The sequence below is a fragment of the Rhinolophus sinicus genome, linkage group LG03 (assembly GCF_036562045.2).
Source record: "Rhinolophus sinicus isolate RSC01 linkage group LG03, ASM3656204v1, whole genome shotgun sequence".
In the NCBI taxonomy this organism is placed as follows: domain Eukaryota; kingdom Metazoa; phylum Chordata; class Mammalia; order Chiroptera; family Rhinolophidae; genus Rhinolophus; species Rhinolophus sinicus.
The window spans coordinates 102510842-102570021 of record NC_133753.1 but is presented as its reverse complement, the minus strand read 5'-3'; the positions used below and the strand labels follow the sequence as shown (position 1 = coordinate 102570021).

Below are 59180 nucleotides of genomic sequence, written 5' to 3'. Positions count from 1 at the left end.
AAAAGGTTGAAAAAATTCAGTAGGGACATGGAGTTACAATTCAATCCAAATTTCTCTGTCTGGCATTCCAAGCCCTTCACTGCCTCCTCCTTTCCAGACCCAACAATAGAGCTGGAGCTGTTCCCCTAAGCATATTCTGCTGTTCCAGTCTCTGCACCTTTTACTGTCCCTGTCCTTCTGCCTTCCCTTTTATCCAAGTCCTAATCATCACTAGGGAATTGGCAGTTCATTGGGAATGCAGGGCCTCTTAAGGCATGCCATGGAGTCTGGGTGGGCTTCTAAGAACCATTTGGGACTAAGGGACTGGAAAGATTTTAAATAGGATTAAAGGTCTCACAAAACAAAACTATGAAAGAACTAGAAGACAATATAGAAAAATACTTTCATAAGACTGAAACAAGACAAAAAACCCAGAAAGAGTCAAAGAAAAGATGATCAGATTTGATTGCATAAAAAATATAAATTAAATGAACAAACTGAAAAAGAACTTAAGAAAACAATTCTATTTACAATAGCATCAAAATGAATAAAATACTTGGGAATAACCCTAACCAAGGAGGTAAAAGATTTGTACGCTAAAAACTACAAAACATTACCAAAAGAAATTAAAGAAAACACAAATAAATGGAAAGTCATCCCATGTTCATGGATTGGAAGACCTAAAATTGCTATGATGTTCATACTACACAAGTAATCTACAGATTCAAGGAAATCCCTATCAAAACCCAATGTCATTTTTTGTAGAAATAGAAAAATTCATTCTGAAATTCATATTCAGGACTCTCAAGAGACCTGAATAATCAAAAACAACAACAGGTTAGGGGACCCACACTTCTGGGTCTCAAAACATATTACAAAGCTACAGTAATAAAAACAGTGTGGTACTAGCATAAAGACAGACAAATAGACCAAACGAACAGAATAGAGAAGCCAGAAATCAATTATTACATGTTTGGTCAAATGATTTTCAGGCAGGATGCCAAGAACACTCAATGAGGAAAAGACAGTCTTTTCAACAAACAGTGTTGAGGAAACTGGATATCCACATGCAAAACAATGAAGTTGGATCCTTGCCTAACACTATATACAAAAACTGACTCAAAACTAATTAAAGACCTAAACATAAGAACTAAAACTATAAAACTCTTAGAATAAAATAAGGCAAAATCTTCATGATATTGGATTTGGCAACAACTGTTTTTTCCCCAAACATAAGACCTAGCTGGACCATCAGCTCTAATGCATCTTTTGGAGCAAAAATAAATATAAGACCTGGTATTATTATATATATTATATTATATTATATTATATTATATTATATTATATTATATTATATTATACTATACTATACTATACTATACTATACTATATCATATTATACTATATTATATTATATTATATCATATAAGACCCAGTCTTATATTATATTAATTATGTTATATAAGAACCTGGTCTTATTTTATAGTAAATTTTTGCTCTAAAAAATGCATTAGAGCTGATGGTCCGGCTAGGTCTTATTTTGGGGAAACATGGAATTTCTTGGATATGATACTAAAAGCACAGAGAAAAAAAGAAAACAACAGACAAATTGGACTTCACGAAAATTTAAAATTTTGTGCATCAAAGGACAGTATGAAGAATGAAAAGGCAACCCACAGAATGGTGTTTGAATATATTTGCCAATCATATAGCTGATAAAGGATTAATATCCAGAATATATGGAGAATTCCTAAAACTCAACAACAAAAAGCAAACAACTGATTCAAAAATGGGCAAAGGACTTAAACAGATGTTTCTGTAAAGAAGATATACAAATGGCCTGAAAAGATGCTCAACATCACTAATCATTAGGGAAATGTAAATCAAAAGCACAATGAAATACCACTTCATATCCATTAGGATGGCTATTATCAAAACAACAGAAAATAACTGTTGGCAAGGACGTGAAGAATTTGGAGCCCTTGTGGACTGTTGGTGGCAATGTAAAATGTTACAGCCACTGTGGAAAACAGTATGGAGTAAAAAATTTAAAGTAAAGCCTTCCATATGATCCAATATACCCAAAAGAATTGAAATCAGGGTCTCAAAGAGATATTTTGCATACCTGTGTTCAAAACAGTATTCACAATTGCCAAAAGGTAGAAAGCAATGCAAATGTTTATGGATGAATGGATAAGCAAAATATGATATATATATATAAAAAGTTGCTTATATAATATAAAAAGTAAGCAAATTCTGACATACAAGCTCAGACAATTAAGTTCGCAAACTCATCCTAGAAAAAGTGCTGCATACCTCATTGCTGAATACCACTACAGTCACCTTTGAAGTACTCCCCTTGGGAAGCTATGCACCGATGCCAGCACCTAGTCCACCCTTCAAAGCAATTTTGGAACTCTTTTTCTGGAATGGCCACCAGAGCTGTTGTCGTATTACCCTTGATGTCCTGAATGTCATCCAAATGTTTTCCTTTCAATATTTCCTTTATCTTCAGGTAAAGAAAGAAGTCACTGGGGGCCAGATCAGGTGAGTAGGGAGGGTGTTGCAATACAGCTATTTGTTTACTGGCTAAGAACTCCCTCACAGACAGTGCCGTGTGAGCTGGTGCATTGTTGTGATGTAAGAGCCATGATTTGTTGGTGAAAAGTTCAGGTTGTTTTTGTCTGTTTAACACAGCCTTCTCAGCACTTCCAAATAGTAAACTTGGTTAACTGTTTGTTCAGTTGGTACAAATTCATAATGAATAACCCCTATGATATCAAAATAAGGATAGCAACATTGTTGCAACAAGTTCGTGAACTTAATTGTCAGACCTCATACGGTACAATTTGGATGAGCCTGGAGGATGTTAGGATAATTGAAATAATCCAGTAACAAAAAGAGAAATATTGTATGATTCCACTTGTACAAGGTACATAGAGTAGTCAAAGCCATAGAGACAGAAAGTAGAATGATGGTTACCAGGGACTGGGGGAAGGAGGGAAATGGGAGTTGTTATTATGGTTTTTTTAAATTAAAGTTTATTGGGGCAACAATTGTTAGTAAAGTTACATAGATTTCAGGTGTACAATTCTGTTAACACATCATCTATATATCACATTGTGTGTTGACCACCCAGAGTCAGTTCTCTTTCCAGTTCTACATAAATTTGGGAAGTTGTTATTTAATCGGTATAGTTTCAGATTTGCCAGATGAGAAAGTTCTGGATATGTGTTTCACAACAGTGTGAATGTACTTCATGGTTCAGATGATAAATTTTATGTTACTTTTTTTAATCACAGTGAAAAAATGTATATAGAGGAAAAGAAATAAACAGATTTCAAAGATAAGCAAGAAACTGGGAGAAAATATTTGTATCATATGTAACAGAGGTCAATATAGCTAATATAAAAAGAGTTCCTGCAAATCAACAACAGAAAGTATAACAATAAATAGAATAATTGGCAAATGAGAAGAAGCAATTATAAAAATAATTATTTATACTAATAAACATATGAAAAGATGCATAACTTCCCCATTAAATAATATTTCTCTAAATTTTTTTTTAAATATTTTATTGGGGAAGGGGAACAGGACTTTATTGGGGAACAGTGTGTACTTCCAGGACTTTTTTCCAAGTCAAGTTGTTGTCCTTTCAGTCTTAGTTGTGGAGGGTGCAGCTCAGCTCCAGGTCCAGTTGCTGTTGTTAGTTGCAGGGGGCGCAGCCCACCATCCCTTGCTGGACTCGAGGAATTGAACTGGCAACCTTGTGGTTGAGAACCCACTGGCTCATGTGGGAATCGAACTGGCAGCCTTCAGAGTTAGGAGCATGGAGATCCAACCGCCTGAGCCACCGGGCCAGCCCAATATTTCTCTAAATTAAACAAGATTTCCTCTCTTTCAGATTGGCAGACTTAAAAGAGCCATTACCACCTCCAAGCCTAAAGGAGCAAATGGGGGAAACTGAGTACGGGAGCCAAGTTGAAAGATGGAACCGTGGAAAAAAGGTTATTGGACTGTAAGCTGTAGAAGGACACAGCCTCTGTTGGAACCAGAGCAAACCAGGGAGCAATGGGGAGACAAAAAGCTCAGCATCTCTCTCTTTCACCCTCAGAAGCCAGGAGGCAAGGATGATACAGTCTATAAAGGTCAGCCTCCCAGAGGCGCAGAGAAGGCAGAGAATGGATTTGGGCACAATAACCAGCACTATTATGATATCCCATATGACAGAGAATAGTAATAGCTAACAATGTTTAAGTGCAAGTATTGAGGGAATAGTGGTATTATTATTATCATCATCATTTTATAGATAGGAAAATTGAGACGCAAGGTTGTTACACTATTTGCCCAAAGTTCACACAGATATTACACACAGGAGCTGGGCTTTGAACCCAAGCAGCCTGGCCTGATAGAGCCCAGGTTGTTAACCACTGCACTCCCCTACCTCTTTTGTTTTCTTCTTTCTCTGTTGGTAAAGTATATATTGATACAATAACCGATTTTTGGAGGGCAATGTGACCACTTCTATAAAATATGAAGTCCCTTATAAATATAAAAAAATACTCTGAGACCCAGCAATTCCAACTCTAGGAAACTGTTCAGAAATACTCACATGGTGTGCAAGAATATAACATCTTTGTTTTATGCAGCTATAGCTAACTGGAACAGATTCCACCAGCATTACCTCCTGATTAGACTAAGCCAATCATAGTTGTTGTTCTCTCTCCCTCCATGGTGATTGGTTTAGAGTGGGCATGTGACAGCTCCAGGCAATGAGACAGCAGGGAAGGTCTGGAAGGGAGAAACCTAGAATCCTGGAAACATTTTGTGCCTAGTAACTGTCTCCTTCCTGGGGCCCTTGGGCATTTCCCTATATCTCTGACTGTGGGAGATGCAGCTTTTCTTGTTGCTTAAGCCTGTTTGACTTGGGGTTTCTAGCCAAAGGCACCTAACCAGTACAACTTGGCTGCCATAAAAAGAGGAATCAAGTACAACACCTCTTGCTAACTAGTCTTGCAGAAAAATAGAAATAATAAACCAAATATTAATCTGATCAATTTTCTAGACCCAATATTAATTACAGGACACACAAAGGAGAGAGGAACACATTTACACAGAACACAATCAACAAAATCCAGATGTAGATGCCTATGTAGGAGAAATAAATGGGTTCTTCCAAAAAACATTTTCAAGGAAAAAAAAATGAGATGTAGGGAAATCTATAGATCAAAAGAGACTTAAAAGATATATCAACCAATTATAATTGTTTACCTTAATTGATTTCTGATTCAATCTGTTAAAAAGTTTATGAAATTTATGAAACAGTTAGAAATTCTTTAGTGCATGTGGAACATTCTCAAGGATAGACCATATCTTGGGGCACAAAACTAGTATTTCAACAAATTTAAAAAAATTGAAATTATAACAAGCATATTCTCTGACCACAGTGGTTTGAAACTGTAAATCAACTGCAAAAATAAAGCTGGAGAAAAAACCCCACAAATATGTGGAGATCAAATAACATGCTACTGAACAACTACTTGGTCAAAGAAGAAATAAGAGATCAAAAGATATGAGGTCTGATTTGAAAAATACAATGAATGTTTGGGACGGCTAGATGGCTCTGTTGGTTAGAGCACAAGCTCTTAACAACAGGGTTGCTGGTTCAATTCCCACATTGGGCCAGTGAGCCGTGCCCTCCACAACCAGATTGAAGACAACGAGCTACCACTGAGCTGCTGGTGGGGTGGCTGGATGGCTCAGTTGGTTAGAGCGCAAGCTCTTAACAACAAGGTTGCCGGTTCAATTCCTACATGGGATGGTAGGCTTTGCCCCCCCCCCCCAACTAGATTGAAAATGGCAACTGGACTTGGAGCTGAGCTGCGCCCACCACAACTAGACTGAAGGACAACGACTTGACTTGGAGCTGATGGGTCCTGGAAAAATGCACTGTTCCCCAATATTCCCCAATTTAACAAAAAAATATGATGAATTTAAATTCATCATATAAGTATAATGAATTTAAATTCATTTAAATTTTAAAAAATCACTACAGTAAAAGACATATTGCCATTAACACCCCTCAAAATACTCCCCCTTGCTTCCAACACATTTATCCCATTGTTCCTGCAACTTTCTGAAGCAGTTCTGGAAGTCCTCTTTCATGCTGTCATGGCTGCCTTGATGTTCTGAATTGATTCAAAATGTTTATCTTTCACGGTCATTTTGACTTTGGAAAAGAGCAGAAGTCACATGGTGCCAGATGCGGTGAATAATGTGGATGAGGACACACCGTAATGTCATTATTTGGCAGAAATATTTTGAAGGGAATTAATGGCAATGTGTCTTTTACTGTAATAATTTTTTTTCATTTAAACATTCACCATATTGTTTGATCATACCTCATACATAGAGATAAATGAGAATGACAATATGACATATCAAAATTTGAGGGATGCAGCAAAAGCAGTACTAAGAGGACTACCTCAAGAAACAAGAAAAGTCTCAAATGAACAATCTAACATTTCACCTTAAAGAACTAGGGAAAGAAGAACAAATGAAGCCCAAAGTCAGCAGAAAGAAGGAAATAATAAAAATTAGAATTAAACAAAATAGAGAACAAAAAGACAATAGAAAAAATTACTGCAACAAAGAGCTGGCTCTTTGAGAAGATAAATAAAATTGACAAACCTCTGGCTAGACTCACTAAGGAAAAAAACAGAAAAGACTCAAACGAAATCAGAAATGAAAGAAGAGAATTTATAATGGACACCACAGAAACACAAAGGATTATACAAGAATACTATGCAAGTTTATATGCCACCAAATTAGATAACCTAAATGAAATGGACGACTTCTTAGAACTGTGTAACCTTCAATATATAACCTTCCTAGACTGAATTATGAAGAATTGGAAAACCTAAGTAGACTGATCAACAGTAAGAAAATCAAAACAGCCATTGAAAACCTTCCCAAAAAAACAAAAGTCCAGGACCAGACAGCTTCACTAGTGAATTCTACCAAACATTCAAAGAAGACTTAATACCTATCCTTCTCAAACTCTTCCCAAAAAATTGAAGAAGAGGCAATACTTCCTAACACATTTTATGAGGCCAACATTACCCTGATACCAAAACCTGGTAAGGACAGCACAAAAAAAGAAAATTACAGGACAATATCTCTGATGAATATCAATGCAAAAATTCTAAACAAAATACTAGAAAATTGAACACAATGATACATTAAAAAGATAATACATCACGATCAAGTGGGGTTCAATCCAGAGAAGCAAGGATAGTTCAACACATGCAAATCAACCAACGTGTTATACCACATAAACAAAATAAAGGATAAAAATTATATGATCATATCAATAGATGCAGAAAAAGCACTTGACAAGATACAATGTGCATTTATGATGAAAGTCCTCGATAACATGGGTATAGAAGGGAAGTACCTTAATATAACAAAGGCCATATACGACAAACCCTCAGCTAACATCATACTCAATGGTAAAAACCTGAAAGTGTTCCTCTAAGATCAAGAACAAAACAAGGATGCCCATTCTCACCACTGTTATTCAATATAGTACTGGAGTCTGAGCCAGAGCAATCAGGCAAGAGAAAGAAATAAAAGGCACTCAAACTGGGAATGAAGAAGCAAAATGATCACTTTTTGCAGATGACATGATTCTATTTATACAAAACTCTAAAGACTCCCCCAAAGACTATTAGAAACAAATAAATTCAATAAAGTTGCAGGATATGAAATCAATGTACAAAGATCCATTGTGTTCCTATATACTAACAATAAAATATCAGAAAAAGAAAGAAAAAAAAATTCCATTTGCAATTGCAACAAAAAAGATAAAATATCTAGGAATAAACTTAACAAAGGAAGTGAAGGACCTACACATTGAAAACTATAAGACATTGTTGAAAGAAATTGAAGAAAACACAAAGAAATGGAAAGATATTCCATGCTCATGCATTGGAAGAATCAGCATGGTTAAAATGGCCATGTTACCTAAAGCAATATAAAGATTTAATGCAATTTCCATCAAAATCTCAATGGCATTTTTCAAAGAAATAGAGCAAAATTCATCAAATTTTTATGAAGCCACAAAAGACCTTGAATAGCCAACGCAATCCTGAGAAAAACGAACAAAGCCAAAGGTATCACACTCCCTAACATCAAATTATAGTCAAAGCTACAATAATTAAAACGGTATGATATTGGCAGAAAAGTAAGACACACAGATCAATGGAGCAGAATTGAAAGCCCAGAAACAAACCCACATGTATATGGGTGAATAATTTTCAACAAAGGAGCCAAAAACACACAATAGAGAAAGGAAAACCTGTCTGATAAATGGTGTTGGGAAAATTGCAAAACAATGAAACTAGACTTCTATTTGACACCATATATCAAAAATTAACTCAAAATAGGTTAAAGGTTTAAATATAAGTTCTGAAACAATAAAACACATAGAAGAAAACATAGGTACTAAACTTATAGACCTTGGTCTCAGAGAGGCTTTTATGAACTTGACCCCAAAGGCAAGGGAAGTAAAAGCAAAAATAAATGAATGGGACTACATACTAAATAAAACACATCAAACCAAAAAGTGTCTGTAAAGTAAAAGACACCATCAACAAAATGAAAAGGCAACCAACTGAATGGGAGAATATATTTGCAAACAATATATATATGGTCAAAGGACCTGAACACTTTTTCCAAGAAGACATACAGATGGCCCACAGATATATGAAAAAATACTCAATTTCACTAGCTATGAGGGAAATGCAAATGAAAACCACAAAACTCATACCTGTTAGAATGGCCATTATCAATAAGACAAGGAATAACAAGTGTTGGAGAGGCTGTGGAGAAAAAGGAAGCCTCATTCACTGCTGGTGGGAATGTAAACTGACACAGCCACTATGGAAAACAGTATGGAGGTTCCTCAAAAAAATAAGAATAGAGCTATCATATGACCAAGCAATCCCTCTTCTGGGTGTCTACCCCCAAAATTTGAAAACATTTATTCATAAAGATATATATACCCCTATGTTCACTGCAGCATTATTCATGGTAGCCAAGACAGGGAAACAACCTAAGTGCCCTTTGATGGATAATTGGATAAAGAAGATGTGGTACATTTATACCATAAAATGCTACTCCGCCTTAAGAAAAGATAAAATACTGCCATTTGGGACAACATAAATGGATCTTGAGAGTATCATGCTAAGTGAAATAAGATGGAAAAGAACAAGAACCATATGATTTCACTCATATGTAGGATGTAAAACCGAAAGCAACAAACAAACAGACAAACTTATAGACACAGACAACAGCATGGTAATTACCTGAGGGGAAGGGTAGTTGGGGGGAAGAAGAGGGTAAAGGGGGCAAAATATATGGTGACAGAAGGAGACAAGACTTTGAACGGTGAGCACACAATGCAATATACAGATGATGTATTATTATAGAATTGTACACTTAAAACTTATATAATATATTAACCAATGTCAGCCCAATAAATTTAATTTAATTTTTTAAAAATATTGGCCTTAAGTTGATAACTGTTGAAGCTGATAAGTACATGGAGGTTCCTATTCTATCTCCCTTCATATGTTTAAAATTTTTCATACTAAAAAGTTAACAAAGAAAAGATACATCTGTACTGACACACAAAAATATACCTCAGAAATACCTTCTTTCTCTTGTATTTATCAAATGCCACCCCTGTCTACTGTATCCTTCACATCAACATACAAATAGGTTTAGGTATTTCCATTCCTAAAAAAAAAAAAAAAAAGTTTCCGGACTTCTCGTCTCCAAACAGATGCCATCCCGTTTCTCTGCTCACCTTCTCAAGTTATCTGGCCCCCAGTTTTGCTTCCTCCCCACCCACATTGCAATCAGCCACTCAGGTCTGCTCCTGGCCCCACAACTTCACGCCTTCAAGCTACTCCTGACAAGGTCCCCAGCAGTCTCCAGGTTGCCATAGTCAACAGCCATTTTTATAATTGGAACATCCTCACAACTCTCAGCAATCTCTGATGTAGTTGACTGTTCCCTCCTCCACAGGATCTCCACTTATCTTGCCCTTTGTGACACCACTTCACCTGGCCTTCTCCTCCCTCTATGCCCCCTCTCCTGGCTCCCTTCCTGGGTCTTAACTCTGCTTAACTCCAAGGGTCCTCTGTCCTGGGCCTGCTTCCTCTCATACGCTGTGTCCCCTTTGATGGTCTCTCCTATTCCCATGGTTTTCACATCCTCTGGCTCCCAGACCTCTCTTCCAAACTCCCCACTCAGGTGTCCAGCTGCCTCCTTGAATACCTCAGAGGTCATGGCAGGCAGCAGTTAACAGTATGGACCCTAGATCGCAACCACTTGGGATTGAATCCTGGCCCAGCAGCTTCAAAGCTGTGTGATCCTGAGAAATTAATTAACCTCTCTGTGACTCAATTCTTTCAGTTATAAAGGAGGAATCATAAATAATACATGTACCCTCTCACAGCTATTAGGAGGACTAAATGAGTTAACGGATATAATGGATGTAAGTTAAGGGATATAAAGCACTTAGAACAGTGCTTGGCATATGTTAAACACTCAGTAGATGCTAACTAGAGTTGTCCCTCAGGATCCGCAGCGGATTGGTTCCAGGACCCCCACAGATACCAAAATAAAAAAAAACGCTCAAGTCCCTTACAGAAAACAGTGCAGCATTTGCCTAGAGGCTACAGCAGGGTACACTTACGTATCACTTCAGTCATGTGGAGTCAGCATAGTGCTCGCCTGTGGCAAACTCAAGTTTTGTTTTGGGAACTTTATGATAATTTTTTTCCAAATATTTTTGATCCACATTTGGTTGAATCCATGGATGTGAGACCTGAGGATATGGAGGGCCAACTATTTTGATATCTCATGGGCATCTCAAATTTAACATGCCTCAAGTGGAACTCCCTACAGCTAGTACCCTGTAGAGGGGGGGAAAATGTTCCTCTCCAGCCTTCCCCCACTCAGGAAACAGCACAACTACTCACGTGTTCATTCCAGAAACCTGGGAGTTGTCCTTGGTTCCTTCCTTTTTTCTCACCATCTTCCTCTCTACCCACCCACTCTTCATCAAATCCCATTAATACTAAGTCAAAATATATCTCAAATCTATCTATCTTCAGGATCAAATATATGGTGATGGAAGGAGATCTGACTCTGGGTGGTGAACATACAATATGATATCTAGATGATGTATTACAGAATTGTACACCTGAAACCTATGTAACTTTACTAACCATTGTCACCCCAATAAACTTTAATCATTAAAAAAAAATCTCTCTCTCTCTCTCTCTACCTCCACAGCCTCCTCCTGATCAAAAATTACCATCATGTCCCAACTGGACAACTGCAATAGCCTCTTAGCTGCTTGTCCTTCCCCTTTTCCATTTCCCCTTTAATCTGTCCCCCACCTTCTCCCATACAGAAAAAAAAAACCCTATACAAATGTAAATCATCATGTCTCTTCCTGCTTAAACCCTTTACTGGTTCTCATTTCTCTTAGAATGAAGACCAGATCTCCTACCAGGCCCTGCTTGGACCAACCACAGCCCACCTCATATATGCTTTCTCCCTTGCTTTCTCTGCTCCAACTTCCTGTAACAGGAGAAGGTCTTGTGCACCTCAGGGCCTTTGCACTTGCTATTCCTTCTGCCTAGAACACTTTTTCCCCTGGTGTTCATATGACTACCTCCTTCTTATTCTTCAGCTTTCACTTTACCTGAGGTCTTTCCTTATTGTCCTACTTAATTATCTCATCCCCCAATTATTTTCAAGCATAGCAGCCTGCTCTCTGAATTTATCACATATTTATTTCTATTTTTTTGGTGAATGAGAAATACTGCGCTTTTTTTTAAAGATTTTATTGGGGATGGGGAACAGGACTTTTTGGGGAAGAGTGTGTACTTCCAGGACTTTTTTCCAAGTCAAGTTGTTGTCCTTTCAATCTTAGTTGTGGGGGGTGCAGCTCAGCTCCAGGTCAAGTTGCTGTTGTTCGTTGCAGGGGGTGCAGCCCACCATCCCTTGTGGGAGTCAAACTGGCAACCTTGTGGTTGAGAGGACACTGGCCCATGTGGTAATTGAACCGGCAGCCTTTGGCGTTAGGAGCATGGAGCTCCAACCGCCTGAGCCAGTGGGCCAGCCCCCTACATATTTATTTCTTTGTTTAAATTTCTTTGTTTATGGCCTGTCTTCCCCACTGGAGAGAACAAAAGCCAGGGATTTTTGTTTGTGTGTTTGTGTGTGTGTGTGTGTGTGTGTGTGTGTGCATGTGTGTGTGTTATGTGTGTGTGTGTCTGTGTGTGTGTTTGTGTTCCTTGAGGAACAGGGCCATGTAATTGCCATATTCCTAGCTCTATAATTCACACTTGGCATTAGCAGGTGCTCAGCAAATATTTGTTAAATGTATTATTGGATTGTTGATTTATAAAGAAAGTCAGTGATGAATGTGTATGGTATAGTGGCAATTATGAAAGTCAGTCCACCAACTTAGACATACAATGACATTATATCCTGGATGCTCCATTCACCCTAGGAAGTTGGAAACAAGTTGAACTTTAATCCTCCTGAGGCTGGGACGCAGTTCCAGGATATTCAGCAGGGCCAAATTTGCTGGGTGGTGGGGAAGGGCAAGGAAGGAGACTGGGGGGAGGAGGAGGTTGGACAGCATCCAGCCCTCAGGCAACAGTGATCACTGCTGAGACATAACCCTCCTGTCTCATTGGCCCCTTCCTTCCCGTGCTTTACACTGTGTCTGTTTGGGCTTGGGACTGGGGAATATTCTGCAAGCTGCCTATGGTCCTGCCTGCCTATAAAACCCATGAGCCATTCCTCTCTGGGGACGCTGCCAAGAAGCAGGTGGCGGACTCTCCCTCCCATTCTTGTCCAAGATACTTGTCTCTGCTGATGCATTCCCTTCCCCTCAGGGCTTCAGTTTTTGAAACTCATAAACCAGCTTTTCTACTTTCTGGTCTGACACATATGTTTATCTCCAGGGGGGCAATGAGCACAGAAAAATAGAAAAACGTAGGAAGGAACAAACTAGATTAACATCAAAATACAAGATCTTGCTGGTTAGCATTTAGGGGCTGGAGGGTCCAGTGAGGAGGCAGCAATGCAGGGGAGATGGGGCCATGGAGAAGGAGAGAAGTGGATGGATAGCAGAGCTATCCGGGAGATAAAAATCAGCAGAACTATGTGAGGGAGTGGATGGGGGTGGGGGGTAAGGAAGCAGGTGACAAGAATGACTTCTAAGATTCTACGCTGGGAGATGGGATGGCTTTGCCATGGCACATGGTGTTCCCACTTGTGGAACACTCTCCACTGTAAATCCTTCACCTGGCAGACTCCTACTCAGCCTTCAGATGCTCCATTCTAAAGAAACATCACTTCTTTAGAGCCACCTTAGTGACCCCAGGTTCTATCAGATTCCTCAGCTTTCTATTCTCACTTTCCTTTGCATATTTACTAGTCCTCACCTGACTTCCAGGTCTATGAGTTGATTTGGGTTCACCCTGGCATCCCCAGTGCCTGGCACATAGTAGGTGCTCAATAAGCAAAGTCTCCATAATGCAGGCAGAGGAGGCTGGAGTATACCTTGCAGGCTGGTGTTTGTCAACAGGGAGTGGAGGTTGTTGGTTTTCAAAATACAAGGACTCCCTTCACCACCTCTACTCCAAAAGGGAAGGTGTGCTCACTCCACCCACTTTAAGAATCTGTGTGTGTGATGAGACTATTACTCGGTCTGCAGTGACCGTGCACATGAGACTGGATAGAGAAAAGGTTGACAAGCCTTGCTCTTACCAAGGCCTGTTGGAGGTTCTGGAGTGGATACAAGCAAAAGTTGGAGGATCTGTCGACCTGGGGCAAAGCATGGAGGGAAGGAACAGGAGGAGCCTGGGGGTGGCAGAGAGGCCTCCAGAGGTGTTCTAGACACCAGAGCGATGGGATGACCACGTGCAGTCCCTGCCTGCTGACAACGGTCCCCAGGGGCCTTCCCAACATGCTCTGAAGAAAATAAATACTCCACAGAACCCACTAGTGTGTGTTCCACGAGTTTATTTTGTTCATGGTTGTATCTAGAAAGGTGCCTGTGTGTAGAAAGGCACGTAGTAGTAGAGACTTCCAAAAGTGTCCGTTGGCTGTAGAAGGAAGGAGAGAATGTTCTCAAAGTACTCCGTGAGTCTGGGGGAGGCACAGGGGATTACCACGCCCATGAGGGAAAAAGGCTGTTGTGCAGATTAAACAAGATAATATAGATGAAAGTCCTGGCAGGTTAATAAACTCAGGTTCAAAATCTGTGGCGAGAAGCTAAACTGGAGGGGGGGCGTGGATGGGAGGGATGAGATAGGAGACGGTTGGGTGGGAGTCACATAGGGGCCCGCTGGGGACAGCCCCCTGAGAAACTTCAAGGGGTCTTCTGAGAGCCTCAGCCGGACCCAACATGATTGACACTCCCGCCCCACCCTGCTGACCGGCAGGAATTTGCCCTCGTGACCTCCCCAGGCTCAGTTCTGTCACCATAGCGACCAACCGCAGAACAGCGGCCTGATTGTCCCTGCTCAGCGGGGCAGGTGAAACCCTGGCCACGTGACCGATACTGGTCCAGGTGCGGTTACGCGACACCCGCCGCCTCCCCGCCTTAACCCATTCAACGCCGTCGCCACCGGGGTGCAGTGTCCCCGCCCCCGCAGGCCGCACCCCTTGGGCCTGCAGTCCCGAGCCAGAAGGGCGGAACACTGCACTAGGAGTCACACAGCCCGGGAAGGAATGCGGGCTGGGCCATGCACGGGCTGAGTGATTGGATCTGGGTTACTTCACCTCCGTATCTCCATTTTCACAGCAGTAAAATGAGAGTGAAAACACCATTCCACGTCACAGGGGAGTCGGGACTACTGGGAACAGGGACGCAAAAGTGTAGACTCAACCTCCTCGCGGTTCTCATTCTGCACCGTTTCTCCCCCTCCCCCACACCACCTCAGCATAGCAGGGGTTCAGAAGGCCTCCCCTCCAGCGGCTTGACACCCCCAAAGGAGAGACCCTCACCAACCAACAGCGAGTCCACTGGCTCGTTCCTAACGAGGTGAGGAACCGTGGGCCGGCCCCAGGTTCACTCATCCCCAACACTCCATCATCAGAGTTTTTCCCAGGTAGCAGCAAGTGGAAACCTTAAGCCCACTGGTTTTTCTGCTTGTTGATGTTGCCCTAAGCAGACACACCTGAGGTCCTGGGGCCGAGAATGCCTCAATATCGCTTCTGCCCCTAGACTCAGGGATCTGACTCTGGGCTGATGTCAAGCGTCCTGGGTCAGGCTCAGGTTATTGGGCTGGACAGTAGGCTGTAGTGGGGGTGGTTTGAAATACTACCTTTCTGAAACACCAAATATTAGGTGAACCCCCTTCCCCTTCTTCCACCAACTCTAGAAAAACACTGCTTGATCAACTCTCTGAGCATGCCCCCTCCCCCGCCAGGCCTTGGACCAAGCCCCCCAAGCCCTGGAAAAGCCTCCATCCAGGGCTCAGGTGTCCTTATCACTTCCCTAATGACTATGCTGACAACAAATGATCATACCACCTGCTGTGTGTAGAGTCTCCAATGACTTCAAAGCCCTCCTCAGATTAGACAAAACACCTACTAGTCCCCAGGCTGATGGGGGCCATTTCACTCAGCAAGACATTTATTAGGCCTTAGAGTTAGGATGCCTCCTACTGGTCAGGACTCCATCCAGCCTGCCCTAAAGACGTGGTTGGGGGTGGGGTAACACTGGCTAGCCCAGGTGTCATCTCCTGGAGGGGTCACAGACCCAGCCACGAGCTAAGCCTCAGTGCCCTGAATCTGTCCATTATCATTCAGTAAAATTACTATTGCCCTTTGCACCAAACAAAACATGGACAAAACATGGCTCTGGTCCTCCAGGAGCCCCCAGCCAATGGTGGACACAGAGAAGGTCAGTTCTATAATACTGTGTAGTAGACTTGCAAATGCTTTGAGAACATGGAGTGGAAGAGATTAGTTTCAAGGGGGAAATCTGGGAAGGCTTGAGGGGGAGATGGCAATTATACTGGACTCAGGCAACTGGCTGTCTGGAAGGCAGACACAACATCCCAGCAGTGGGAGTGTGGGGGAGGAGGGTGGTAAAACCTAAAGGGTGGTGTGTAATGTAGTTTTCTGGGTGCCTCATTGGGTAATAAGAGAATGGGGAGCATAGGCAGAAATGTAGGTAGGATCAGACTGTGAGAGTCTTGGAATTTGGTGAAGTTTCAATGGTCAGCTTTAGGGATGGGGAGTCCCTGAAGGTTTCCGAGAAGAATGCTGTAGCAAGAGCAGGTACTCTTACAACCGCTGGAAAATGGACTGCAGCAGAAGCCAGATGAGACCTGAGCTCAGAGACCTGAGACAATACTACCAGTGCCACCACGATCCCAGACTGGGGAGAGAAGATGGCAGCGGGTCAGGATTGCAAAGGAACGTGATCTCTCTGCAGGATTTCTAAGGGTGAGAGGATAGTGTATTACTTTATTGGTAAATGGGGGCGGGGGGGAGAATGAAGAGGAGGTGGGAGAAGATCTGAGCCATTTCAGCTCAGATGCCCCCACCAGTACAAACACCTGGCCAGGGTTTGACCTTGGCCTCCCATCTTGACTCACATCACGAATGGCAGACCAGAGGGTTCCGGTTTGCCTCTGTTTCCCCACCTGTAAAGGGCGGGGATGTGATTAAAGATAACTTCCAGAGTCCCTCTCAGCTATTCCTAGAGTCCACGACTTCAGAATGGGTAAGAGATGCTCCGTCTGTCCTGTCTGGGCCTCGGGCTCTGGAGTACTGCGCGCTTCACGCCTGCGCCCGCCTGCGGCACGGAAAGTATGGCACCCACCCAAGACGGTGCGTCAGGGCAGGGAAGCAGACCAGGTGCAGCGACGGGAGCGGGCCAAGGCAGAGCCTCCTTGGCTTGCCAAGGACCTGTCCCGTGGCTGCCCAGAGCTCGCGCCAAAACCCAAGACATCCTGACAGGCTGGGACCGATTCCCAGAAAGCAGGGTCCTGTCTCCCCGCAAGGATTCTGAGCGGGGAGGGGCTGGGCGGAGCTCCGCAGGGGCGGGGCTAGGGGCAGTGCTCCGGCGGGCGGTCACTGTGCCTGAGGACATAACGTAGCGGCGCAAGGGGCGGAGCTGGAGGGGGATGGACAGCTTCTGGGATTACGTAAGGAAACGTGAGCAAAGGCGGGGAGGAATTTGCGATAGGGGGCGGGGAAAAGGCGGAGCTCCAGTCAGAACTGGACGCGGCTCCGAGCAAAGGCGGGAGGCGGAGCTAGGGTACAGGACTTGCAAGCGAGGTGCGTGCTGGGTAGTAGTGGCTCCCGGGTATGCTCTGCTGGGCCTGCGCCAGGAGGCTCCCCTACAGGGGGCTCAGCCCTTCCAGAACCAGCTTCTCCAGGGTTCATGTCGCACCCAGCAGCAGCGGACCAGGCGGTGCCGAGCCGAGGTCAGTCAAGGGCGCCCGGTGGGAGGCAGTCCTTTAATCGTTCCCCTCTGGTCCCGCCCCGATGGCTCCACCTTCCCCGCATGGGCCCGCCCCCTCTCAGCCCGCTCCTCCCAAACCACTTCACCAGCCGGTTCAGAATCTCCCCCCATCCTTGCTCCTCCCTTTAGGCCTGTGCCGCTTTCCTACAAGCTTCTGGACGGGGAGGCGGCCCTCCCGGCCCTCGTCTTCCTGCATGGACTCTTCGGCTGCAAAACCAACTTTAACTCCATCGCCAAGGCCCTGGCCCAGCAGACAGGCCGGAGGGTGAGCTTCCGGGGAGGCGGGGTCCCGTAGGAGGCGGGGCCTTGTGGGCGGGACCAGAGATGAGGGTGAGGCTAGGCCCGCTTCTGTGCCCTCGCTGCTTGGCCCCGGCTGAGCAATGACAGATCTCTGAAGAAATGAAAGGACAGGTTGACCTAAGAATGGAGCCCGCAGGACAGACCCAGGCCCTAGATGGACTCCATTCATTCCCTTGTGTTTTCTTCCATCCAGTCTATTCCCATTTGCATGCTCTACTCTGAGCTATGCCCGTCTGTCCAATGCCTGAGTGCCAACACCCTCCCCGCTAAGAGGACCAGCCCCTGGTTGTTCACCAGGGATGACAGGGAGCTTATCACCTCGTACAGCAGCCCATCCTTCTGTGCTTCAACTGTTGGAAATTCTTGGCGTCGGCCTTCTCTGGGGTTGCCACCCAGCTCCGCCAGACCTTCAGAGATGTGGTCACACTCCTTGGGCCTTCCCTTCTGTGGCAGAGTGGCCCCAGGTTCTTCTTCTGGGCTCCCGAGGGAACTGAGCCCTCTCACCATCTGCACCCTTCTTCCACTTCAGGATCTCTCCCCAGGCTCTCCACCCCCGCAACCTGCCTGTCTTCCAGGCCTGTCTACACCCAGAATTTGGATGTCAGTGCTGCCCCTCTCACCTCACTCCCCAGGTGCTGACAGTGGATGCTCGGAACCATGGTGACAGCCCCCACAGCCCAGACATGAGCTACGAAGACATGAGCCAGGACCTGCAGGACCTGCTGCCCCAGCTGGGCCTGGTTCCCTGTGTCCTCATTGGCCACAGCATGGGAGGCAAGACAGCCATGCTGTTGGCACTCCAGAGGGTGAGTTGTCCCTATCCAGGGCTTCCTCTCATCCACTATAGACTCTGAGTGCCCAGCAGGCAACCTGGGACACTCAAAGGAGCCTTGGATGGCCAAGTTCAGGATCCAGGAACTGTGCCTGTGACCCACTGTACCTGCCCTAAGGCTGAGTCCCCAGTTTGGTTCTCTCCCACAGCCAGAGCTGGTGGAACGTCTGATTGCCGTGGACATCAGCCCAGTGGAGACCACATCCAGCTCAGCCTTTCCAACCTACATAGCAGCCATGAAAGCCATAGAGATCCCAGATGAAGTGTCCCGCTCCTGTGCCCGCAAACTAGCTGATGAACAGCTCAGCCTTGTTATCCAGGTGATGCCCCCAAGCCCCCCAGATGGTGCTGGTTGGGACCTGTCAAGGGAAGAGTGGTCGCCCCAGGTGTCACAGGGAGTTCCCCCAACTACACCCCCTACAGGATATTGCCGTGCGGCAGTTCCTGCTCACCAACCTGGTGGAGGCAGGGAGCCGCTTTGTGTGGCGGGTGAACCTGGATGCCTTGGCCCAGCACGTGGACAAGATCTTGGCCTTCCCAGTATGCCAAGAAGCCTACCCTGGGCCAACCCTCTTCCTCCTTGGTGGAAACTCTAACTTCGTACAGTAAGCCAGGCTGGGTGGCAGGCAGGGCATGCCTTACTTATCCAGCCATCAGCCCGGGTGCCTACCTCAGGGAGGGCTTGGGGGTGGGCAGGGGGCTCCTGAGAGCTTAGAAACACCGTGGGACATGTGAACTCACATGGCTCTCCATCTCTCCCGGCTCTGCCTCCACTTCTCTCTTTCTCTCCCCGTCTCCCCACTTTCACCCCTTGTTGGTGGCCTTCTCTTTGACGGACAGTCCCAGTCACTACCCTGAGATTAGACGACTCTTCCCTCGGGCCCAGATACAGACGGTGCCTAATGCTGGCCACTGGATCCACGCCAACTGCCCGCAGGACTTCATGGCTGCCATACGAGGCTTTCTGACCTGAGAGTTGCTGGCCAGAAGGGGCATGTTTCAAACCCAGGCTTCAGGACCCTGTGGCCTGCTTCATATTTCTGCACAGAAAGACTCAGGCAAGCATTGAAAGGGCATGAGTATGTAAAGGTAGTCAGACCTCAAGTTTAATGAATAAAGACACAGCTCTCAAGGTCCTGGGCTGAGCTCTCTCACCGCCAACGTCCCCATCGAACCAGGAGGAATGGGACCGAAGGGGCCCTGGCAGCTCCAGGTTCCATGGGGGCTCTCAAAGAGCTTCTGGACTCTCTGTGCAGCTGACTCTCAACCCGCTGCCTCACCAGCTGTTGCACGTCCTCCTGCGGGCAGGAGAGCAGGTTCAGGGGCAGACCCTGGGCCCATCTCCCTGTGCCTCCCGTGCCCAGCCGACATTCTCACCCTACCTCCCAGGCCTCCACCTCCTGCCTCAGTCTCAGTTTCTCCTCCAGGACCTCCAGCAGCTGGGCCTCCACAGCTCGTAACTTGGCTTTGCATGTGTCCAGCTCAGCCTCCACTGCCTGCTTCCTGCAGGTGGCAGGGAGGACAGCCTGAGGCCTGGGCCCTGCAGATCTGATGCTGGGCCCTGGGGGTGGGTAGGTGTGGCCACAGCCCCTGCCTTATGACTGGATGGGTGTTTGGCTTTCCCACAGGGAATGCCTGACTCCCCCCTCCCCTCCTATAGCAGCACAGAGTCGTGAGGGTAAGCCACCTACTGCTTCCCCAACCCCACAAACAACTGCCTCTCACTTAGCAATGGCTTCATCCCTCTCCTGGAGTACTTGATCCAGCGAGGGCTCTGCTTGGGTGTCCCCCAGTGCTCCCGTCACTGGGCTCTATTGTAGGGTGACAGGCGGGAACAGTGATCTGGGGCTCGCCTGGATGAGGTCCTTCTGCTCTGGTCTTATCCCTGATGCTGATGTCAGAAGGAGAAGGGTCCGAGACGTTCCAGATCTGCCACCCAGTGCCCCAGTTTCATGGATTTCTGAAAGTAGAGCAGGGAGACTTGTGCCCATGCTGAGGGGGTGGCAGGTGTGGCCCCTGCCTGGCCTAAGGGTAAGCATAGGGGGCAGGGTGTTTGGACCCCCAAGGAGGAAAGGAATTCTCACCTGATCCCCAGGAAAGAGACAGGGTGGATTCAGAAGGACACTTACCCCTCGAAGGCTCTAGACGGAGAGGGTGGCCTGGTGACAGGGACTCTTGTCACCCGGGTGGGGCAGGTACGGGACATGGCCCTTTGCCCTCCCTTCCTGGCAAGGCACTCCTGTCAGGCCCCGCCCCAGATGGGCAGGCCAGTCCTCTGCCTACCCTCCTAGATCCTGGAACCCTCAAAGCAGGCCCAGAGCTTCTCCTGTGTTCCTCACCCCAAGGGGGCGCTCTACCCACCTCAGGAGAAGAGAAAGGACGGCAAGGGCCGCTGCAATGCTGAGAGACATGCGTGCCCTAGCTCCCCAACCTGAAGGGTTGGCACCTTGGTACCTTGAATAGCATCATCCACACATATAACTATAACCTCACCTCAGCAGAAAACAGAAGGAAAAAGTTTATTTCTGGTAAATTCTTCCTAGTATCTTGAATGTCCATCTTCCCTAGCAATATTGTTCATTCCTCCAACATTTCCACCATTCTGATCCTTGAGCGTGGGTGGGTCTGCTGTGCTCTGGAGAGGGTCTCAGTGTCCCACGCCTCCCAATGTGACCATTGAGCACATCAGTGACGTCAAAGGTGTAAAAGGGAATTTTCCCTATTGAGAGGCTCTTCTGCCAGGTTACGTCTTGGGAATTAGGCCCTAAATATTTCCTCCGAGACCCCCGAGGAAAACCCCTTCAGACATGACTCCTGGTTGCTTGTGGGTCCCACTCAGCCAGGTACACTCCAACAGCCGGACATGACAATTTCTTTAGTTGAACCCCAGGTGAAGAGGTGGGGTTGCGCTGTATTCCCAAATACACCCCTTTCGTTGAGGTTCATTGTTTTGAGAGGCTGCTTTGTGCCATGATCCAGACAAGACTCCTGCTCTCAGGGACGTCCAGGGCTAGCAGGGGTGAAGCACAGCTAGGAAAGGATGTCAGAGTCCAGGGGCAGTGGGAGCACAAAGAAGGCCCCTCACGCCCAGTCAGTGAAAGGGTTCCACAGGAGCTTATCCAAAATGAATCTTGCAGCTGGCAGGAGTCAGCCAAAAGAAGGGCTAACACTGTTGCCAGACTTTTTTTTTTTTTTTTAACTTTTTATTTGGAAACTGCTGTTCAGTGTCCCCCCCAAAATATCCTTTTATGGTTAAAAAACACAAAACATAATATGGTATCAAGCAATGTACACAGTTGTCACATCTCTCTAGTCTCCCTTAATCTAGAACTGAACATTATTTGCAGCCTTTGGAGTTTCATGACCTTGACATTTTTGAAGATTACAGGGAAGTTACTTTGTAGACCATTCTTCAATTTGCATTTGTCCCATCCTTCCTCATGATTAGATCAGTGTTACACATTTTGGGAGGAAATATCAGAAATGATGCTGTCTTCTCATATCCAATATCATTTGCAACCATGACTGGCAGTAGTAATGTTGATCACTTGATCATGCTCCATAAGTCTTGGGGAAGGGAGGTGCTCTGAGACGTTGAAACTTCCTTCGTCCCACTTTCACCCGTAGGTTTCAGCATCCATTGATGTTTTTTGCCCAAATTAAGTATTACTACAATAGTTCACAAATGATGATTTTCTAATTTCATCATTTCTTCTACAATTATTTGTTGGTATTCTACTGTAAAGAACTTTTTCTTGGGGCGGCCAGATGGCTCAGTTGGTTAGAGCACAAGCTCTCAACAAGGTTGCCGGTTCAATTCCCACGTGGGATAGTGGGCTGCGCCCCCTGCAACTAAAGATTGAAAACGGTGACTGGACTTGGAGTCAGATTGAAGGACAGTGACTGGATTTAGATTGAAGGACAACAACTTGGAGCTGATGGGCCCTGGAGAAACACACTATTCCCCCCCCCCAAAAAAAAAATATAACTTTTTCATCACCCCTATTTATTTATTTATTTATTTCTATCAGATGGGATCATGGTTTCCTATTTTATTCAATGCATTATAACCCATTCCTGTCTTTTATTTCGAAGCTCAAATTGTCCTAGGTTTGGTCAATAGGTGCCCCTTGCTGACCTCTTGCTGTTTGGATATGTGCCACCATTCTTTGAACACTGCCTTTCTTTATGGCTCAACAAGATATTCCAGGCTCATCTTATTTTTCCCTGCACCAGCTCTCGAATTAGCCATTTGTGGAAGAATACCTGCTTCTTTTTGGTGGGGAATAGTATTTCGAAACCAAGATCTGGGTGGGAGGTGTGCTTGTTGCCAATAGGGTAATCGCTACTCCCAGGCCCACTCAGGAGACACACATTTATACACACACATAACACACAGTTACATCTATGTTTATCTATGTGATGGTTAATTTTATGTGTCAACGTGACTGGTTAAAAATTATTTCTGGTTAAACATTATTTCTGGGTGCATCTGTGAGGGTGAGATTACCATTTGACTCGGTGGGCTGAGTAAAGCAGATGGCCCTTCCCAACGTGGGTGGGCTTCATCCAATCTGTTGAGGGCTTGAATAGAACTATAGGCAGAGGAAAGGTTGAATTCTTTCTCTTTCTAACTTCTTGAGCTGAGATACTGGTCTTCTCCTGCCCTTGTGCTGGTACATACATTGTCAGTGTTCCTGGTTCTCAGGCCTTCATACTCAGACTGGAACTACACTACTGGCTTTCCAAGTCTCCGGCTTACAGACGAAGACTGTGGGCCTTCTCAGCCTCCATCATCTGTGAGTCAACTCCTCATAATAAATCTCTTTCTATATATTTATTCTATTGGTTCTGGTTCTCTGGAAAACCCTAACAAATACAATTTACATATATGGAAAAAAATGTTTACATTTAGAGCTTAAATTCCAGTCCAATGGCACAGGATTTATCCCAGCTTTCCCCCTTCCCATATTTTACCCCATTTCCCCAAATGTCTTCAATATATTTAATAATCTGTTCAATCCCCCTGTCTGTATCGAATCTCCCAAAACAACCAGGCTCCCCCTGACTTAGACGCCCTCCTGACCTGGGCCCGACTTCTGTAAGGCTACCTTCTCGCCCCACTCCATTGCCTTTTCTTCCTTCTGGCTCCTCTGTCTCTGCCCATCCCTCACCTGTGAGGTGCATTTCACTTCCACCTTCAGCCCTTGTTTTTTCTCCTCCCAACCTGGGCACACAGGTGCTCAGCTGCAATGGCCTGCGCGAGGCAACACCAGCCTTCCCCAGCAGGTGGCAGCAGTTGCCAACATCAGGGATCCAGTGGGCAAGGGGCCTGTGGGATGGAAACCCCACGTTGCGCCCAGAGGCCTTGAAAGCTCCCAAATGTCCAGCCTTTCCCCCCAGTGCTCCTTTCTAGGAACACTGCTCATTCCAGGTGTTTGTTACTCATTCCACAAACACACCTTCTGTGCCAGCCTTGGGGAATCGATGAGAACATGACCTAGTTTCTTGTCTTCAGACGTCCCCATCAAATGAGGGGACAGACACCCCACACAGAATATATCCACACAGGAATAAGAGTTATAGTAGCATCAAGTACTATTCTTCACCAGGTCATCATTCCTTACGCCCCAATTCAAATGCCCCGCCTCTGTGAAGTGGTCCCTGGTCTCAGGGAGTTAGCTGCTCTGGCAACCCATGACGCCTTGTGTAGCAGTTTCTATTTTAAAGTCTGCCATGTTTCTGGCTCCTCTGGCTCTGCCCATCCCTCACCTGTGAGGGGCATTTCACTTCCACCTGCAGCCCTTGTTTTTTCTCTCTCTCTCACACACACACACACACACACACAGACACACAGACACACACACACTCCCCTGCCACGGAGGGGGTCGGCTGCCCCTTCCTGTTCTGCACCCTCCCACGATTCCCCAGGGACAGAGCTATTCCTGAATCCTACACAAGCTGCCTCCGGACCCGTGAAGCCTTGTACTTCCCTGTCACTATCTTGTCAGTGTCAACATATTTCTCCCAGTCTGGACTGTGCCCTGCAACTTCCATCTCTACCCCAAATGGATACTCCTGCCTCCCAAGTCCCCAGCTGGTGTTCCACACCAACTCCTCATCGACCATTTACAGGTCTCCCTGGATGTCTGGGTTACACGTCCCAGTCTGAACTCCTCACCTGCCCCGATCTGCTCCTCCTCCAAGTGTCAATTCTGCTCTTATCTGCATATGGTCAGTCGCCAGGGCCGGAGCTTCTAGTTCATAATATCTGTCATTGTTTTCATGTTTCACAACAAACATATTCTTTTGATAATTGAAATAAAGTATATCATGTTAAATAAATCTCTTGAATCCCTTTGACCCTTTTCTCCAGCCTGACAGTCCTACTTTTGTTCAGACAGTCACAGTCTCTGGTGTCTCTCCTGCACTCCTTTCTAGCTGTCCTCCACACTGCTGCAGAGGGACCTCTGTTTTAAGAACCTTCTATGCTGGCCACACCCATCCTGGACCTCTCCCAGGAATTCCAGGCTTACATGGGCAATGGCCTACTTGCCCTCCCCATTGGGCTGTCTAATGGGCAACTCAAACTTAATAGGTCCAAACCCCAAATCCTGATTTACCTCTACCCCAACCTGCTTCTCCTCTAGTTCTTCCCCCACCTTTGCAAACTGCAACACCATCCGGGTGTTCAGGTCAAAACCTTGACCATAGTCATCCTTGAGATCGATCTCTTTTTCTCAGTTGGCTCTGACTTTAAAATGTATCCAGAATATGACCACTTCTCACCACTACTACTGTCATCACCTTTGTCCCAGCCACCTGCATCATTGCAAACACTTCCTAAATGATGTCCCTGCTTCCTCCATGTCCCCTTCGGTTTCCTCTCCACTGAGCAGTCAGAGCGATCCTGTTAAAAACCAAGATGGATCACGTGCCTCCTCTGCTCAACACCCCCCCCACCCCCCCCGTGGCTTCCATCCTACTCAGAGAGTACAAGCCAAAAGCGCCATTGCTTACAAGGCCCTTCCCTCGACTTCTCTGACGTCGCCTTCCTCACTCACTGTGCTCCAAGCATCCTTGCCTTCTTGCTGTTTCTCCAACACGTTCCATGCTCGTGGTCACTGCATTCGATGTTCCCTCTGCCCAGAATGCTTTTCCCCAGAGACATACATGTTTCACTTCCTCACCCCTTTTGGATACTTATGAGGTCTGACAATTAAGCTCGCAAACTCGTTGCAATGATGTTGCTCGCCTTTATTGATATCAAAGGGATTATTCATTATGAATTTGTACCAACTGGACAAACAAGTAACCAAGTTGACTATTTGGAAGTGCTGAAAAGGCTGCATGAAAAAGTTAGACAAAAACAACCTGCACTTTTCACCACCAATTCATGGCTCTTGCATCACGACAATGCACCAGCTCACACAGCACTGTCTGTGAGGGAGTTTTTAGCCAGTCAACAAATAACTGTATTGGAACACCCTCCCTACTCACCTGATCTGGCCCCCAGTAACCAGGGGGCCAGATCAGGTGAGTAGGGAGGGTGACTTTATCTTTCTTTACCTGAAGATAAAGGAACTATTGAAAGGAAGACATTTTGATGACATTCAGGACATCAAGGGTAATACGACGACAGCTCTGGTGGCCATTCCAGAAAAAGAGTTCCAAAATTGCTTTGAAGGGTGGACTAGGCTCAGGCATCTGTGTATAGCTTCCCAAGGGGAGTACTTCGAAGGTGACCATAGTGATATTCAGCAATGAAGTATGTAGCACCTTCTCTAGGATTTCACGAACTTAATTGTCCGACCTCATACTCAAATGCCACCATCTCAGCCCTCCTTGACCACCAAATTTAAAATTGGAATCCTACCTCAAACCCAGCACCCTCATTTCTTCTTTCCTACTTTATCTTCTCCATCGCATATTATCACCATTCTGTTATTTACTTGTTTGTTTACCATCTCTTTCCTCTACTAGAATGTGGACTCCATGAGGGAAAGAACTTTTGTGGAAGGACTTTTGTTGGTCCTGTTTTCTGCCACATCTCCGACATCTAGAACAGTCGGCACATAGTAAATGCTGACTAAATACTTTTTTTTTTTTTAAGATTTGTTGGAGAAGGGGAACAGGACTTTATTGGGGAACAGTGTGTACTTCTGGGACTTTTCCAAGTCAAGTTGTTGTCCTTTCAATCTTAGTTGTGGAGGGCACAGCTCAGCTCCAGGTCCAGTTGCCGTTGTTAGTTGCAGGGGGCACACCCCACCATCCCTTGCGGGAGTCGAACCGGCAACCTTGTGGTTGAGAGGACGTGCTCCAACCAACTGAGCCATCCGGGAGCTCAGCGGCAGCTCAGCTCAAGGTGCCATGTTCAATCTTAGTTGCAGGGTGACTAAGTACTTTTTGATTACAGGAATAAAAGTCTGATCCTTAATTGTCTCTTCCTTGTCTGCACAATAAAGTTTAACTTTCGAGGCCTCCCTCACTCATCTCCCACCCATGCTCACCCTTACACCTGAGCATCACAGCAGGCTCCGGAGATTCTCCAAGTGCTGCCCTCACCCCAGTGTCTTTGGGCACACACCTTCCTCTGTCCAGAAACCCTGCAATACCCCCTACTGCAACCCCACTCCTCCAACACACAGCTGGAGCATCACACCGCCTCTTGAAAGCCTCCCTGGATCCCTCACATATTGAAATCATATCTGTCTCTCCCATTACACTAGGAGCACCTGACAGAACAGTGATACCAGAGCATGGTATTCAAGAGAATGTTTGATGAATGAGTAAGTGATTGAATGAGGGTAAGACCTTTATCAGAAAGGCGGAGTTTAAGGTGAAGGGCACATGTTCATTTTTTATTTATTTTGCATGCTACCATTTAACATTCATTTCAGTAAGTGATGCTTGGCCTGACACTGGGGTTCTCTGAGAGCAAGACCTGTGTCTCCCCTTCCTGCCCTCTCCCTGCAGGGCCAGACATTGGGCTCTGGCGTGCACCCATGACCCACTCCATTGAATCATGCTACACACAGGAAAGCACTCTGTACCAGGAGTCAGGCAGCACTTTCCCTGCCACTTGTTCCCTGTAATCCTGAGCAAGTCCCTCTAGCAGGCCAGTCTTTGTTTTGCATAGGTCATATGAGGCACCGCCAATGCTTGTCCTGTGGGATCCTCAAGGTTGAGGTCTGGACAACTGGAAGGGGTGTGGCTGTCTCTCATGCCATGCTACATCTGAGCCAGTCTTGGGCCAGAATTTCTAGGGCAGGAAGGATGGCTGGAACAGTGTCTCCAGACTGTCTGCCAGCCAACTAACCTGTGCCCACAGTCTGGGAGAAGTGCCAGCCTGGACACACTGGGCAGCAGGGGGCTGGCCCAGCTCCAGAGCAACACCTTGGCAGCCCTGGGAAAGGGAAGGGGCAGTGCTTGACTTGAGGTCAAGACGGTGTGGGCCAGGGCACAGAAGGGACAGCTGGGGTGTGTGTGTGTGGCTGCTGTCCCAACAAGATGCTGGCAGGGACCAGAAAAAGAGCATCTGCTACTGACTAGCCCCCACCTACTATCCCTCTACAGTACTGCTAAGGTCTTCCCAGTAGAGCCAGAGGGAGCTGGACCCCAGCTTTTAGATTGGAAAGAGGATCTCAGGCTTGGGGCTGAGGCTCAAGGTTGGGGAAGCAGGGAAGGGGTAAGGAAAGGGTGCTACAACTTAGATTTCCCTTCCTTAAGAATGGAATGGTTCCTGCATTCTGCTGGGAGTGGAAACTAAAGGAAAAGGAGTGGTCATCCAGCATCAGACCTGTGAACTGAAAATCCTGGGGAAAGAGGGGGCAAAAGCCTGAATATGGGTGAGATAATGGGAGAAAGGAGGAAGGGCAGGGGCTCAGAGGCTGGAACTCTGAAGGAGGTTTTTGGAGGGGGCTGCCGGAGGTTCCAAGCAATAAAATCAAGAGGGGGGAATCCCACCTCCAGCAAACCCGAGGGATGTGAGGGGCTCTGGGGGTGAAGATCCAGGGTCCAGAACGAGGGATGCTGAGCAGCTAAGTCAAGGGGGCGTTGGGGCAGGTGAGGGAGCAGGGGCGCTGGGGCCCAATCCCAGGCAGGCATCACGCGTCTACAACGCATGGGGCTAGGTCCCCGGGCTTGGACCCAACAGAGGACCCTGCTGGGGCTGGGGGCAAGGAGTAGGATTTCCAGATCTCGGCGCTAGGCCGGGGACTGGCGAGGCGGGGCCGGCGCTAGGCGGGGCCTGGCTGGGGGCTGGGCCGGGGTCCCGGGGGCCGGGGCGGGGCCGGGCTGGCGCTGCGCAGCCGCCGGGCGGCCGCCGCGCATGCGGGGCTCACAAGGCTGCAGCCGGCTCCGCGGCCACTCCCGGGAGCATGAAGGACCGAACCCAGGAGCTCCGCACGGTGAGTCCGGTCCCCGAGCGTCGCGGCTCGTCGCCCGTCCAGCGCACAGGCCACAACCCCTCTGGAGTGGCTCCGGCGGTCACCCGGACGGCAGCCCCTGCGTCCCCGGCCGGAGCGGGAGGGACTGGGGCGGAGCCGGGGACCCCGACCCCACAACAAGTCCAACCCCCCGAACCTACTCGGGGTCAGGACTGTCGTGAACTCGGCCCCTTTGGCCCGCGGGCTGGCGGCTGGAGTCCGGGGTACTGAATAAAGTTTTGGGCGTCCCCTTGTTTTAGGGGGTCAGAGGGGTATTAATCGGATATCGGTGGCAGGACAGAAGCCCGACCTCTCTCCGGGTACGCGGAGCAGGTCCGGTCTGTGTCCCCACACCGTGCCAGATCACTGACCTTCCTTTCCCCGCGCTGGTATAGACAGACGGCGGGACCGCGGTGGGAAGGAGCCGGGGCGATCCCCTGCCCAGAGCCCCGCCGCGGGATGCGCTGCGGAAACCCGGCGGTCGGGTGGGGCCGGGCTTCTCTGGCGGGCACTGGCTCGCGGGGCGCCCGCCGCCCCCATCACCTCCCATCACCTGTAGCTCCCATCACCTGTAGCTCCCCACCCGGTAGCGATCGAGATCTGCTGCCCGCCCGGGTGCGGAACGCGTCAGACCCGCCCCCGGTCCACCTTCCTGGCTTTGGGGCAGCCTGGGCTGGCGTTTCCAGACCTTTCCGGGGTTTTCTGGTCAGATTCCGACCTGAACCTATTTTTCCACCTGTGTCTCGGAGTCCCCGGGGTGTGGCTCCTGGGGCGAAGTTTGCGGGGAGTAGGAGGATGCTCAAAGGTTCTGAGTCAGAGCCCACCCCTTCCCAGCCCTGACAGAGACCCCTGCCACCTGTTCCTCATCCACAGCCCCGCCCCCTCCCCTGGCCGCTGTCCTTTAGCCCGACGTTCATACCTCTCCCTTTAGGGATGGCAAGCCTGGGGTTTGTGGGGGGCAGTGAAGGAAATGCAGCTTGCCAGCTTGCCTGTGGGGAGCGAGGGTCATCAGGGGTCTAGACCTGGCTGACTCTTCTGATCCCCTGGCTGACCACCCTGCTGGCAGGCCCTGCCTGCTGATCTCTGGGGGAGCCCTAGCTCAATGGCTCCCCAGAAACCTACCCCTGCTGTCCAGCTTGGAGCCAGAGACCTACATCCCCTCATATGGAAAGTTTCAAGCATCCTTTGGGCTTTTGATCCCATGGCTTGTCCTCACTGCCCAGAGCCTCCCTATGTTTGTGCCTGGGTCACCCCCATTGTACCAGTCTTATAGTCCCCCCCACCCGCCCCCACAGCCTGGGTCTGAGACCTGTCCCCTCCTGCCTCCATTTCCCCCTTGCTTTGGCTGCCAACCCCTACCCTGCTGTCAGATCCGTGTTTTTCCTGGCTGAATGCCCAGCCCCCAGGGAAAACCTCAGGAGGTTTCAAAGGAAGAAGACGGTCCCTCATGTCGTATGTGGTGTCTAAACACTTCCCTGCCAGCCCTTGCGGTTGCCCTCAAGTTTCCTGTGCTCTGTTGAGTCAGAAAGAGTGTTATCTGTGCAATGAATGGCTGCGTGGTGCATTTGCTGACGTTTGGGCGCCTGGTGGGGCAGACAAGAATATATGTGGGAACCAATGCTCAGAGGGAACAGTCGTCTACATCTGATAGGACCTCTGGTTCATCAGCCTTCATCTCCTTTGCTGAGGAAACTAAGGCACAGGAGAGCAAGTGGCTTGCCTGGTAGATCAAGAGGGATGGTAGAAAGGAGCTTTCCCTAATCCCTGAAGACAGGCAGACTTAGGCCTGGCTGGGACTGGGGGACCCCTGGGAAAGCTTGGGTTGTAGGGAGCTTGAACCCAGGTCTTTTGCTCTGCTACCATGTTTCCCCGAAAATAAGACCGGGTCTTACATTAATTTTTGCTCCAAAAGATGCATTAGGGCTTATGTTCAGGGGATGTCATCCTGAAAAATCATGCTATGGCTTATTTGCCGGTTAGGTCTTATTTTCGGGGAAATACGGTATGTGTCTCTATGACAGTCCCACCACCCCACTAGCCAGGATGGGCCCTTAGATGGTGAGGCCTGGTTTCTCTGTGAATTGATGGAGGCTTCCTCTCTAGGCCCCACCCCTCAGGCATTCGAAGCCCATGAAGGCTGCTGTCCTCATTGCTGAGTAGTCCTGTCCATTTCTAGCAGCCTGGGGGGTGGGGGCTGACAAGAACCCACACTGGATGGGGTAGAACAGTTAATCTCCCCTGGCCCTGCCATTCCCACAAGTCTCCCTCTGGGCCTCGAGTTCCCATCAATGAAGTGGAGACAGGAAAACCCAGAACCCAAATTCTCAGGGCAAGAGGTGTGTGTGTGGGGGGGGTCATGGGTCTCCTGACTCATGGGGGAGACCTTGAACCCCAGGGGTCAGAATTTTCAGATCAGAACCCCAGGAACCAAGAGACCAGTACTGTTGGGCTAGACAGAGGTGGTGCTTGAGACAGCTACTTGCATCCCTTCCTCCTTCTCCCTCCCCACCCAACACCACCACATTTGGAAGGAAGGCAGGCAAAGGGAGCTTATTTATAAAAGTCACACTTGGGGAAGGAGCTGGCATGTTTCCTCAGCACTCTGCAGGCCAGGCCCAGGCCTCCAGCCCCCATTTCTCATAGGGCTGATCCTCCTGTCCAGATGGAGAATGAAGGGCTCACTGGGGCCAGTGTGGGGGCCTTGACCTTGTAGGCAGCCCTCAGAGAGCAGAAGAGCAACTGGAAGCCTAAAAGGGACAAACATTAGCGCAGATCACACAACCAGGAGACTTTGGGGGCGAGGAGACCCAGGCAGCCCTACCTAGCATGCAGCTGCCTGCTTCTTCCAAGTCAGAGGTCTGCCTGCCCCAGAAAGTGTTTATCTACATACTAGGCCTTGTAGGACACATGGAACCTGCTGCAGGAGCCAGAGGACAGAGAGAGGAGGGACAGTCAGCATGGCCAGACCCTGGAAAAAGCCTTCCTGGAAGAAGAGAACTTAGGATGGCCCAAGAGAAGGAGTTTGATTTGAAGGGGAGGAGAGAGGTGGTTCAAAAGGAGGGACCAACGTGAGGAAAGGCAGAGAGGTGGGAATGCCTAATCAGGAGAGAATGACGGGTGGTCCTGACACCTAGTCCAGAGCAGGGCCCAGCCTGCTGAGCAGCCAGGACAGGCCTGGATGGGAAGCCCAGTGCCTCCCTTTGCCCACCAGTTACTTTTTTCTCTTTCCTGGGAAGAGACTGGGGGTCCCGGGGTTAACACCAGGCAGGTTTGTGCCATAACCTCTATGCTCATTTCATCTGTACAACGGAGGCAGCAGGATCCGCCTTGCAGACTGGAAGGTGTAAGAACAGGCTCAGGGTGCTGTCTCCCTGCCTCCCTCCTTCCAATTACCTCTTTCCAGAAGAAACAGTGGATTTAAGCACATTTTCATCGGGGGTGCAGCTGGAATGGCCTTCAGGGGCTATGTAGTTCATCCTATCTTACAAATGGGAAAAGTGAGGTCCAGAAAGTGCCAGGCGTTTATCCAAAGTCACACAATGTCTGAGGGCAGAGCCCAGCCCTTTCCCACCGCCTGAAGCTGCCGCCCTGAGCTGTGCTGGGGCTCTGCTAAGGCACAGACCCTCCTGGGAGCAGGGATCTGTCTGGTGGAGGAGGGAGTACGCAGGATGGGGAGAGGGTGAAGGGATCAGACTGGAGAGCCCTCTTTCCTGGAGACCCAGCTCAGCCTCTCACACACCCCTGACTCAGCTCTCGGCCTCTTTGCTCTAGTGATATTGACTTTGATTAGTCATTAAAAAGGAGAAGGGGAAAAAATAGCTCTCAAGGCAGACAACAGCAACTCCTGCTCAGCAGGAATGAATCAACCCGCTGGCTGGCCTGCTGCCATCCCTGGGGACCGGCTGGAGGCTGCCTGGCCTCCAAGCCTCTTGGAGGAAGCAAACTCGTGTTTCCAAGAAGGTATCCTTGAAATCCTAGAGTTTTTGCCAGGAGAGACCACCAGGGCTGCCTGGCCTCCACTAGGGGAAGCTTGAGGTTTCCTGCCAGTGATTCTAGCTGGTTCTAGCAGGATCTTCTCTTGCTGTGGTGCGGGCAGTACCCCTCCCACCCTGCCTGGCTTTCATTCCTGGTTGCTCAGGCCGGTGGTGGTGAAGCTGGAGCGAGACAGCCAGCAGGTCCGAGGGGAGTGAGAGCAGACCAGTGGTTCTCAGTCCTAGGAGACCATGAACCTAGCCTCACCAGCCCCACTGCCGTAAATTCTGATTCGATCACTCTGGGGTAGGACCCTGGGAGGTGTTTTTTTCCAAATCTTCCCAAGGAATGCTGGTTTTGGACCAGGGTTGAGAACCACTGAAGGATGAACAGAAAACACCAGGACAAATCGGATGTTGGTTGGATGTGAGAGGAGGAGGAAGAGTATGGATGCCTCCCGGTTTCTGATTTGAGGGGCCCTTGGGAACGGGGGGTTCTGAGCAGGGGGTTTCAGAGGAGAGGGTTCAGGAGAAAGAGGTAGAACCTAGTTTGGGCCAGGTAGCTGGCAGGGAGCCCTCACGATGTCTGGGTGGGTTGATCCAAAAGATATTTGGACCTTGGAGCTTGTAATTGCCCCCACGACTCCAGCTGCCTCCTCCATGGAGAAGCTTCCCATGTCCCCACCTCCAACCCAGCCCTCTTTCCAGAGCTGTGACGGCCACTCAGAAAGGGTTGGTGGATTCCTAAGGGAGCTGGGGCCCTAATCATTCAATGGATATCTGGGTACCCACTTGGTGCATGTGTATGAGGTCCACCCTGGCCAGCCCAGGACATTAGGAAGACACTAGTTCCAAGTTCCTTTTTGGTCAGGAGCATGTCTGAGTTGGGGGTAGGGGTGGTAGGGGGGCTGGCATCCTACTTCCCTGACATTTATTCAGTGTCCAGTGAGAAATGATTAGGGGTCTGTGTTAATCTGGAGGACATCTCTAGAAAGGTGCCACAGGGCTCTGGCCTAGGTGTGGATGAGGCTGCAGGAGGTAACAGACTCATGAGTCATCAGATTCTCACAAACTAGAACAAGGACCAGAATAAATAAAGAAATGAAACAGAAAGAAGTTCCTTCACTTGAGCCCAGAATCCAACCAAGAAGACTGGTGGGGAGGGGCTTGGGGTTTTCCTTGGCAGCAAGTGTTATAGGATCACTTTTGTGATCTCTGGCTGCATTAACAGAGGTAAAATATGTAGAAAGAAGGAGGGGATGGGTCAGCTCTTTGGTACTGCTCAGACCACAGTCAGCAGATTCAGTTTGTATTCTGTACTACAGGCGAAGACAGGCCAAGCTGAACAAGTCTGGAGCAGGAGCTACAATTTAGGGCTCCTGGGAAGGATCTGAAGGGGAGGTCAACTTGAGAAGAAAAACCCAGGGAAGATGTGGATGCTGCTTTTAGATATCTGGCACAGCCAGCCCAGGGAGAGGGCACCAACAGGTTCTTTGTGGCTTGGACCAAACCACAGGAAAGGGAGGATTTTCTAACCAAGATGGGCAGAGCTGCCTGGGAAAGCTAGTGAGCTCGCCATCACAGGAGGCATGCAAACTGAAACTGGAAGCTGTGGCCAAGGTGATTTTTTCAGGTCCTTTAGGGCCTGAGAGTCTGGTTGTGGCTCCAGTGGGGATGTAAATAGGATGTGGGGAACCAAAGGAGTGAGAGGAAGCCTCCTTCTAGAAGCCTTGCCCCAGGGTAGCTGGGAAAGCTTCTGGAAGGAGGTGGCATCTGAGGATGAGGGTAATGTTAGCATCCCAGGCAGCAGGAACTGCATGGAGAAAGCAGGGAGGACAGTGGGTGGATTGTAGGGGCAGGGAGCCCGTTACAGGTGAGGTGTGCTGAGATCAGATTTCAGGCTGGGGCAGTGAGATAAAGAGGCGGCTGGGGGTGAAAAGTCCTCAGGAGGAAGAAGTAGTAGGATTTGGTAAGGAAGGGTCCGCTTGGAGCATCCCCTCAAAGTTTTGCTTGAAGCCATGGATAGTTTGACCAAAGCTGTGAGGTCAGGACCTAAACCTCCCAATTGACTTTGAGGCCAATCTGAATGCCCTCACCTGGGTCCCGTCAGACCCTGTCCCCAGGCATTCCTTTCCCCAGCTCTGCCCTCGTAGAAGGAGAGCCTGGAGGAGGGTGTGGGCGTCTCTCCTGCCAACCTCCTTTGGAGGAGCTACCTGAGTCCAGCCTTCAGCCCTCTGCGGAGGCTCTGGAGGTAGCAGGTCAGAGCTGGCTGGATGGCTGAAGATATGTCCTCATTTCACAGGTAGGCAAGTTGAAGTCCAGAGAGGGGTACCAACCCACATCCCAGGGGTCTCTGGCAGTGACTCTCATCTCTGGTGGCTCAGGTGCCCTTGTCTGTGGCCCTCGCTGGTCATTACTCTTTCTGGGAAGGGAGCTGGAAAATTCTCCTTCTGCCCCTTCCTATCTTCTGGGCACCAGAAGAACAGATCAGGCAGGACGCTGAAGGACAGGAGCTCCTGGGGCCACTTGCCAACCTGAAAGGGAACTGGGCTCCTCCAGGCTGCACTCTGCCTCAGTTTCCCTAGGGAAATTCCTGGGCCAGGCATGGTCTAAAAGTGTGGGAATGGCTCCTAGATTCCCTGTGTCTATAGGTGGGATTGGTGGGGGGGAGGGGGCCACCTGGTAACAGCTGCAAGCACTTGTAGGAGCCAGGATTATTTTAACTTCTGGGGGAAGAGGTGTGATCTCTTGAGAGAAGCCGCTCAGAGCCGTCTCCTAAAGCTCCTACCCAAACCCCACTTTTGTGGGGTAGTGGGACCCTGAAAGTCCCACCGGCACAGCCCTTTGCAGAGCATGCTATGCTTCCCCACCCTTCCTCAGCCCTCCCTCCCTGCAGCCAGGTTCATTGTCCCCATTTTGTAGAGGAGCAAACAGACTCACAGGGTGAGTCCCTCAGCCAGTCAGTGTCTGTGCTGGGCCCAGAACCCAGCAGGTGGGGCCCTGATGGGTCCCTCCGCTTCTCCATCCCCTCAACCTCCGCCTGCCTCCATCCTGTGTCCTTGACGTGAGAGAGCGTGGATGTGAGGGCCAGTGCCCACCAAGCTAGTGCCTCCTCCCTGTGGGGTCTTGAAAAATGAGAAGGTGTGGGGCAGCTGAATGGCTCAGTTGGTTAGACTGTGAGCTCTCAACAACAAGGTTGCCGGTTCAATTCCTGCATGGGATGGTGGGCTGTGCCCCCTGCAGCTAAAGATTGAAAATGGCGACTGGACTTGGCGCTGAGCTGTGCCCTTCACAACTAGACTGACGGACGACAACTTGACTTGGAGATGATGGGCCCTGGAGAAACACACTGTTCCCCAACATTCCCCAATTAAAAAAAAAAAAATGAGAAGGCGTGACCAAGCCCAAGAACCTCAGTGTGAGGGGTGATGGATGGTCTGAGGGGTGAGGCATGGTCCTGCCCTGGGTATTCTGGCCCTGGCCGTGGAGAGGGACCTTGGCCTTACCAGCAGAGTGGGCTCACCCTGGCGGAGTCAAGTTATGGGGTGGACAGTAATGAGCATAGCCAGCATGCTTGGGAGGCAGAGGTGTAATTACCCCACCCCATGATGGGGGTGTGATGGGGGTGGTGGCTTTTGTATGGCTGCTCCTGGGGCAGCAGGGTGGGGCTGAGCCTGTGGCTGAGGCTTAAGGCAGGCCCTGAGCCAAGTGGCAACATGACTGGCCTCTCTGGGCCAGGAAAGAAAGAGGGTCAAGATCCAATGTCAAGACTGAGCAGGAGAGAGAAGCTCCTGAGAGGGCTGAGTGGACAAAGCTGGCAGCTGGCAGAGCCCTGCACAGGCAGTCTCTCAGGCCTTTCTGGGGCACTGTGTCTGACCCGTCCAACCTTTTAGGAGGGAGGTGTTGATGCCCAGGCCTGGCACAGCCCAGGCATTCCCCTCCTCGGCCCTCCCAGGAAACGGAGCTTGGGAACTCCAGCCAGGAGAGTAGACAACCTGGCTTCCAAGCAGCCTGTCTCAGGCAAGGTCTGAGAGTTGGAGCCATTGGCCGGGACCAGCCCTTATGTTTTCTTGCCCAGTCAGTGGCAGGGCCTTCCGAGTGGCACCTAGGGTGAAGGAGGTGCTGGGGAAGAGGCAGGCAGCTGGGCAGGGGGCGGAGTCCCTGGGCTTGAGAGAGTGACTGAGCCCCGTCACCAACTTGGCAGGTAGGGCCTCTTTCCTCTGCTGGGTCCCCAGGGATCTCCCAGGTGTCAGTGTGGCTGGGAGCTAGGGCACAGCCAGGCCTTGTCCCCGCCAGCAGGACAGAGGACGGTGGTTAGAGCCCTGGATTTGCAGCCTGCAAGCCTGCTCTGCATGAATACCAGGCAGTGTGGGGTCCCAGGTCCAGTGGGACCTAGTGGTCCTACCACAGGTCCACTCACGTGTGCACCCCTCCGTGCAGGCCAAGGACAGCGATGATGATGACGATGTCACTGTCAGTGTGGACCGAGACCGCTTCATGGATGAGTTCTTCGAACAGGTGGGAGCCAGCACACACCGCCTCTCCCCATGCACGGGCAGGCCTTGGGTGACCACGTCTCACTTCTGAGCCAGGCCCAGGGCTCTTACACACCCGTGCCTGGCTCAGCAGCTCGCAGGCACCTCCATTTTGACGTTAAGGAGACTGAAGCCCAGGGGAGAGCAAAGTTTGGGATTGGACTGGCCCACTCCTTCCCACCCCGGTCTGGAAGAAACTTGGAGCAGCCACCCCCACCACTACCACTCGAAGGCTGGCCCCGCCTGGCCCTGAGCCTGACCTCTGGCCCCACTCTGGGCAAGCCATAGGACAGGCAGCCCTGTCCCTAGATTTCCTCCTGACCGCCCAGTCTTGGTCCACAGGTGGAGGAAATCCGCGGCTTCATTGACAAGATCTCAGAGAACGTGGAGGAGGTGAAGCGGAAGCACAGTGCCATCCTGGCCTCCCCCAACCCTGATGAGAGTGAGTGTGTAGGAGTGAGGGGCGGATTCCAGGCCCCAGAGGCCTCCAGGAAGGGCCTGCTGCCCGGGAGTGGCACTGGGCCTGACCAGGTTGGGGAGGGCTCCGTGGGAACCTCAGGAAACCAGCTGTCCCAGGCCTCGGCTTGGGGGTGGACAGCGCCCAGTATCACCCACTGGATCTGGGTCTCAGCCAAGTGTCGTGGGAGAGGTGGCTCTTCTCGGGCCTGGTTGGGGTCAGGTAGCCAGCCTATCCTCCCCTGGTAAGCTGGCTTTTTTCCTAAGGCTACTGGGCTGGCTGCAGCACTAGGGTTCTGGGAGGGAGACAGGGAAGGAGGGAGCTGCCTCTGATAAATAGGAGGCCTCTCAGCCCAGCCCCTCCCTTTCCCTCGCCTCCCTGGGGAGCAGATGGCAGCTCTGAGGCATCAACGCTGTGGGAGGGCAAGCCGGCCAAGCAGGCAGAGCTTCCGGAAAGAGCTGGCACCCCTGACACCTGGCCACTGGTACTCCGGAGCCAGACATTCTCAGGGCTCCAGGAAGTCACCTGTCCCTCTGCACAAGGAGCCTGTGTGTGTGTGTGCATTCCACTCTGTCCCCAGACAGGTCCCCCTGCCCTGGCTGTCACAATTCCTATTGGGGTGTTGATTACCACACTGTTATGTGCCAGGCTGACAACACGCAGCAGGCTGGAGACCCCCTCCCCTGGACGGGGCTCACCCTCAGCCCCAGGGAGGCAGTGACAGGGGCCAGGGCTCACAGCCTGCCACCCAAGGCACCTAGAACTTGCTTTCAGCCTCATCTCCAGCCCTGCCTCCCTCTCTATGGCCCCTCACCCCAGCCCACAAACATCCTCAAGCACCCAGAAAAAAATTTCTCCACAGCCCCAAAGTGTGCTTGAACCCAAGGCCAATTTCAAGCCCTTGGAAGGCAAAATGAGTCAGCTGGGAGCCAGGAGGACTGTCTCAGGAAGGGTGGGAAGGGGAAGGAGACCACCCAAAGCAGGGCATAGATCCAGTGCAGTCATGCTTCACCCCCTCCCCAGAGGCTTGTCTGGGATGGCCAGCTGTGACATGGTGTCTGTGTGCTCATGTGTATCTGGGTCAGTGTGTGTCCCCGGTGGGTCACTCCTGGTGAGAAGGGGGCTGATTGTGGGGCAGGAACTATAAAGAGCTAGGGATTTGGCCTGTCACCTTCTGGAAAGTGGGGGGCATGGGGCAGTGGAACTGCCTAGCTCCCCACCGCAACTCCCCTGTGCCACCTTCAGCACCTCTCCTCACACAGTCAGTAGTGAGCAGCTCGAACTTGCCACCCATGAGCTGAGCTGTCAGGAGTCACTGGTGGGGGCTGAGTAAAGTTAAAGGTTGTAGGGCAGAGGTGAGTAGAGCTACAGAGGAGTCACAAGGAAATATGGCAGTGAGAGGCTTTCCTGGGAGGCTGCTCTGCCTCTTCTGGGGGCTGCCATCCGGGCTGGGCTATTTTGGGTCTGAACTAAAAAGGCTGAGACGTCAGAGCAGCTGGTAACCAAGTTTCCCTTTGTTCATATGAATGAGGCGCCCTCCTCCACTCCCCAAAGCCCCCCACTCCACCTCACTCATACCCCACTTGGGAGTGGCCCCACCTGATCGTCCACTGTAAATGCCCCCCCCCAAGCCCTGTAGAAGCCCCAGCCGTGGAGGCAAGCAGAAGGTGGATGAGAAGGGTATCGCCAGGAGCTCAGCTGTGGTTTCTCCTGGAAGTGGAGTCCTGGGGCTGCCCTGAAGCTGGGGCAATGCCAGGACCCATTGCTCCACCAAGCACCCCAGAGGGAAGCAGCCATCTTGCCCCACTTTGCCAGTCAGCCTCTCCCAGGGAGTGGGGCAACCTGGGCACCCCCATAGCCTCCGCCAGCTTTAGGGAGATGGTTCCTGTCGGAACAAAGGCCAGAAACACCAGCCCTCCCCCAACTTCACTGTCTCATAGGCCCAGCTGCCTGCTACCTCCATGTCCAACTGTGCCCCAGGAGGCCCACCTCTTTGAAGTTCTTCTCCACCTCCCACCTAGGCCAGGTGCCTCCTGCCCCATCCAGCCACTGGGCACTCAGCAGTTGGCTTCCACTGATCTCAGCACCTGGGGAGGGGGCTTTGTGAGTGGAAAAAAGTCTGCCCCACCCAGGGTGCTTGATGTGGGGACTGGCTTCCGCCTTGCTGGCCCCTGGCCCGTCAGCCCACTGGCTGGATGCTTACCACCAGGTAACATTAGGTGAGCCAGCCCCCCTGCCTTCGACTTAGGCAGTATCAAGTAAGTGCTCCCCAGTGCCAACTCCAGCATCACCAGCTGCTCCACAATTATTTCTGCCTTAAATTTAGCCCCATCTGTTATCTGCAGGGGGTGGGAGAGCCAGCAAAAGAAGAAGGGAGGCTCCTTGGAAGGCAGCACTAGAGGGTGTGAGGCTGCAGCTGCTATGGCCCTGGCCCAGGATTGGAGAGGCAGGCAGAGCCTTACTCAGGAAAGAGGGGAGCCCCAGGGTCTGCCGAGACACCGCCATCAGCAGAACCCCTGAGCAGGAGGGTGAGCCTGGGTTCCTCTCCTTCTGCCTCCACAGAAACGAAGGAGGAGCTGGAGGAACTCATGTCCGACATAAAGAAGACAGCAAACAAAGTGCGCTCCAAGTTGAAGAGTGAGTCTGGGCTCTGGCCTTGACTAGGGTGAGGGAGCTCCAGGCCTGCTTCCTCCACGCAGCCCGCAGGGTTTCACCAGCTCTCAGGGGGCACATTGGATCTTGCTTTCCTTTATGAGGCTACCATCGTGTGCCATTCACTCAACAGCTACTGGCCAGGCCTGTTTGTGCCAGGCTCTGGGCAGGGCCTCGGGACAGATGCCTGAGGCTTCCTCCAGGGAGTGCTCCACTCTGGGCCTCATGTCACCCACAGAGGGTTAGAGGAGTGGCCAACACTGCCTGGTGCCAAACAGAAGCCCCTATGTGAGCACAGACATGCACCCCCGCAATGCACAGACCTAGGAGCAGTGTGTCCTGAAGGTGGTGGGAACCTGGCCCTCGCCACTCTGGGCATGAGCCCTTGTTGGGCGTCCAGCCGTTGTGAGCAGGAGAGGACAGCGCAGGCCTGAGCCCCCAGGCCTAGCATATAGTGGACGGTCACACACACAGCTTGGTGTGTGCCTGAGGCCTCCCAAGTGGGGGTACGTATGTGCACACACCTACACATGCATCGTGCCCGGAAAGGCCCTTGTTGGCCCCTCCTCCATCAGTGCCTGGCCCTCTCTCTTCCTCTGTTTCCTGTGTGACCCCACTTACAGGCCACGCGTCTTCCAAGGGGATCCTGAGCCAGATTCTGGGTGTGTGGGTCGGGTCGGTGGTGAATGGGGGCCGATTATGGCTCAGCAGCTATCTGTTCCCCCAGGCATCGAGCAGAGCATTGAGCAGGAGGAAGGCCTGAACCGCTCATCTGCTGACCTGCGGATCCGGAAGACGCAGGTGTGGCCTGGGACTCTGGTGGGCGGCAGGCGTCTGAGGCTCTTGGGCCTGTGGGCCGGGCTGACACCTGCACCCCTATCTTGGACCCCCAGCACTCCACACTGTCCCGGAAGTTTGTGGAAGTCATGTCTGAGTACAACGCAACACAGTCTGACTACCGGGAGCGCTGCAAGGGCCGCATCCAGAGGCAGCTGGAGATCAGTGAGTGAGGGGGCAGGGCTGGGGCCGAGGGGTGGGCTGCAGCTGAGGGGTGCTGCTGAACTCCCTCGGGAGGGCTTCTCTCAGTGTGACCCTGCTTGCAGCTGGTAGGACCACGACCAGTGAGGAGCTGGAGGACATGCTGGAGAGTGGGAACCCTGCCATCTTTGCCTCTGGGGTGAGTGTGGACCCTGCTCCTCCCACGGGAAGCCCTCCTACCATGACCCTGGCATGTGAGCTACACGCTTGCTCTGGACAGTATTTAGACACAGCCGCCTTGTAAGGAAGGTTTTAAAGAAGGCCAAGTCCCACAGAGGAGAAGGGACCAGGTGGAGGGCACGTAAATGTCAGTGGCAGAGGTCTGCTGGTTTCTCCCCGTTGGGTCCACTTCCTTGCTCCCTCTGCCCATTCACCACTGGCATAGGGCCTCCTCCCACCAGCCTCGACCTTTTTCCCCTCTTGGAGGACACAGTGCCCGTGGCCGTCTCTACATTCAATTGAAGAAGCTCTGTGCTCTGCCACACAGGGGGCTTCCTGAGGGAGCTGGCACACAGGTGGGGAGGTAGTTTGGGGATGTGGTTTCCAGGAGAGGGGCGGGGCTGCTACATGCAGTGCAGGAGGAAGAACAGGAGGAGGGGACAGGAGAAAGGCAGTTCAAGGCCGGGGCCCATGGGGAAGTCATCCTGAGCTCTGTACAGTGCTGATGAGAAGAACTACCACTTAGCAATTGCCATGCGCAAGCACAGTAGGAAGTGTTCATGACCCCATATGACAGGCGGGAAATCGAGTCTCAGAGAAGGTAGGTTCACAGCTAGGATGAGCTGAGCGGAAAGTGGAGGGAGGGCTACGGCTAAGGAGGAAGCCTCCAGCCCTGCTTCTGCCACTGCCCGTCCAGCTGCCTTGGCACTCGGCCCCCTGCTGTCCTGGCCCGGCCCCCGCAGCAGGCGCCGAGTTCCAGCCCACTGCTTGCCCCCCTAGATCATCATGGACTCCAGCATCTCGAAGCAAGCCCTGAGCGAGATCGAGACGCGGCACAGCGAGATCATTAAGCTGGAGAACAGCATCCGTGAGCTGCACGACATGTTCATGGACATGGCCATGCTTGTGGAGAGCCAGGTGCGTGCTCGCCCCCGCCCCCGCCACAGCCCGCGCCACAGCCAGGGCTGCGCTGACCCCAACCCTTTCTGCCCAACACGCTGCCCTGCCTGGGAGGGACCGTCTTCAGGTAAATAACCACCTGCTGTTGAAACTGCCTCCGGGGCCTGACCACCTGAAAGACCCTCTCTGCATGGCTCAGCCGCCAGGCCCCAGACCCTGCATGGCTTTGCTTGTCCTCCCACCTTGTCTTATGCACCAGCTATCTGTCACGTGGGCACTGGGAATGGGCATTTTTCTAAGAGCTGGGGGTATAGCAGTGACCAGGACAGCTGAGGGCCTGCTTCCCGAACTAATGTCTGTTGGATGGAAGAGCAGCATAAGTAAATGACAACTGGAATGTTCTCCAGTTGTGCCAGGTGCTTGGGCGGCATTGTGATAGAGCCATGGTTCTCTAACTTGAAAGTGCCCAGGAATCACCTGGAGGGCTTGCTTGCTTATAAGTTTCCCTGCTCCGATCCCCCTTCCCAGAAATGAGGAGGTCAGGGTGAGAGCCCCTGAGTTAGCATCTCTGACACCCTCCAGGCTAATGCTGATACTACAGGTCTGAAGACCACACTTGATACCGTCACTGGGGCCACTGTGGGCGGAGTGCTTAGGGAGGCCTCTCTGCGGGGTGGTGTGTGAGTCTGGAGCCTTCCCAGGGGAGGAGTGAAGAGCTGGCTCAGCAGAAGGACCAGCAACACCATGGTCCTGACTTGGGAGCAGAAAAGGAGGGCCGTGAGGCTGGAGCACAGCGGCCAGTGGGGACAAGGCAGACGGGGGCCCTGGCAGGCACTGGGCATCTGGAGTCTCTTCTAGATTGGAGGGTCTTAGGTATGGGAGTGGCGTGACCTGAGTTAGGAAGCAGAGAGGCCAGAAGGAGACTGCCTTGCCATCCGGGCGAGAGACTGTAGTGACATGGACACCTGTGGAAGCGGTGGCCTTGGAGAGAGCTAGCTGTCGGTTGCCAGCATGCCACTGCTAGGAGTCTTGGGCAGGGTCATGGGCAGTGGCCTCTGCAGGCTGCATGGGACCTCACTGAAGGGCCCGAGAGGGCTATGGAGCTGGGCAGGGCGATCTTAAAGGTTGAAGACCATCATGCCTGGGGAGGACGGAATGGGGGACTCACCCTGATCACTTGGTAAGCTGTGGCCAGACGCCCCCACTCCTACTCCTGCCTTCACCTACCCAGCACTGTCCTCTGTCCAGCACCAAGTACCGGGGTCAGGGTCCCAGCTGAGCATTCTCTGCATGGTCCCCACGCCGTTGGCTGAGACTGCATGGCTGTTCCCCTCGCAGGATAGCTGCTCTGTGGAGAGAGGCGGGAGCGGCCCAGGGTGCCTGGCCTGAAAGGCACAGGTGAGAAGCTGTACCCCATCCTCACACCCCCTTTTCTCTCTCTCACCTCAGGGTGCTTTCCCAAAGTCCTGCCTGAGCTCCCTCCTGACCCTGAGGTGAGCCCTCTGGAGCTGGGGTGCCCCCGGCCCTGCAGGGGGAGATGATTGACAGGATTGAGTACAACGTGGAGCACGCAGTGGACTACGTGGAGAGGGCCGTGTCTGACACCAAGAAGGCCGTCAAGTACCAGAGCAAGGCACGCCGGGTCAGTAGCCCCTACTCTGCCCAGCCCTGTCCCCAATCAGTGGTCAGACTCCTACCCAGTCTGCCTTTAGGCCACTTGTCAGCTCTGACCACAGCCTCCCTGTCTCCCAGGCCCTCAGTACATTATAACCATCCTCCAGACCGTTCCTGGCTGTCACCTTCCTCACGGCCCTTCAGCCCTGCACTCTCCGGCCCCCACCTCTCATCCCACCCCCACCTCTCACCCCACCCCCCTCAGCCCTGCACTCTCCAGCCCTCACCTCTCATCCTGCCTCCCTCAGCCCTGCACTCTCTCCAGCCCCCACCTCTCATCCCACCCCCCACCTCTCACCCCGCCCCCCTCAGCCCTGCACTCTGGCCCTCACCTCTCACCCTGCCCCCCTCAGCCCTGCACTCTCAGCCCTCACCTCTCACCCCGCCCCCCTCAGCCCTGCACTCTGGCCCTCACCTCTCACCCTGCCCCCTCAGCCCTGCACTCTCAGCCCTCACCTCTCACCCCGCCCCCCTCAGCCCTGCACTCTGGCCCTCACCTCTCATCCCGCCCCGCCCCCCACCACCGGCTGAGGCCTTCCTTGCCTTCCTGCTTCTCTGGTGCAGAAGAAGATCATGATCATCATCTGCTGCGTGGTCCTGGGCATCGTCATTGCCTCCATCTTTGGTGGCATCTTCGGATAGAAACCACCCCACCTGCCACTCCACTCTGGATGGTCCACCCCGAGGAGGCCCCCTGGCTGCTGCCACCCTCTGGCTCGGAGCCCTGTCCTTTCCACCCCATACTGCTCCTTCTCTGCCACGGGGCCTCCATACCCACCCTGCCCTGAGCCGTCGTGTGCATGATCTTTGTAAGTGTGCGTCTGTGCAGAAGAGGCAGAGGGGAGCCGGGCTGGCTAACAGCCAGTGGGGTGCGGATGGGTCAGCAAGGGAAAGACTCAGGCCCTGGCCCCCTCACCCTTCCCGGGAAGGGCTGCCCAGGGCAGCCACGCTTCCTTTCCCCTGCCTTCTGTAATTTCACTCTTGACCTGGGGGTCTGCCCTCTCTGGGCTTCAAGGCTCTGGACCCCAACCTTGTGTCCTACTGCCCCACCCATCTCCCCTGCCCTCTCCAGCTGTCCCAAGCCCAACCCCCTGAGGGGTGGGGACCAGCTGGCCACATGGTGCTGCTTTTCAGGTTAGGGGAGGGACGGTCCTGAGAGACAGCCCAGCTCTAAGCCTCTAACAGCTGGTCACTGCCAGGGAGGCTCAGGGCGCTGTGGCCAGGTGGTTTCTGGCAGTGTCAAGACCAGGCTCCCTCCCCTACTTAGGGGCAGAGTCCAAAAGGTCTTTGGCTGCTTCAACCTCCCTTCCCACATCCCTCTGGCCCCAGGAGCAGCCCCTTTGGGCTGTGCCTGACCCCTGGTAACATTCTGGAAGAGGCTGGCTGGTACCCCGTCTCCAGCCACCCTTGGAGCTAAGGCAGAGAGCCAGCCATCCTGCCCAGCAGGCCTTTGTCCAGTCCTCAAGCCATTGTGTTGCATGTTTGGGACAATGGTCCCTGCTCTTGTGCTCCGGGAAGTCAGATGTCACTTCAGGTCTGCAGCCACATCCTGCCCTTGCCATCCTCCCATTGATGTGCCACGTGAATGTCAGGTGTCTTGGATGCAGTATTCAGCAGCCAGCCAGGGAGGGGGACCTCCCCCCCCCACCATCTCGGGGATTCTCAAGTTAGAAACGTGCCCCTCTTCCTCGTTGACAGGCAAGGAGTGTGCATGCGAGTGCATGCAGTGGGCGTGGGGCCACGTGGGAGCCCCACCGTCCCTCAGCTTTGCTCCTGCCCAGTGACTGACCACTGTCCATGTTGCCTTCTTTAACCGCAACTTCCCTCCCCCCTTTACCCCTTCACCAAAGGTCTTGGTACAACCAGCTGCCCATTTTGTGAAATTTTTATGTAGAATAAACATTTGTATCTGTACCATGCCTCTGCTCTAGATTTCTGTTACAGTGCCATGGCCTTAGAACTTGGGGGTGACTGTGTGACACTAAGGGGAAGGGGCGTAGAGGCTCAGATCCCCGTCTCCTCGCTCAGCTTCAGCTTCCAGACCCTCTGGCCCCTGCACCAAGCCTGCACGTCTCAGGTCCTGCTCAAAGCCTGACTGATGTCTATGGGCTCAGATCTCCCTTTTTCTTAGAAGCCACAAGTGACCAATGGGTCCCCTCTCTTAGTCTGCTAGACAGTCCCCCACACACCCCAAGGTAGGTAGGACCTGCCCTGCTGACCACTAGTGATCAGACCGGAGACAAGCCCCTGAGCTGGGTCAGCAGCTGCCCATGCAGCTCAGGGCCAAAGGGCAGCCTGGCCCATGGGCTGGACAAGCGCTGCAGACCACAGGGAAACCAGGCACTGGGCACAAGCCTGTTTCCAGCATAACTCGGACCACGCAGGGCTGCTGCCTGAATGACCAGCCAATGGGTACCATGCATACATTTTATCCTGCCCATCCTTCCCAACTTTGCCTAGTGTTATAAGCCCTAAATTAACGGCATTTATCTATGTTCCTTGTAGGTTGAGTGCTTTCACACATCTATAAACCTAATTCGTACCTGTGCAGTCAAGTAGTACCCCCACCAACAGAGGAACCTGAGAAAATTGTTTAGAATCAGAGCTGGAAAATGCCAGAGTCCCACAGAAAGTGGTTTATTGCTTTTATAAAAAATAAAATACTCTCAGAACTTTGTTTAATGAAAATACTTCAGAACTTTTCTAAAACTATTTTGCCAGCTGTATGAAGTGGGCACTTCAATACAGCAAACTTTCCGGAGACAAGTGCCTGGGCTGGACGGCACAGCTCGTAACGGGACCCCGAGCTGTGCCACTGGATGCAGCTGACTGCTCAGAAGCGGGGCTTGCGGTTGCGGCCAGTGTACTTAGTGTCAGGTCTGACTTCCCTGTGGTGAAGAAATAACGGGTGGGAAGGACAGAAGAGTCTCAGAAAAAAGAACAATCCCTGGGACCCCTTCAAACATAGGTGAGCCGTTAGTGGCCACAGACTCCCCCCAGGCCAGGTACTCACCGGCCTTGTCGTCTGCACCGATTCTTCTTCTCCAGCACCCATTCACGGCTCTTCCTCACCAACCCCCGCCTCGCAATCTTGTTCCGGACCCTGTGCAAGAGACACAGCTATGAGCTGATGGCTAGAACGGCCTGGCTGGCACCCAAGTTAATTCAGGCAGGGAACAAGGCTGAGCTTCCCCCGATGCCCTTCTACAACAGAAGTCCCACTCTGGACACCCCCCAGCCTTGTAACACCCACCTCCAGCAGTTTGGTAGGAGGGCAACAGAGACGAGGCCCCACTCACTCACAGGCATCTTTGTGGTAGACTGCTTGTTGTGTCTGCATACATCCTGCCCATGGGGCGGGCGGGCAGGCAGGGGACGAGGCTACCTTTGGGGTAACGGCTCACCAGAGCCTAAGTAGCCACAGAAAGCTAGAGGCCCCATGCCACTGCTGCCACTTACGGCCCTAGTCTGGTTGTGGCATCAGCATATCCCATCAAGTAGGGACTCCCAGCAACTACACTTGTCTGAGGTAGGAAAACAAGGCTGCCCCGCTTGTGGCAGCCCCGACAATGATCCTCAAAGGCTGATCTTGGCCTCCAGCCCCGGCTGAGGAGAAAAGAGACCCCCCACAGCCTCACGGGAGAGAGGCCCTGAGAACAGGGGAAGCCTGGGCTCCCAAACCACATCCCCACCTGGCAGTTGGGATCACACTGTTTCCAGCATAACTCACCCCATGCAGGGCTGCTTGCCATTTGAATGACCACCATTTCCCGAGCACCTGAATGCACGGCTCATGCGTGTTCTACAATGGCTATGAAGCAGTCTTGCCCTTGAAGAGCTCATGGCTAGGCTGGGGCAGACTATCCTCACTAGGCAAAGCAAGTGCTGACAGGCCCAGGAGCTGCAAAGGGAGTGCTGGGAAAGGAAAAGCACAGATTCTGGGAAAAACAAGAGCCACGGAGATACGCTGGTATTTCTATAGGCAGACAGTGGGGGCAGCATTCCAGATAAGCAATACATGAAAATGAGAAACTGAAAAGGAATGAACGTTAGGGAACAGAAGAGTCCTGGGTGCCTGGACTCTTCTGTCCAAATGGAAGTGTGAGGGTCTGCGGAGGATTGAGTAATTTGGTTCCTATGGAAGTCTCCCCCTTGCTTGAGGACCAGTGGACTAAGTAGAAGCCAGACTGCAAGACCTAACAAAAGTGAGTCACAAAAAAAAGAACTTAAAAAAAAATCTCAGAATCTCAATCTCACTTGGCTGGGGCAGAATCTCAATCTCACTTGGCTGGAGGTGTGAACACCAGCAAGGAATGTGCCCTCTCCTCATTAAGCAAGGGGGAATGGGTGACATTTTATACCAAAGGAATGACACAACACGACCTAGACTTAGGTTGTAGAGAGTGTTCATGAACTAAAAGGGTCCACAACATACACTGAGGGGTGGGGTGCAGGACTTGCTGATGGATTGGCTGGATGTGAGACATAAGGAGGACAGGAATGAATGAGAACGGTCAAGAATGGAGGAAAGAGGTTTAGGGGTGCAAACCAAGAGCTGTTTTGTTCGAGACATTTGTGGGAAGTTTAAGGACGGATACTTAGAAGACGGCCTGGAAATGAGAGGTAGGAGTGAGACCAAGGATACAGATCTGGAAGGTATGAGCCTAGAAGTTAAGGCAGCACAGAGATAAGGGGTCCAGAATGGGCCCCTGAGGATGGGCCAGCAGAGTGGACTGAGAAGTGACAACCAGTGAGGTTAAGAGAAAACCAGGACAGTGGGTGGGAGACCAACTGGGGAAAGTGTTAAGCAGGTATCAGCTCCTACTGAGCAGGCGACTTAAGGACAGAGCAGGAAAAGAAGACTGAGAAGTGACCATAGATTTGGCAAGACAGTTTGGCGGTGGCCTTGACGAGCAATCTATGATACGACAGAAGCATGAGCCAAAGAGGACTGAGAGACGGGAGGGGAGGAAGCAATAAGAGGCAAGCAGTTTTGTTATAAAGGGAAGCAGATAAACAAGATAGTAGCTCAAAGTTTTTACGGGGCTACGGGAGGCTTTTTGAAGACGAGAAATTGTGCAGCACATTTGTGTGCCGATGGGAATGGCCCAGGAGAGTAAATAAGTGGAGGATGGGCTTCAGGGAAGGTGGGGACAGACTGCCAGGCATGGCGAGAAAAAAGGCAGAGAAGAAGTGGAGACGGCTGCAGGGCTGCCAACAGACATCCCAAGGCAGGAGCAGGCGCAGTCCCAAGGGGTTTCCCCTTCTGTGACCACCGTGATATCACTGCCACATCTGAGGCCGAGACGTGGGGAAAGCAGAGAAATGGGTGGTCTTGCCATTTCCACCTTCCTCTTCCACGTCTAATAAACCAGCAGCAGCCCTGCACCTGACGCAGGGCTGAACAACCACTATACCTCTCATTCGTGAATGTGGATTCCTTGGCCTTCTCTTCAGCCGTAACTTCGTTCAGGCCCTGCGGGAGCCAAAGCGCTCTTAGATCACCTTGGAGATTTCTCAACACGTTTACACCACCCCAGAAGGCCCGGGTACCCACACCTGAGACCTTCCAACAGGGACTGGCCCAGTCCCACAAGAAGGGAACCCACAACATGGACTTACAAGGCAGGGTCCCTCACCTGTGGCAGAAAGGTCGATGGTCCAGAAAACAAACAGAGGTAGAACCTGAAAAAGAAAGTATGAGGTGAAGGCTGGACTCAAAAAGCCGTGCGGGGCAAGGCAAGCCCTCACCCTCCCTTCCATAAGCAGGTGCAGAAAAGTCCAGGCCTCCTCTCTGCGCCCTGGGGACCCAGCCCAGCACTGCGTCCACACCGCCACCCCCTCCCACAGCGCAGGCAGCACCCTGGCCCCCACCACTCACTTCTTCGCTTTGGCACTGTTGGGGTAGTCCACCACCACGCCACCAGTGAAGCCGGCCTTGATGGCCTGCGTTGTGATCAGCTCCAGCTGAGGAGAGAAGAGCGGTGAGTCATGCAGGGAGGCCACTGGAGCACACGCTTCCTTCATTCCCGTTAAGAAGCCAGTCTGGACCCAGGATAGGCTTTGCCTGGGAGAACTGAAGGTCTTCTTTATCAGATTGTTCCCAACTGAGTGCCCCAAAGCCACATAGAGGAACGTGCAGGCTAGAACCAGCCATGGCATACACCTGCCTCGGTGGAATTAGAGAACAAGCAATTCTAGCCCAGGGACCCATCTCTCCATTCCAGTCTCAGAAAATGATCGACCACCAATTGGGAGACACTCATTCATGGTGTGAGTCAGGAACAGCTCATCGTGTGTCTCTCAGAGTCTGCACCTCCTACCTCCTCCTTCCTATTGCATGACACTTCACAGAACAGACAACTGCTGAGGTGGTATGGAAACCAGTAATATATCACACTACCTGTGATACCATCTTATCTGTCAAGAGATGATAATGCCCTATCCCATCCCAGCAGATACCGCCGTTCTTCCTTAGGACATCAGGTCATAAAACATGCCATCAGGGGCCACAGGGACCACTCTTGGGTTCTCATTCCTCCCTTTTCCTACCAACCAGCCTTCAGTTCCTTGTTCTGTCATCTCCCAACAGCAGGAGGGCAGGTGAGTGAGGTGCAGGGCAGGTGAGTGAGGTGCAGGACATGGGGAGTTTACCTGTTCTGGACAACCCCTCCCTGCACCTTCAGTAGCCAAGAGCTCACCTGCTCTGAGTTCTCAGGGTACAGCTGCAGAACAGCGCGGGCTCCACGGACCTGCAAGAAGCAGAGACATCACTGTCTTACAAATACCCCATGGGTCAGGACCCAGACACTCTCCTCCTCATTCAATAAATATTGACCAAGTTCCATTATGTACAAGGCACTGTTCTTAGGGCTGGGTATACAGCCACAAACAAAAGACACAGCCTCTGAACTTTTGAAGCTCACATTTTAGTGGGGGAAGCATCTAATTTACAGGAAGTAATGATTAAGTGCCAAAAAGAAAAAGAAATTAGGAAAAAGGATGGTGAGTGACCGAAGACTATTGAGTTTCCTTTAGGTTCAAGGAAGGCCTCTCTCAGAGGACCACTTGAGCAGAGACCTGAATATAGCAGGGAGCTGGTTATTGAAAGCTACGCAGGAAGACGTCTCAGCCCAGAGGCCGACACCCTCAGAATTTCAGGATTAACCCTAGTGTGTGAACAGGACGGAAACCACATGATATACAAGAACAGCCTGCCATCTGCAGGAACAACCCACCCTGGGAAAGCCAGGGCTGAGGTAGGGACACCAGAGAGACCAAGAAACTCCTGGATCCTTCAGAAACATAAAAGAACTCATTTTTAGGGCTTACAATCTCAAACTATCATCTAATCCTAGTAAACAATGGAAATCACCACCACCAGTTATAAATAAAGGCTCTCTCAGAGGTAAATAACCACCCTGCTCCCCACGTGAGCATCAGCAGTGGAAGGGAGGGGTGGGAGTCAGAGGATGTGGGACTCCGGAAGGTGAGCTCGGTGTGGCCTGACATGACGTCCCCACACTCTGTGAAGTCTATGTCCCCAAATCAACTTCTGACTACAATTCAGCAGTGACACAGGAATTATAATCGGTCTTAGACTTTGACATCAGCGTTTCCTGCATTTCATTAGGTTGTATCAGCCCCCTGAGATGTGTTTAGGCTGAGACCCTGGACAGAAGGAAGCACAATAAGGTCCTGCCACGCCATGCAGTCCCATCTGAATGGCCTTGCCATGGGATGCCTCTACTTTATCACCCCACCTGCAGGACAAGGCAGGGCTAGGCAGCCAGCCCAGGTGAGAGCTCATACTCACCAGCACGGAATAAAGAGAAGAAAAGAAGCAGTACAAGCGCTTGGCAGGGATGTCAGACTTCTTGTTGGCATTACACAGCCACTGAACAGCAGAAATGCTAAAAAAAGGAAGGGACCTAGTCAGGAAAGGGACTGGCACACATTGCTCCCCCGCCTCTTCAGGACAAACACCACACATCCTCGATCTCCAGGTAAAACCCTCCTGCCCACCACTCCCTTTCTTGGCACGTGCAGGCCCACTCCAGGTCACTACACTACAACACGGGAACTAACGGGGTGCAGAAGGTCAGCATGAACTGCCTCGCAGGCAGTCCAAAGAAACATTTTCTTAACCTTGCTTCCACAAGCATCTCAAGTTCAAAATTACTCACTATATCAACTCTCTCTGCCACCCACCCAACCCACATGCTTTACAGTATTTATACAAAGCCATCCATTCACTCTCCTCCAAAATCAGTTCCTTCAACTGTACCTGGTAAGTGTCTGCACAATCCCCCGATTTAATACCTCGAGCAGCTACTACGCCCTCCTTTGTGGCATTCCCTTCCTCAGTCCTGTGCACACCCCCCCACAGAACCCCAAACCCTGCTGGTTTGTCCCACTGCCTCGCCCAGCTTTTCCTTCCCTCAACCACTCTCCTACGTCAGCACTTATTACCGTCTCAATTGTTTCAACAACCTAACTTATCTCACCTCTCTTCTTCTCTTAAATAATCCTCTTAAAACACAGATCTGATCTTGTCACTCCCCAGTTCCCATCAACTACTGAATAAAGCCCAAACTTTTCAGAATGGAGTTAAAAGCTCTCCAGGACCCAACCCCACACAATCTCAACTTCCATGAAATCTCTCATCCATCCCTACGATCTATCAGGTTCCTCTCCCCACCCACTTCCAAGCCTTCGCTCACACTATTGCCTCACTCAGAAAACCTCTCCTTGACTATCCAAATTCCTCCCAGCCTTGGAGGCCCAACCCCAGCCCTCTTTTCTCAAGGTTTTCCTCTGCTCTCTTGCTTCTCTCTTCACAACTCTGGTGGGTTCCATAACTCCCTACGGCACACCCCAGACTAAGCCTCACGTTTAACCTGCTCCATGTCTCATAGCGCCTAATAAACCATGCAGAGTATTAAAAGCAGGGGCTGTATTTTAGTTCCACAAACTCCATAGCACACTATACATAATGTCTTACATTTAATAAATGTTAAAAAAAAAAAAAGAAAAAGCTTACCTTAACATCTCGTCTCTTAAAAACAAACTAAAAATGACCATTTACTAATAAAACATACAGACCATGCCACTGGCCTTTGATTTTCTGCAGCTTAGAACATCTCACCCAATCATTACTAAAAAGCAACTGCTATCCTTGAAATGTTTTTTTCCCCCCAATCTTGTTCCCAGATGTAAGCTAATCTCTTATCTTAGAAGAAAATCTTCAAATCCAAATTTCTCCCTGCACTGCATTCCTACTGCTCACAGAAGGAGGGCTCCCTGCCACAAAATGATCAAACTATGACTTCCTCTCCTATTCCGTACCTCCACTTCATTAACAAAATACTACAGGAAACACTATGCAACTCCTACCATAGAGAACAAAGAACAACATCATGTTTCTAACAGTAGCTTCAATGGTCTAAGATCCACTATCAAAGTACTATGTACGTGCTCAAAACCTGACCCTGATACTCCAGAAAAGACTCCCAAGCTGCTGAAGAGACTGGAGCAGTCTAGGCCACTCTTCACTACAGTTCCTCCAAAAGGAGGCAAGATGGCTCCTAGTGGCTCAGAAAACCACTCCTCCCCTACCACACACACTCAAAGCAGACAGAGAATCTGTACCAGTGGTGCCTGAACCTGGCAATGTAAGATAATCACAGGAATAAATAGTTTCGAAACATTAAAAAACACGTATTTTTGGGCCTTGCTCTGACCTTATGAATCTAAAAATTCCACAGTATGTGTATTTTTAAGTATCCTGTGAGACTCTGCTGCACAGCCAGGTATGGGAAGCACTGGCCTGCAGGACTAAAAGCAGAACATGGAAGATTCTGACCTGATACAACCATCAAAGGAGCCTGGTTTGAAAGGGATGCCCTGGCCCATATCCCCCAGAAGCAGGTCTCCCTCCGTGTCTCTGTCCAAGGCTGCGTCTACATTAGAGAAGAGTACGTGAGGGAAACAGACAATATGTACAGCTGCTCCATACTCAGGAGGGTAGTCCATCCCAGCGCTAAACGAGACATACTTACCCAGCATGGCAGGGCTGATGTCAATGCCCACCCAATAGTGCCCCTCTTCCGAGAGATAATCTCCACTCAGCCCAGTACCGCAGCTGGAAGATACAATCAAACAGGGATGCAACCGTGTGAGTAGCAACAATGCCCCACGACCTGGACAATATGAACTGGGACCCAGAATCTCACCCAATATCCAACAGGTAGCAGGGCTGATCCTCAGGCAGATCAAGGAGCTCCAACGCTCGGCCAGCCATCTTGGTCTGGATATCAATCATCCGAGAGCTGTGAAGGCAGAAACACAAGTAAGTGGTAATGTTCTGGGTTAAAACTGCACCCAGACCAAAAACAGCCAAAGAAAAAGAACAAAGTACTCTTTCCTGGTCAACAAACTCAACTAAAACTATTTAAAGGTGACCCCAAATGTCCATGTAATACAGTAACATGTTATTTTGTTGTGACACAAGTTATAACTACCAGACGCAAAGCTAATATGAAGAGAACAAATCACTTAGCTAATGACCAACCACTGGGTATTTTCAAATCTATCAGGCTTTGATGTTGCATTACATAAGAACATGTTTTCTGGAAGAATTACCCACCAGTTACTCTCATATATAAAGATCAACAATGCACAACAAAACCTATTAACAGTGCTGTCCATGAGAAATATAATGCAAGCCATATGACTTTCTAGTAGCCACAGTTAAAATGAAATATGTAAAATTAACTTTAATAGTTAACCCCACCAATGTACCTAATATATTTTACTTAACCCAATATGCTCAAACTATTTCAACACATAATCAACATAAAAAATTATCAATAAAATATTTTACATTTTCTTCATCCTAACTAATTCAGACTAGACATATTTGATAGGAGGCTGATGGCTACTGGTTATCATATTGAACAAAACGGGCCTATATAGTACATAGGGTTTTCCCAAGATAGAGTATCTGTAGAATTTTATTCAGGACAGTGCATCAGAAAGGTAGGTCTGGAAGTCCCTGCTCTACCCTTCACTTGTCAAATGACTTTGTGTAACAAATATCTACCCTCTATGAAATTCAGATATTACACCAACAGTTGTCATGAGGATTTAATGAGATAACATAAAGAGAGGCACATAAAAAACATTCAATGAATATTATCTCCTTCCTCCCAACAGCACTAACCCCCTCCACGTAGCCACTGTCTTCTACCTATTTTACCACAGGCTTAAAACGAGTTGTCACGTTAGTAACTTTGAAAACAACCTAGAAAAAGGCACGATCACGCCCATCACAATGCCCAGGTAATTGAGGCCCATATGGTTCAGAGATTACACTAAAATTGACTCTGCCATTATAAAAGAATGGTATCAACCCAGATCCCTTCCTTCCCCCACAAATTCTGCGTGCTTTTAAAGCAAGGCCCCAAATCAGGGCAACATGCGGGTTCCCGACCGACCACCAACGCCGCGCAACATCCAGGCTCCCTTACTTGCGCACGTATTTCCGGGCTTCATTCTGGTCGTAATACTGCGGGAAAAAGAAAGAGAAAAGGGGAGTAGGGGAAGAAACCAGGACGCAGAGAACCTAGAGGAGAAAGAGGTGCCCGCGGACCACAGGCCTCACCAGCTCCGGGGGCCCGCCGAGCTCCGGCCTGCCTCGGCGACACGACATACTCACGCCCCAGCGGTACAACTAGTGCTGGGGAAGGGGGGGGGGGGGAACCCGCTCCGAGCCGGCTTTTATATCATCTGTCCTGCGCCCGCCTCGCAATACGCATGCTCCACTCCCCTCTCCGCCTTCTTTTTTACTCGATTGGCTACAGGGCCGACATGCTGAGAAAAACGCACGCCTCCTATTGGCCAGTTTATCTTAGCACCGCCCGCCAGACCCTTCCAAGATGGCAGCCAAGCGCAACCTGAGGTGGCCGTGGTTGGTTCTGTGGAGGTTGTGGCAGGTCCGGGGACCTCCACAAAACCGGGTATCGGGCCTGGGCCTGGAAGCGAGGACTTATTCCCGGGGCGACGGCCCGTACTCGCGCACGGCGCTCTATGAAGTCCTCGGCGTCCCTTCCACCGCCACGCAGGCGCAAATCAAGGCGGCCTATTACCGGCAGAGTTTCCTCTACCACCCGGACCGCAATTCGGGGAGTGCCGAGGCTGCCGAGCGCTTTACGCGTATCTCCCAGGCATACGTGGTGCTGGGCAGTGCCACCCTGCGCCGCAAGTATGACCGGGGCCTGCTCAGCGACGTAGACCTGCGCGGACCTGGCGTCCGGCCCTCCAAGATGTCCGCAGCGGACCCGGGCTCGCCCCGCGCCCCACCGCCCTCCTCTCGGACCCACCACAGTGGTCAGGCCGCGCCGGGAGCCAACCGCACCATGTTCAACTTTGACGCCTTCTATCAGGCGCACTACGGAGAACAGCTAGAGCGTGAACGGCGTCTGAGGGCCCGGCGTGAGGCCCTTCGCAAGCAGCAGGAGGACCGGGCTAATAAAGGCTTCCGCTGGGACGAGATCCGAGACACGACTTTCGTCTTGCTTCTCCTCACAGTCTTCATCATCATGACCTTGCGGTTTTAATTGGAGAGAGGAGGGAAGGGGAACAGCCCCCAGTCAGCCCTCAGAAAATGGCCTTTCCAGTCTTGAACCCTTCGCCTTCCATAGTCTACCTCTCTGCTGGGGTCCGAAGGAACCGCCCTCTCCTTCTAACCCACCCGCCCAGCTTAGCCGATGACCTGCGCGTCCCTACCCCTACGGTCCAGAAAAGGAGGCTTTTCGATGCCCAAGAAAGAGGCCCCAAAATGAAGAGCCCTGAAAGTTCGAGAGTGAAGGGTATTCAGCAGTCCTTTGGGTGCCTGCTTTCAGAGGTTTCCTTCCTGATATTGCCAACTTCTGGAACACTTGCTTTGGCTTTACGGTAAAGCTCTGAGCAAGAATTGTCTGCTCCTGCCCCATGTTTGTACCACGGGGCTCCTCTGTAACCTTGAAACATGCATGCAGTGTGACCAATTGTTGGCTGCCAAAAAAATTCTGGGCTTGTAAGAACCTTGTCTTTCAGTGAGTTACCCAAGCCACAGGTGAGATCCGATGCCAGCTAGGAATGTGATACGTGCAAACCTTGCCGTTCTTCTATGGTCAGCCCCAAACCCCACTGTTACTTCTGTTGGTGGCGTGTGGGAGTGGGAAAGCAAGGTCACTGAGCATAAGGAGTGAGTGTTCCTGTGCCCGTACTTATCTAACGAATGACCTTAGAGAAGTTACTTCGTGGGCATGACAGCAGAGAGCAAATCATTTGTTCTCAAGATCTGTTACATTTTATTATCCATAGTTCTAATGGGCTTAGTGGTTAAAGCATGCTAGTAGAGTCAAGTTTATCCTTGGGACAGTGTGCCTGTCACCTGGTCATCCCTTTACCAGCTAGCCCCGTTGCTAACTGCAAGCCCATCCCCTCCCAGAAATAGTACAACAAATTGGGAGTTTTAGTCCTCGGTGTGACCCATCCTGTTTAGCTCGCAGTGCTTATTTCAGGCCCCACAAGCCAAGTCCTTGAACCGTGGCTGCTTGAGGCTGTGCGGGATTTGAAGTTGGTGGGACTACTGAGGGACAGGAGAAGGTGGTGGAAAGTCGGTTCTTGTTCAGAGCTGGCTGAAGCTTTTTCTTTTTTTCTGTTTGTAGTTTGTGCTAAGCAGTTGGTCAGTCATCACTTGGCTGGAGCGGTAGTCAGAGTCTCTTAACCCTGAATCACTGCACCTGGGGAGTGAGTGGCTGTGCAATAATAGGTGCTCGAGCATTTGTGTACTGGAGCTGAGTGTAAAGCTATGGGATAGGAGAACCTTTCCAAGAAATGTACGAGAAGGGTGCAGGTCTAAGTAGAGGCTAAACAAAGCCGGACATGCTTTGGTACATTAATACCAATTCCTGCATTCACACTCTTGTGTGAAATCCTTGTATAAATTGGGATAAATCCACAGCTAGTTCAACTTGGTCTCTTGGAAATCATTTGATTCTTTCTAGCCTTGGAGGTCGGGGGCAAACTCTTAGTCATGGATTTGCAGTGACCACAGAATTCAGTAGTAAAGATTTGAGCCCGGGGCCGGCCCAGTGGCTCGGGTGGTTGGAGCGCCGTGCTCCTAATGCCGAGGTTGCCGGTTCAATTCCCACATGGGCTCGTGAACTACACCCTCTACAGCTAAGACTGAACAACAGCTCTCTCTCGATCTGGGCTGCCATGAGCAGCCGGACGTTGGCTTGAGCTGCCACAGGCTGCTGTGTGCTGCCAGGAGCAGCTGGTGGCCAGCGTGAGTGGCCGGCAGCTAGTGTGAGTGGCCGGCAGCCGGCAAGAGCTGCTGTGAATGGCTGACCAATGACTGGTGACTGGCTGCCCTGGGGGGGAGGGGGCAGGGAGAGCGCAAGGCTCATAATCCCAGCATGGGCCAGGGAGTTGTGTCCTACACAACTAGACAGAGAAACAACCGCTTGAACTGCAGTGGGAGGGGGAGGTGGAAGAAACGAAAAAAAAAAAAGATTTGAGCCCACCCTGGTTCAGGACAGCTGTACTCTGAGCCTTGATTGTGGGTGCAGGATGGTGGGCATATGTACTTTGAAAAAGAACATTTAATGTTATGTTTCATATTTGAA

General features: G+C 50.7%; 4 protein-coding genes, 1 long non-coding RNA gene and 1 other non-coding gene across 10 annotated transcripts; 3 read left to right on the top strand and 3 right to left on the bottom strand.

Moving 5' to 3' along the window:
* Nucleotides 1–17298: 17298 nt before the first annotated feature.
* On the top strand, nucleotides 17299–19821 carry ABHD11 (abhydrolase domain containing 11). Of its 2 annotated transcripts, XM_019754996.2 has the most exons (6): nucleotides 17300–17519; nucleotides 17687–17822; nucleotides 18490–18663; nucleotides 18839–19009; nucleotides 19113–19294; nucleotides 19530–19821. In XM_019754996.2, exons 1-6 carry the CDS (start codon nucleotides 17401–17403, stop codon nucleotides 19660–19662), a joined length of 915 nt encoding a protein of 304 aa, XP_019610555.2. In that variant the 5' UTR covers nucleotides 17300–17400; the 3' UTR covers nucleotides 19663–19821. The 2 variants fall into 2 exon arrangements, with proteins under 2 accessions (XP_074184527.1, XP_019610555.2); XM_074328426.1 differs by lacking the exon at nucleotides 19113–19294 and having other exon boundaries at nucleotides 17299–17519.
* Nucleotides 19822–19853: 32 nt separating this feature from the next.
* On the bottom strand, nucleotides 19854–30356 carry LOC141570657 (uncharacterized). Of its 2 annotated transcripts, none has more exons than XR_012494931.1 (4): nucleotides 29488–30356; nucleotides 20415–20649; nucleotides 20072–20192; nucleotides 19854–19987 (listed from the first exon to the last, which is right to left on the bottom strand). It is a non-coding gene; the product is annotated as an uncharacterized LOC141570657 (long non-coding RNA). The 2 variants fall into 2 exon arrangements; XR_012494930.1 differs by lacking the exon at nucleotides 29488–30356 and adding an exon at nucleotides 20819–20915.
* On the top strand, nucleotides 28950–46416 carry STX1A (syntaxin 1A). Of its 2 annotated transcripts, none has more exons than XR_012494928.1 (10): nucleotides 28950–29098; nucleotides 37528–37605; nucleotides 37965–38064; nucleotides 40642–40716; nucleotides 41459–41532; nucleotides 41625–41733; nucleotides 41835–41908; nucleotides 42709–42955; nucleotides 44278–44470; nucleotides 45067–46416. XR_012494928.1 is itself a non-coding variant. In XM_019754999.2 (10 exons), exons 1-10 carry the CDS (start codon nucleotides 29069–29071, stop codon nucleotides 45142–45144), a joined length of 867 nt encoding a protein of 288 aa, XP_019610558.1. In that variant the 5' UTR covers nucleotides 28951–29068; the 3' UTR covers nucleotides 45145–46416. The 2 variants fall into 2 exon arrangements, 1 of the variants encoding a protein (XP_019610558.1); XM_019754999.2 differs by having other exon boundaries at nucleotides 28951–29098; nucleotides 42709–42846; nucleotides 44360–44470.
* Nucleotides 46417–47123: 707 nt separating this feature from the next.
* On the bottom strand, nucleotides 47124–56293 carry BUD23 (BUD23 rRNA methyltransferase and ribosome maturation factor). Of its 2 annotated transcripts, XM_019754992.2 has the most exons (12): nucleotides 56168–56293; nucleotides 56034–56071; nucleotides 54738–54833; nucleotides 54564–54646; nucleotides 54368–54464; nucleotides 52319–52415; nucleotides 51204–51254; nucleotides 50384–50469; nucleotides 50142–50187; nucleotides 49920–49978; nucleotides 47516–47605; nucleotides 47124–47390 (listed from the first exon to the last, which is right to left on the bottom strand). In XM_019754992.2, the coding sequence occupies exons 1-12, from the start codon at nucleotides 56213–56215 to the stop codon at nucleotides 47336–47338; spliced, it is 846 nt and encodes a 281-aa protein (XP_019610551.1). In that variant the 5' UTR covers nucleotides 56216–56293; the 3' UTR covers nucleotides 47124–47335. The 2 variants fall into 2 exon arrangements, with proteins under 2 accessions (XP_019610551.1, XP_074184528.1); XM_074328427.1 differs by lacking the exon at nucleotides 56034–56071 and having other exon boundaries at nucleotides 56168–56256.
* LOC141570930 (small Cajal body-specific RNA 20) lies at nucleotides 48021–48152 on the bottom strand. The gene has a single exon (XR_012495372.1).
* A 106-nt stretch (nucleotides 56294–56399) lies between the features above and the next one.
* DNAJC30 (DnaJ heat shock protein family (Hsp40) member C30) lies at nucleotides 56400–58522 on the top strand. The gene has a single exon (XM_019754993.2). It carries the CDS (start codon nucleotides 56442–56444, stop codon nucleotides 57120–57122), a length of 681 nt encoding a protein of 226 aa, XP_019610552.1. The 5' UTR covers nucleotides 56400–56441; the 3' UTR covers nucleotides 57123–58522.
* Nucleotides 58523–59180: the final 658 nt, after the last annotated feature.

What these genes read in the sequence shown, in the direction of transcription:
- ABHD11 (XM_019754996.2), top strand. Translation starts at nt 17,401, where the DNA reads ATGCTCTGCTGGGCCTGCGCCAGGAGGCTCCCCTACAGGGGGCTCAGC. An exon ending in CCAGGCGGTGCCGAGCCGAG is followed by an intron (nt 17,520 to 17,686) that starts GTCAGTCAAGGG and finishes TCCTCCCTTTAG; the next exon opens with GCCTGTGCCGCTTTCCTACA. An exon ending in TGCTGTTGGCACTCCAGAGG is followed by an intron (nt 18,664 to 18,838) that starts GTGAGTTGTCCC and finishes TCTCTCCCACAG; the next exon opens with CCAGAGCTGGTGGAACGTCT.
- STX1A (XM_019754999.2), top strand. Translation starts at nt 29,069, where the DNA reads ATGAAGGACCGAACCCAGGAGCTCCGCACG. An exon ending in CCAGAGGCAGCTGGAGATCA is followed by an intron (nt 41,734 to 41,834) that starts GTGAGTGAGGGG and finishes CCCTGCTTGCAG; the next exon opens with CTGGTAGGACCACGACCAGT. An exon ending in ACCAGAGCAAGGCACGCCGG is followed by an intron (nt 44,471 to 45,066) that starts GTCAGTAGCCCC and finishes TCTCTGGTGCAG; the next exon opens with AAGAAGATCATGATCATCAT.
- BUD23 (XM_019754992.2), bottom strand. Translation starts at nt 56,215, where the DNA reads ATGTCGTGTCGCCGAGGCAGGCCGGAGCTCGGCGGGCCCCCGGAGCTG. An exon ending in TCGGCGGGCCCCCGGAGCTG is followed by an intron (nt 56,072 to 56,167) that starts GTGAGGCCTGTG and finishes TTTTTCCCGCAG; the next exon opens with TATTACGACCAGAATGAAGC. An exon ending in CATCGACCTTTCTGCCACAG is followed by an intron (nt 49,979 to 50,141) that starts GTGAGGGACCCT and finishes TGGCTCCCGCAG; the next exon opens with GGCCTGAACGAAGTTACGGC.
- DNAJC30 (XM_019754993.2), top strand. Translation starts at nt 56,442, where the DNA reads ATGGCAGCCAAGCGCAACCTGAGGTGGCCGTGGTTGGTTCTGTGGAGG.